At 39.6% G+C, this 70086-nt stretch overlaps 7 protein-coding genes across 10 annotated transcripts; 3 read left to right on the forward strand and 4 right to left on the reverse strand.

Annotated features, from left to right (window-relative positions):
* Positions 1-5101: 5101 nt before the first annotated feature.
* Positions 5102-5931, forward strand: LOC104426237 (oleosin 5-like). The gene has a single exon (XM_010039226.3). It carries the CDS (start codon positions 5137-5139, stop codon positions 5611-5613), a length of 477 nt encoding a protein of 158 aa, XP_010037528.2. The 5' UTR covers positions 5102-5136; the 3' UTR covers positions 5614-5931.
* Positions 5932-6114: 183 nt separating this feature from the next.
* LOC104426238 (vegetative cell wall protein gp1) lies at positions 6115-9562 on the reverse strand. Its single transcript, XM_010039227.3, has 3 exons — positions 9154-9562; positions 8004-8237; positions 6115-7551 (listed from the first exon to the last, which is right to left on the reverse strand). The coding sequence occupies exons 1-3, from the start codon at positions 9328-9330 to the stop codon at positions 6301-6303; spliced, it is 1662 nt and encodes a 553-aa protein (XP_010037529.2). The 5' UTR covers positions 9331-9562; the 3' UTR covers positions 6115-6300.
* Positions 9563-10558: 996 nt separating this feature from the next.
* Positions 10559-14173, reverse strand: LOC104426239 (galactinol--sucrose galactosyltransferase). Its single transcript, XM_010039228.3, has 5 exons — positions 13351-14173; positions 12725-13258; positions 11761-11938; positions 11305-11672; positions 10559-11202 (listed from the first exon to the last, which is right to left on the reverse strand). Exons 1-5 carry the CDS (start codon positions 14062-14064, stop codon positions 10639-10641), a joined length of 2358 nt encoding a protein of 785 aa, XP_010037530.2. The 5' UTR covers positions 14065-14173; the 3' UTR covers positions 10559-10638.
* Positions 14174-18089: 3916 nt separating this feature from the next.
* On the forward strand, positions 18090-26757 carry LOC104426241 (hypothetical protein). Of its 2 annotated transcripts, none has more exons than XM_010039230.3 (14): positions 18090-18208; positions 18857-18968; positions 19087-19246; positions 19946-20051; positions 20754-20859; positions 20984-21185; positions 22159-22213; positions 22294-22427; positions 22507-22599; positions 23058-23330; positions 23537-23739; positions 24648-24869; positions 25828-25968; positions 26499-26757. In XM_010039230.3, the coding sequence occupies exons 1-13, from the start codon at positions 18117-18119 to the stop codon at positions 25939-25941; spliced, it is 1872 nt and encodes a 623-aa protein (XP_010037532.2). In that variant the 5' UTR covers positions 18090-18116; the 3' UTR covers positions 25942-25968; positions 26499-26757. The 2 variants fall into 2 exon arrangements, with proteins under 2 accessions (XP_010037532.2, XP_010037533.2); XM_010039231.3 differs by having other exon boundaries at positions 20984-21143.
* A 3845-nt stretch (positions 26758-30602) lies between these two features.
* On the forward strand, positions 30603-33649 carry LOC104426240 (short-chain dehydrogenase TIC 32 B, chloroplastic). Its single transcript, XM_010039229.2, has 8 exons — positions 30603-30905; positions 31966-32197; positions 32293-32372; positions 32499-32652; positions 32735-32813; positions 32902-32989; positions 33140-33186; positions 33277-33649. Exons 1-8 carry the CDS (start codon positions 30677-30679, stop codon positions 33448-33450), a joined length of 1083 nt encoding a protein of 360 aa, XP_010037531.1. The 5' UTR covers positions 30603-30676; the 3' UTR covers positions 33451-33649.
* An 896-nt stretch (positions 33650-34545) lies between these two features.
* Positions 34546-39843, reverse strand: LOC104426242 (kinetochore protein SPC25 homolog). Of its 3 annotated transcripts, XM_039305625.1 has the most exons (9): positions 39569-39839; positions 39245-39424; positions 39017-39082; positions 38730-38876; positions 37874-37987; positions 37706-37795; positions 37486-37608; positions 37010-37238; positions 34546-34925 (listed from the first exon to the last, which is right to left on the reverse strand). In XM_039305625.1, exons 2-9 carry the CDS (start codon positions 39402-39404, stop codon positions 34880-34882), a joined length of 975 nt encoding a protein of 324 aa, XP_039161559.1. In that variant the 5' UTR covers positions 39405-39424; positions 39569-39839; the 3' UTR covers positions 34546-34879. The 3 variants fall into 3 exon arrangements, with proteins under 3 accessions (XP_039161559.1, XP_039161560.1, XP_010037534.1); XM_039305626.1 differs by having other exon boundaries at positions 37874-37978; positions 39245-39843; XM_010039232.3 differs by having other exon boundaries at positions 34546-34994; positions 39245-39835.
* A 1693-nt stretch (positions 39844-41536) lies between these two features.
* On the reverse strand, positions 41537-45059 carry LOC104426243 (hypothetical protein). The gene is made up of 7 exons (XM_010039236.3): positions 44479-45059; positions 44234-44320; positions 43928-44155; positions 43244-43408; positions 42992-43045; positions 42731-42877; positions 41537-42186 (listed from the first exon to the last, which is right to left on the reverse strand). Exons 1-7 carry the CDS (start codon positions 44758-44760, stop codon positions 41809-41811), a joined length of 1341 nt encoding a protein of 446 aa, XP_010037538.1. The 5' UTR covers positions 44761-45059; the 3' UTR covers positions 41537-41808.
* Between the last annotated feature and the right edge of the window lie 25027 nt (positions 45060-70086).

Genomic DNA, 70086 nt, shown 5'->3' on the forward strand with positions numbered 1-70086 from the left:
AAAAGCCAGCAGCAGCGATGCCTGCTCAAATCAAGCACGGCAAACAACTCGAAAAACAAGCCGCAACTCTCACTCGCCCTTCCTTTAGCCCATCCGCTCACAACACGATGCCATCATCTCGACTCGAAGATCAATGATCTGGGAGCTCGCCTTCGTCTCACCAAGTCACAACCACTGTCCACAAGGATCCGAGAGAAGTAGATATCCTCTGTTGATCGATTGTTGTTTGATGAGGATAGTTTCCTAGGAATTCATGGATGTGGTTTAAATCCTCATTTAATCAGAAGTTTCGATTACGTACCTAGCCACCAGTGTCAAGTTTGAAGTAGTTCAAGCTTTTGGTTGGGTCGTTGGAGCGTGGACAGTCGATATTTAGCACATGTGAGGACTGGAATGGCTGAAACTTTGAGTAAAAGTAGTGACTAGGTTGAGAGCAAATTCGGTTCTAGCCCAACCTTGGATTTTGCTATTTTGGTACCGATTTATGTAATACAAATTTGATGGGGCATCCTTCACAAAACCCATCCCTTATTGAATTTTCTACTACATACTCTAATTTCATAATTTTTGACTTCGTACGCAAAAATATATTTGGAAAACTACTAGACTCAAAATCTGTTTTTGGGTTCACTGAACCGCCCCTTCCTACTTTCCAATTTCCATAAATTTTTCGGTCAAGAATTCTACATGCATCCTTCATGAAAGTTGTAGAGTACATCATAGGCCACCACATAATAAATTTCCATGATTTTTCAGTCTCATCTAGCTTGCAGAATATGTATTTTTCTGCTCTATCTTGTTCAGGAAATTTTTACTATTTTGGACCCAGTTTACAAAAATTATTTAGAACTGTATGAGCTAAATTAGACTTTCGATCATACATGAAAAATTTCACTCTAGGTCTTTTCAACCCGTTTATCTAGACAACAACCATCATTTCTAAAGGCGTGCAAAACGCCTTATAAGGCTAGTTTACGCATAGGATAGGGGATTCTTCTTATAGGTCATCTGATATCAACCTGCGTGAATTTGTAGTAGTCTAAAAGATAAAAAGATGGATGGTTCATTAGATTCATGCTTGAGTCCCTAGATAGTAGTAACGTTAATGTGCTTTTTAAATTGAATTATGGAATTGTTGCATCATGATATAGATGAGTGACTAAGAATGTCGTTGGTCCATCGGATGACGATGCCTTGAGTTATATTAAGGATGCCTGGAGGGGTAACTAGGTTCCTCCAGATGCTTGAGAGTGTAACGTGATTCCCAAGATATCCTCGTGATGTCGAACGAGTGCAAGATGCTCGTGGGCTAATAGGGTTCCCCAGATGATGATGGCAGAATGAATTTATATCGAACATAACTTTAGTAATTCTGAACTAAGCTACTGATTATTTGTTGGGAACGGTTATTACCTTTGTTAATCTGTCATGTATTCAAAAAGGTTCTCTGGTAAGTTAATGTGAAAGTGATTTACTAAACCTTATATTGAGACTTTCTTTGTCAATACGATGATCGATTTATGTAATATAGACCGATGGACCTTTTACTAGCTGGGTTTAGACTCATTGATTATTGACTTTATCTTTTCAGATCAATATAAATTATGTTGATCCTCCTTGCTTCTACCTCGATTAGTTATGGGGTAACTGTGGACCTCACCTGACACTTTTCCAACTTTGTGGGTCCGAATTTTTGGGATATTACCTTCATCTTATGCATCGCCATTCTATCTAGAAACATAGGGGCTAGGAAGCACTGGCACTCTTCAAGAGCTTTCGTATTGTGTTGAACACTTCAACACGTGTCGAACATTCTTCGATACTCTCGAACACTCAGTCAACGCGTGTTGGAAAATCCGACACATGATCAATTTTTTTGACACTCTTTGACACTCAAGTCGAAATTCCAACATGCAAGTTTTCCACACACGATTTCGACATGCAAGGTCAATTTTAAAAATTTTCAATGAATGAAGGGTTAAAATATATATGTGAAAAAAAAAATCAATAATAAAAATAACAAATTAGGAAGAAGAAAAACCTAATATTTTCTTCTCTTCTCTTTTGATTTTCACTTTCCGTGATTACAATTACCCTCAAGTTTTTTCTTTTTTCTTTCAACAAGTCTGATATGCAAGTCTATAATGTGAATTACCTTTTTTTCTTTCCAAGTTTTAAAGATTTATTGAAATGGAGTTGAATGTCAAATCGAAATAATGAAAGATATTAATAAATGGTAGATTAATATTTTTAGTATAAATTTATTACAGGATTTTATTATTATTTATTTATTTGTGAATTTGAATCAAATTAATTTGGTCGAATAATCATAAAAATAATAATTTATTATTTATATCTAAAATATACATATAATATACAATGTGTCCCAACGTGTCGAAATTCTCTATTTTTTTAGAAACGACACGTCGGCGTTTCATGTTGTGTCGTGTCACGTGTCGCGTGTTAGTGTCGGTGCTACTTAGCATAGGGGTCTCGACAAGCCCTATACTCCTGGCCTTCCTTGCAATCTTCGTGCGAGTAGGCGGACAACTCGAGTTGCTAATCCCATATCTAGGTGATGATGGGAACAACGATGATAGTAGTACGGTCGACTAAAGTAGGGGTAGGGAGTTACAGTGACATTTTTGGATCCAGGCAACGGCTTTTGGGCATCTTAGCGTTGGAGGATAGGTGACTAGACATGTATAAGATGTCTCGGGGTCAAGATGTTGTAGTTTTGATGAGGGTTTTTGGAATCCCTAGTATACCGACCATGTCACCTAACTTAAATTAATAAATGAAATATGTCAGCTTGGTTTATAATTCCGCGTGCTTTCTTTGAGTATCTTATATCCTAGGTTATTATTGGTCTAAAAATGCTTCCGCATGCTTAAAAAAAAAACGAAATGAAAAAAAACTACATTAGTGGTTCTATATTAGCCGTGACATGCTGGGACGTCACATTGATCACAGTATAATGGGAAGATATCAAAGCTAGAACTTGTTAATATGTAGATAAAGCCCTATAGATCTAAATAGTTCGAGGAGCGTTACAAGGGGAGAAGTATTCGCAAAGATCATTCCAAACATCATTTGACGAGTTATGTCGGAGAATGCAATATGAGATTATTGGTATAGTAAAATGAATCAACCAAGACCTCACCATGCTATTGCAACGTATCCATTGGGGATAATTCGAAGAAGTTGAAACAGGACATGACAATGACCCATCAACAAAGCATGGTGTATTTTTTGCCTCAAGGCCATGAGCATGGCACGATGCCATATTGGATAATTGTCTCCATCTGAAGGAGAGACTAGAGGGGCATTCGGATTGTCATTTGAGTGAAGAAAATATGGAGAAGTTACATCGATCTCGGGAGAGATAGTGTAAGGGCGCGTTTGGTAACGATTATGTTCCCGGAGTAGATTCGATCGGGCGATTCTTTTTTTTATTCGTTCTCGGGAACCGATTCTAAGCATTTTAAGCCGTTTGGTAACTTGTCCAAAATTTCTAATTCTATAATAGAATTGCGTTTGGTACCGTGCTCATTAATTCTGTTCCAAATCAATTTTTTAAATTTTTAAATCAATTTTTTTACTTTTTTACTTTTCTTTTTCATTTTTTTTTTTTTTTTTTTTCCTTTTTCTCATCTTCTTCTTCTTTCTAGTGGCCGGTCGCCGGACGGCGACCGGCCGCACGAGATCGGCTGCACTGGGCCGGCAACCTCATCGGAGCGTCGCCGGCCCTCGTTGACCGAGCCTCGCCGGCGGTGGGCGAGGCTCGCCTAGCCCCGCCGGTGGCCGAGGCTAGCCTCGCCGGGGGCTAGGCGAGGCCGCCAGGCCACCGGCGGGCGGGCGAGCCTCGCCTAGCCATCGGTGGGCTGGGCAAGCCTTGGGGCTAGGCGTCGCAAGGCTTGCCGGCCCCCGCCCAGCCTCGCCGATGGCTGGGCTTGCCTCCGGCGAGCTCGTCGGACCTCGCCTTGGTTTGGCGAGCTCGCCGAATCGGCGGCGACGGAAGGTGGCGGTGGCGACGGACGGGGGACGGTGGCGGGTGGTGGTGGACGGCGGTCGCGAGATGGCCGAAGGGAAGAAGGAGGGTTCTTGATTTTGATTCTCAAATTCGTTCTCGGAACAAGAATCAACTTTTTTTTTGTTCTTGATTCTATTCCCAATCTGTTCCCGGGAACAAAAATTTTACCAAACGCGATTTTAGGCTCAAACTGATTCCGGGAACAAAGAATCAGAATTTGACCCTGTTTGGATGGTTACCAAACAGGGCCTAAGTGTCTTGATTGGCCATGAAATACATCGGGATTGATATTTGCTCTAATACCATGAGAAAGGACACAAAATGGAATATCCCAATGAGAACTGATTATTTTTCCTATATTCTAAATGTACATATTTATACACTTTTCACAACTATATTTAATAAATATACTTCTACAGCTATGGTAAGTACAACTAAAAGATTGAATAAAACAACTCATGGGATTAGAATGCCACGGTGGCATATGATAACACTAAGAGGATAGTTGTATTGTTAATGTGGAAAAGCAAGCGAACCTTTTCAATAGAATAATTGAGCGTTATGTTAAATAAATAAATTTGCTTTGAAGCAAGACCTACTTTAGTTATTGTTGACGTGTGATATTTTGTTGCCAAATTTAATTGGGGTGAAATCTTGATGTATCGTTTTTCAATAAAGTGAAGTCTGTATATCACGTAAAATAAATGAATTTTCTCGATGTGAAATTCCCCAAACTTTAATTGGTTGTACATTGTTTAGACGTACATTAGATGATTTTTCGTGATTATGAGTAAGATGAAATTGCCACAAAGAAAATACAACAGGCTTGAAGCCCCCATCAAGATAGGGTCCATCCTCTCATAAAGAAAAGAAACAATTTGTATTTAATAGGAAGATTATCCTCGCTAGGCTTTTACGACGACAACATGGACCGGTTTCTCATGCATCCCCTCGCGCTCTCGCGCCAGTCCACGTGTCCACCACTTCCACGTGTCCACTTCTCCACCCTCCTTAAATGTTCAACCCCTCTCGACGCCTCTTCTACGTACTAATCTTCTGGATCAAACTCTCTCAAAAGAGCTCCCTAGAACCACCGCAACCAGATGGCGGAGCACCACCAGCCACGGCAGCTCCAGATCCACCCCCATCGCCAGCAACCCGCGGCCACCTCGATCCAGAAGCTCCGGGACCTCTTCTCCGAGAAGGGCCCCTCGACTGCCCAGGTCCTTACGGTCGTCACGCTCGTCCCGGTCGGCTTTTTCCTCCTCCTCCTGGCGGGCCTCACTTTCGCAGGCACTCTCATTGGGCTCGCCGTCACAGCCCCGCTCTTCATCCTCTTCAGCCCGGTCCTCATCCCTGCAGCGCTGACCATTGGCCTCGCCGTCGCCGGGTTCTTGACGGCGGGGGCTTTTGGGATCACAGGGCTAGCTTTCTTCACGTGGACGCTGAGGATGATGAGGGAACTCCTGCCGGAGCCCGTGGGGCAAGCCCAGCGGAAAATGCAGGACGCGGCGGGTCATTTGGGCCAAAGGACCAAGGACTTGGGCCAGGCCATCCAGGACAAGGCCCACGGCCCGTGAAGCTGTGAGGACGTGTGACGGGAGCTTGCAGAGGTCGTCGCTTTTCACGGTCGTCTTTTGTGTGCGTGTGTGTATATGAATCGCGGGAATGTGTGGCGTAGCAATAAAAGATCGTGATTAGTCTTTAGAGAAGGGCAAAAAGAGAGAGAGATGACGCGTATCAAGACATGAGAAATGAGGCATAGAGATGATGCTGATGCTTTGTTTTGGGATTTGTCTACGCGAGCATGTAATCGAATAATATGACTTTACTACGACCGAGTGCTGCTACGTCAAGGTGACATGAACATATGCTTCCTCTCAACTCTTATGTTCTCTGTTGAGACCCGAATTCACAGAGCTGATCAGTGAACTAACTCGGAGAGTCCACAAATCAGAACGCACGGTTCGATTTCAACCTTCCATTCAGAAAAAGAAACAGCCGCAGACAATATATCGTTCCATACACTCGGCCAAACACATCTATTCACAGAACATGTTTATATGACACTCAGAGAGAGATGTAGCAAGCTTGATAGGTTTTCATACGATCAGAAACTGAGTTAACCACACCAACCATATAATATGTACATCATGTGCATCGCGTTTTTCACCAGCAAAAGCAAGAAGCTCCACAGCATTTAACAGTCATCCACACGCGAAGGTAAAGGAAGGTGAACAGAGCATGTCGCTGCTTTAGCCTGCAACTCATCCCCGAGACTCCCCAGTGCTCATCAGAGTGTCTAACAGCAGATTGAGGTCCGGATGCTGCCCTTGTGCTTCAAGCCTTTTTGCAGTAGCTCTCACCAAATCCCTCCTGAACCCCATTGCAACAGCCTTGTCGATGACATCATCCATTGGTCCCCTATTCCCTCTGCTCTCCCCGGAACTTGAGTCAGAACCGATGGGAGAGGCGGTTGGTAAAGCATGCGGCAAAATCCGAGCAACCGGCAATTGCGAGTAGTCATTTCCCATGCCAGGGGCTGGAAGAGATGAAGTTCCCGTGGATGAGTTGCCATGTCCTGAGTTATACTTTCCTCGAGGATCAACACTGTTGAAATTGGAGCTCCCTGCTGCTGACCAATGTCCACCCAGAAGTTCTGTATAAGGCCTACTTGTGGGCTGATCATATGTCTCAGCAAACGGAGACTGCAACTGATGGGAAGAAATGAAGGGCATCCCTGGAAGCGCATGACTACTTTGGGGATAGTTCTGAGATGGGATGTAAGTAAGTTCATTGAGGTCATGGGTAGGTTCATTATGTGGCTGGGCAGAAGGTACACCGTACGGTAAACCAAAATCTGGAGCTGTCGGCACTGGATTTGAGGGAAACTGTAGTGCTGGTGAAGATGGAAGAGGAGGTCCTTGAGGCTCTGGGTGTGAATGAGAAATTAGTGGCTCATGGTAATTTTCGTGAAAATTGGTTTGGGGAGCCCCTGCACTATATGGTAGGGGCAGTCTGAAATCTTGAGGTGTTGGCACTGGTTTTGAGGGATAGGGTACTGCTGGCAAAGATGGAAAATAAGGCACTGGAGGCGTCGACTGTGAATGAGAAACTAGCGGCGTGTGGTGTTGCTGATGGCTGCCCTGTGGAGGTAGATTGGGTGGTTGGCTATTCAGTTCTGGCAGTGAAATGAAGTGGCTGGTATTTTGAGCCAATTGGGATGGATGCTGCGGTGGTGTTCCCATTGGTATTGTAGAAGCATTGGAATGAGGTAGGTTAGTAGACAAATATGGAAGCGAAGATGCAAATTGCTGGGAACGGACAACAGGTACTGGAAGCGACTCTGCGGATTGTTGAGTCTTGGGAGCTGCTTTCTGCTGTCCCGAGTTTGTCCGAGTAGAATTTCCCTTCTTTTCCTCTCGTGCTTCGTTTTTTCGGATCTGAAGCTTTAAAATTTGCAGCTGAGCCTGAGCTATGTCTTCTTTATCTCTCAAATCCCGAGTGCAGCTTTGAACCTACCATGTGAAGATATCAAAAGCTCATCAAGAACGTACTCAGTCAAGAAACACCAGAATACTCACTATGTACTATAAGGGAAATGTGAAAAGAACTAGATTTCAGTACAAATATTAGCAATTTAGTATCGGAATATGTTTACAAGAAAAAGATCGGTACTACCTCTACTATTGACACTTCATAGATCTTAAGGCGAGAATTATTAGCATGCTACACACCAACCACCTACTGTCATCAATTTCAAGCAACATGAATTTACATCCAGGTGCAGGAACGATTGCCAAAAAGCTCCATTATCAAGTTAAAATGACTGAGAATAAATTTCATAGTCCATTGTCCATATTTTATGTGCTTTTAGAAGAAACCCAACTCCAAAATCAAATTTTAATTAGCATTCCCAGGCACCACAAGAATATCATTCACAAATCTGAGACAGCTGAAGTTGAAATACCTCTCTCAGCAGGTTTTCCAGCTCTCTGAGCTTTCCATCAGTTTTCCCATGATTATACTCGAGAGATTCCTTCATATCGTCCACAGCATTCTCTAGTCGCCGCGTCCTGGTCTCCAGTTGAGACAGTCTTGCACTAACGCCCTCCACAGCATGAAGTACCGTATCATTGTGCTCCGTCATCTTGCGCTCAATCAAAGAAATCAATGTTTCATTGAAGGAAACTCTCTCCTTCCTCTGTCCAGGTTTGCAAATACAAAAGTCAATCCATCAAGTTTGCAGTCCCGAGTGCTGTAAGGAAGGCATAACTAAATCCGTTTCTCTCTCTAGTGAGATAGATTTTATAACAGCAGAAATAGATGAAATAGAGGATCAACTTCCGCAGACATTTAACGAAATAGTCGAGTTCATATTCAGAAAACTCACCGTTGAGAATATTTTCCACCACATAAGTAAGCAAGTATCTTAATAACCGACAAGATTAGCACAAGTGAGAATGCCCAACAGAGCAAGCACATGACAAGAAAACAGCCAAAGAGTCTCTATCATGCCATCCGAGGTGAAGATATTGGACAGGAACGGAAATTCTGGCACAGTTTCTCCGAAGTAACTGGGAAGACTCAACTCAATGAACTCGATCTCATCATCTAAGCTTATGTTTAAGATCATCCCTTTATAAGTAGTAGAATTACAGAGGATTTTGCTGGAGGGTACATCGTGCGCAAGTGGCGAACTTTGAAGATTTTTATGGCCAGCAACTATCAAAAATTGAAAGAAACTTCTGTTATAAACCTAAGCGAATCGCATGCAACAGCCATTCCAGGCATTTTCACTTAGATCAGCTTGTGTTCGTTTGGCGAGCATCACGCGAGAGTTCGTATGCTGTAGCAACAGGGAACGTCTCGCTAGTTGTTCTATATTCCTCTCTACTCTCTTTCTCTCTCCCCCGATCCCTTCATCTTCCGATCAATTCTTCGCTGCGAATCTCCACTTCCTCTGATTTCTTCTCTCTACACCCTCCCTTTCTCTCTCATCTCTAACCAATCGCGGTTCGCGTCGCGATTTGAGGCCACTCGTGAAGTCACACCACACGACCGACAGAGAGGCGAGGCCGAGAGAGGGGCGGGAGGGACAAAAAAGGGAGAGAGCATACTCTGGAGGAAGCAGACTGCGACTGCTCCGGGTGGAAGTTGAAGCTGCAGGAGCCGCGCAGGCGGAAGTCGTAGGCGTCGGCGTCGGCGTCGCTGTCGTCGTCGGAGAACCCGCCGGGCCGGGAGGCGGAGAAGTCCATGATCGGGCGGCGGCCGTCCCCGTACTCCGACGTCCTCATCGATCGGGATCGTCGCGCCAGCAGATCTATATAGCGCGAGAAGTAGAAGGAGAGGCGGATGATGGGGAGGATGGAGACAACAACGGTGGCCCCGGCGTCGGCTACTTGCGCTTGATTTTGACCCGACGTTTAGGGCTCCGACGCGAGGGAAATTCGCTGCTGATTCGCGGATCGAGGGGAGCTGGTGCCGGTTGGTACGGAGAAGCCAATCGAGCGATGTCACGCGTCGCGATGATGATGGGATTGGCGATGATGTTATGATTATGATGATGATGGCCCGGGGTTTTACTGGTAGCTCTAGCTAGCGTTCTTTGCTTCCCGCCACTTCTACGTGCGCTTAGGCCAGATCTGTCCTTCTCTCTCCTCCCGCGTAGCTATTCAGCATTCGAGGGGCGGGTGGCTTTTGATCAGTTCTTCGAGACTTTCCTTATTTCGACCTTGATGGCTTTTCTTTGACAGATCGAGAAAGGATTAATTTGATGGATGAATATCCATCCGAGATTTTTTCCTTTTGATAATCAAGGGAAACTCGTAAGTCGATAATCGCAAAGAAACCCAGGGCCACGGAAAAATCCACCACTTCTATGAAGCGAGCCTCTATAAAGCGAGTAAGTTCACCTGCGACGTATTGGGGATTCGAACTTCTCCCATTTGTGAGAAGGAGAAAGCCCGAAACTAGCAGTGCCACTAAATGCAGTAGCTCCATCCAAGACATTTTTTTGTTGTTACTAAAAAAACGAAAAACAAAACTGATGAATTTTTATTTTATATGTATCGTTTCACTAAAATATCGTGCATCATTGGACCACACACCTTTATTTATGGCAAAATCAATTATTTTGGCCGGTGTGACTTATGACTATAAAACCCGTGAATCCCTTAAATGATTGGTGTAAAAGACTATTATCATAAGAATTTTAATCAATTCTTAGGATAATTAAGCATCGTTTACTAGCACTTTAGAAAGTCTTGGCATAAAATGTCATATCACTTGTAATTAAGCGAATTAGACTAATTGTCCACAATAAATGATTCATAATGTGGATATTTATGAACTTTCAACGTAAAATATTTGATGGGAATATGAATATGAATATTTCGATTTGGAATAGGTTTTCCAATAGACGTTCCTTCAATAAATTAAAAATGAACATACACCTGCCACAGATCAGCGCTTAGCCTAATTGGCTAATGATAGATTGCCATGAGGACTTCGGGCCCCAAAACATGAAGTGGAATGCTACGAGCTTTGTCATTTTCATTGAAAAAAAGAGAATTACAAGTTGAAGATTCAGAAACCCTTTTGAGTCAAAACACATATTCAACAACAGATGGCTCTGAAGATGAGGAGTCGAGCCATGGAACTTCGATCCTCACCATCTTCTCCTCGTACCTAAATTTCACTTCCGCCCCATCGATTCTACAGCTCCTCGGCTCTTCCGACGAGTACACCCTCATCTCTCCAGCTCCTCTCACTCCAATCCTCACCGTGTCCTTGTCGAAGCCCAGCGATTGAATTGCTCCACCAGAGTTGAGCATGTTCACCAGCCCAATGGGCGCGAACTGGACCGATTTCCCTGGCAATACGGTCACGGGCGAAGCCGTCAGAAGCTCGTAGTTGAATGGCTCCAGAAAAATCTCTAGGCTCTCTGAGGACTTCAAGAGCTTAAGCTTCTTTTCCCGGAACATGTACACCGCGAACACATCTGTTCCTTGCACGGGGATAGGATTCTTGGGATTGTTCCATTCGATGTCCTTAGGACTTGCGTTGCACGACACGATGCGCGAAAACTCGGACGCGCTCTTGTTTTTTCTGGACTTGGGACACCATCCTCCTCCTTGGCAGTTGAACACTCCTAGGACTCCCGTGTACTGATTTAGCATGCGCAAGAAAATGGTATTTCAGTGCTAATTTTCCAAGACATCTTTCGAGAACTCAGTAAATGGACTAGAGGCAACATTCGTTGTTCTTACCTTGTTGACGTTCCAAATCTTGAGCATGGTCTTCCCATCGTGTAAAGGGTCTTCAAATAAGCAATCTCTTGTGGGGAGCGCATAGTACCGGCATCTCAAGATGGACCCGTCTGGCAAAACCAGGCGCTTCAGCAAGTCGAAGTTGTGCTGGCCGACCGAGTCACTCACGTAGATTGGCCCTCCGGAAATGGCTCGAGAAGCGGCATGGAACTCTGCACACGGATGGGTTGATTGGAACATGTCCCAGTCTGGCTGTATGAAGTTGCCCATCCATAAGCTGTTGTAGGCACAATGGACCATGTGGCACCCTTGGAGCCAGAATGTCCCATTCGGGTCCCCCAAGGGGTCGGTGCACCAGAAATCATCGCCTGAATGAATTAAGAAACCAACTCAGCTAATAAACACACAAGAACAATCGAGTTTGCCTCGTGATCGCATCGAACTTGATAGACGTACCGACTCGTCCTAGAGATATGGTCTCTGTACCAAGGAACATGAAGTCGTTGCAGTGCTCCATGCTCGCAATGACCCCGTTTCCTTTGAAATGCTTCCTTACCGAAGCAGTGAGTGCTTTGTAGTAAGCTTTAGCTAGCTCAACCCGGCCTCCAAACTCTTCGGAGAGCATCTCCAGTAACTGAAACCGCATTGGCTAAATTAATTAATACATAGGTAAAATATCAAGAGACGAGCTAAAGAAAGATTGATCCATGGAGAATCTGATGGCCGATTGTGTGTAACTAGGTGACCGCTAAGTATAGAATGTCTGGAAGCTACGCAAACCATTAAAGATCAGACAATTATCTCTGCGGAGTGAGTTTGTGAAATCTGTGCGGTAAAGCATTGTCAGTCATCCCAAAATTCAGATGATGAATCCAAATTCACAACCCGACCTATGCGTGGTCAGATAATGAGATGCGACATGCTGCGATATGTCGAGTTGCAAATGCCAGTTACCTAACACCAGAAGGAGGTATGCTTAAAAAGAAACCAGAGCCACCGCCCTGTGGACTCATCGCTTCGACTAAACAACCCTGCAGTCGCAATTAAAATCTCAATGGTACACTCGGTTTTTTCCTCTCATGTTCAATCGAATGGCTCAAGAATTGCGAACCAAAGTTGTGCAACTAGCAATGCAGAACTCATGCGGGTATAACACAGTCGGGACTTAGTCACCATCTGAACTGTTGTTCTGCACCTATACAGTGCATTCGTGAGCTAAGCTAGTCCAAATTCTATCGATGATGAAGCACTCGTTTTGCAGATTAAATGACGTCTCTCTTATGTATGTCGAAATAACCGGAAGGTCCCAAGGCAAATCAGCTCGCCTTAGTTTTGTTTTGTTCACGGGACCACCTATATTTACCACGAAAGTGGTGACAAGAGAAAGAAACGAGCATGGAGAGAAAGCAGGATGACTCACGTGGATCACATCAACTTTGACGCCATCAATCCCCACCGACTCGAGGTGGGAGTGAAGCCCCTCGTACATGTCGTGCACCTTCTCCGGCGGGACCAGCCCCACCCCGTTGTTCACTATCTTGTCCACTGCCAGATCCTCCATCGTCGTCTCCAGCCCTTCCGACAGCCTTGGTCTCACCACCTTCGATTCGGGCATGCCCGGGACTCCGGGTCTCAGCCCGCCCCAGTACCCGCACAAGGCGTGCCACACGTACACGTGCTCCACGCTCCTAAACTCTTCCTTTAGGTCCCTGACGAAGGCTCCCATGCCCGTGGCGGAGTTGCCTCTCTTGCTCTGGTAGTCCCTGAATTTGTAGTTCTCTTCGAACTTGATGAGCCGGCACGGCATTTGCTCCCCGGCAGCCGTCCGGTTCATGCTTTCTTGATCGGTGATGGGGTCGTCGTCGTGACAGAAGGACTGCCACCCGTCATCGATCAGGACCATGCCCGGTGGGCAACCTCCCTCCGCCAATCCCTTCACGCCTTCCCGCACTCCCTACAAAACAGATAACGTGTAATGTCAGACCCGATCAGCCTAAACATCGGCTTTGTCAAATATAACACCTTAACAACGACATAAATCGTCACCTGCGGATGCACCGTCAGGTAAAAGGCGTCCCACGTGCACCAGCCGAACTTGTCCACGATGGCGGGAGGAGTCTTCTCTTCGAGGAGCTTGAACGTCCCCAAGCGGAACCGGATCTCCCTGATCGCGTCCCTCACGAGCGCGTAGGGGTCGTCGCCGACGTGCATGTAGAGGCAGCTCCGGAACACGGACCGCGCCACGCGGGTCGACCCGCTCTCCACGCAGACGTCCACGTAGTCGTCCGCCCCGGGCTGCAGAGAGGCCCTGAACGGACCCTCCAGGAGCGGCAGCAGCAAGACGTAAGGGCGCCTCGAGTCGTTCCGGTCGAGGATCATGAGCTGTGTCTCGTGCTCCACGTCCCGGCCGTTGGACCCCACCCAGTGGGTGGTCCACCAGACCTTGAAACGGAACAAGCTCATGAACCGGACGCCCCGGAGCCTGCCGAGGCTGACCACGTGGCGGCACTTCGGGGGGCCGCCGGACTTGAACCCCACGAAGCAGCCGACCGTGACGGGGTTGCCGTCGTTCTTGGCCTTGCCGGAGGAGATGGTGGGGGAAGGGGTGGCGATGATGTTGGGAGGGACGTGGGTGAGGACCGGGTGGCCGTTGGCGACGAAGGTGGCTCCTTCGAGCGCTATTGAGGACGAGACTCGGCCGCCATCGGCGAGGGAGGCCATGGCGTCCGCCGCGTTCTTGGTCAGGCTGGGAGGAGCCATTGGAAGTAGCTCTACGAGCCGAGTGTTTTTTGTGCGGTGCTGTTTGTAAGTTAGTGCGAGCGTGAAACAGTGAGCTACGTGCTTGTAGTGTGTGGCATGAGGGAAGGATCGAGAACGGAGTTTTTATAGAGCGAGGGAGGGCTAGGCGTGGTGAGATGTGGATGGGTGTGTATGCACTCCGACCTCCGAATGGAGTGGGAAGACTCCGAACTGTATTTTTTTTTTCCTTCGTTTTTTAATGAATTTGATCACTGTGCAGCAGTTCTGGTTTTGGGATTGATGGGGATGGGGGAGGGGATGAGAACAGTGCACGAGTTGGGGGAACGGAGGCTCCTATTTTGCGTGTATAAGGAAGTAGAAGCTGTATTCCAGTCCTCGTGGGGCTGCAGCACGGTGCTGTCCATAATGGCAGATGGAACTGAAACATGCCAAGCGGCAAACCTTGGACCAACACGCACCGGATGGAAATTTGTCCCTTGGATTCTTCTTGTGAAGTTGGACGTGGATCCGATCAATTCTTGATATGTCATCAATTTGTTTCGATTTGATGGAACGACCTATTAAATAATTAATATGATGTAGTAACTCGGTATTTTTTATGTACTAAAAAGTCGAGTCATCGATTTTAGAGAATTTGTTTATAAATTAAGGTCCTTTAGTGCCGTACCATACACCAATATCAAGAATAATTGGATATGCAAGAAAGTAAATCTTGATAGTGCTCATTATGTTCCTAAGTAATGGTCTTGTCTAGGAACATAAACCACATAATCGCACACTTGCAACCAAGGGGGGTCCACAAAACTGCTAATTTCCTGGAAGGAATGCTAAATAAAGAGATGCCAATTTCCTTTTGAACTTTATTCGGGTGATCCTGTGATGTACAAGTTTCTCGACCTTTCCTCTCTTCACTAGATGTTTCCGCATTCATTGCCTCGCCCCCAATTTCTTGACCCTTTAATAGTTCGTTCGGATGGCCCGAAATTCAAGCACCTTCCATTACACTCCATTGAATAAAGCATTGCTTTGGTGTAACAACGAAGACCCCATGGAAATTGGTATGGGTAAGTTTCCAATTAGGAATTTGAAATCTATCATGAGACAGTTTTTCGAATCCGTTTGGAATCAAACCAACCGGGTCCAAGATTGATCCAAGACCTTTGATCCAAGAACTAGTCTTGACTTTCAAGTTATATAACTAATTATTGTATGAAAACATATCAAATGAATAATTTGTGATATAAGAGTTACAGCATGGATAAAATTTCTTTACTTCTAGATATGAAATCCATCTCCAACATAGTTATCTTATCTTAAAAAAAAAAAAAAAACCAATTCCGTCAGGTATTAATATTTTTGAATAAAACAAACATTTATGGTAGGCAATAGAATCCGAATCGATTAACTTCAAATTTTTTACTCAAAGACTTATCTATGTCTTGTGCAAACTAGCCTAAATCAAATCTGGTGAGACCGTTTCAACCAGAATTAATTAGACTTATCTATGTCTTGTGCAAACTAGCCTAAATCAAGTCTGGTGAGATTGTTTCAACTAGCATTAATTATTAGTTGAACCGGTCTAGTAGCTTACTCTCGTTATAATTCATCGTAATAAAAATAGACGGTAAACTATATGTACAATTCGATTAATAGGTGAACTGGATTGTTCATTAATTAAAGAAGTAGCTGACTTGTTAATAGGCTTCTAATGTCTGACATTGTGATTTGATTTGGTTTCTGTGAGTCCGTGAGATCAGTGTGGACCCCGTCGTCCCATGCTGGAAGCCCCTAGAAGCCTCTGTGGCCTGAGAGACAGAATCGTCTCATTAGTCATTACCCACTGCCCATACTAAATAGCAGTCGGCACCACGTTTTTAATTTATTTTATTTTTTCTAATTTTGAGATTAAAGTCCTTATCTCATTTCACAGCTTCCGCGAAAAACGTAGAAACATATCGAACATGGTAATCGCAGCCGCTAACGTCGGCGGACACCATCAGCTCCCCACCCTCTCGTTTTGCAAATGAAAAAATGATACAAACACATGGCCGAAAGATCTCAAACTTTTAATTTATTTAAAATAATCTCTAAATTTAATCTAACATGCAATGTCTTTTCTAAATTTTTAATATGTTTAATATAGTACATAGACGGTTAGTATATAGATATTCATTGTTGTCATTGAAGTTGAATTGATACAAAAATAACATGAAATAATTTCATATAGTTCAGAGATTACATTGAACAAATACAAAAAGTCTAAATACGATACTGAACAAATTAAATATTTAAGCTTTGAATTAAAATGCATAAATCATATCGAATAAATTAAAAAATTTGAGATTAAATTGTATATTGAGACAAAATTTGAGCTTTTTGTGTCATTATCCCTTTTGTAAATTTATAAATCCATGGCACGATTTAAGTCTGCATCACTACAATTGTTAATATAAGCTGACTCGTCCTTTAGATTAGGAGGTCTTTACATATTTGTTTATAATTTTCAACGCAAATCCCGAAAAAAAAAAAAAGACGGGAAAAGAAAAAGACGGGTGCATGGACCCTTAAGCCTAGAAGATCGACAGGACGCCACGTAAGCCTAAGGGAGTGCCACGACGGCTTCTCAAAAGATGCCACGTAGCGCCGCTTGTTGACTATTACAGCCCCGAATTTCCACGCTACCCGTTGACTAAATGGAGAGGTCCAAATTCCCATGCTACCCCTAGACAGGTGTTGGATACTGGACGGTGCCTAGAGCATGAAGGACTGTTAGCAGACCGAAGTGATCTGGGAAAAACCTCTTGAATTCTCACCAATGCCCGCTTCTCCTTATCATTCCACTCATAGAAATAGATCAGTGCATTTTGGAATTGGCTACCATAACGACGCTACTGCAAGCAAGTTATAACCGCGCAAGCTGCACCGCATGAATATTTGGTAAAGGATGAGTAATCAAGTGATAAGAAAATATTAGGTACTTAAAAATCATGCTAACTCTCATTGAACTCACTTATCAATTGTCATTTGTACACAATTGACCTCCGTTTGATCAATTTGTCACTCGGCTTGGCTCGGCTTCTCTCCTCTCTTGCCACTCTCTCTTCTCTCACTTTAATTTCTTGTTCCTCCTCTCCTTGATCTGTCTCTAGCAAGTCAACGACATTCTCAATGCCTCCAGCGACTTTGGCAACCGAGTCTCCATCCTCTCTGCCACCAACTCCTCAATGATCGAGAGAAAAAGAACTTGAATCCAAAATCTTTTCAAACCAATACCATGTCCATGAAGTTGGTAGTCGATGTCGACTCGATTTGCTAAAAGAAAGATAATGGCATTTATGTCATGCCTCACAACAATCAACCATCCCTCATTGTTTTAAAGCAAAGTTAGAGCTAATTGCAATTGTCAAAGCAACAATAAATACATAAGTTGTGATCAAGGAAGGGATCATAAACATACCAAATCATCCAATGTAAAGATGCTTTTCCAATTACAAATTTGACTTCACAAGATTTCGCTTTCGGGTTTCTCTAAACTTGTAGTCATGGTAGAATTTCAATTTATTTAATCATTAGCGACTCCTGAACACACTAATTCTCTATAAATAAAATGGAAATAGATAATTGAAGGCTTATTATTCCACTACATAACATGATGTATATATCCATGTCGACTAATATTCATATTCAAAGATACTCGAGAATTTGCTCTTGAAATTGAATAAGTAAACAAAATGGAATTAGATTCAGTTGAATGGTGTCAGTGAAATCAAGCGCTTTATTGAATTAACCGATCAACTTACCAGTGAACATTTATTTTTCGGTGATTCGGCAATTTTAGCAAAACAAATTTCAATATATTTCACTTTTTATTATTACGATAATTAATCCTACTACATGCAAACAAAAACAAAAGTCCTCTATATCCGTGGCCCAACTGAATTTTCATCCTTCTTGGGCTCACTCTCTCTTTGATATGGGCTTTCTTTTCAGCCCAAATCGATGTTTTCTTTCATGGCGGAGCGAAACTGGAGAGCAGCAGACGAAGGACTCCCATGGCGGAGGAGAAGAAGGAGAATTCTCAAGAACTGAACGAGGATTGCTCTTTCGTCTGGGACGAAGCATCGCGGTTGTACTTTCACCCCAGGTATCTCCCGCTCTTTGGCAATTCAACGCTTCCTTCGCGTATCGATTCCCGGCCGCGCGAGGAGGACTCGGCGAGCAGCGCGCGATCGCTCGACCGGATGCCGAGATTCTCGGCGTTTTCCGGTTCGATGTGGAGAACTCGCCGTCGATTCCGTTGTTTCCGGCTCTTGGACGTTCTTTGCCGCTTCCTTTGGCGAGATTGATTGATCTAATGAACTTCCGAGACGAACTGATTTGACTGTTGAACTGGAGCTCTCGTTTGGAGAGGGAGAGAGAGTAATTGGTGTAAAGAGTCAACATTGCGTCGACGTGGTTGTTTTTCTTGACCGCGCGACCAAGGAAACGTTCATAGGGTTTCATAGCGTCGCGCTTGGCGTAGAATTGTGCTTATATGAAAGTGTAAGCATAAGGTTCTTGTTCAGTAGAGTGATTACTTCCATTAGACCTATTAGATAATCCACGTCCCACGCAAAGTAATGTGATGTTGAGAAATTCCCATTTGCGTTGCCGCGAATGTAAGTTCTTTCGGTTTTGAGAGAGGTACTGGTATGATTATCATGTATCCGAGATTTCCTTTTGTCTATATCCGAAGTTAATCGTTCAAACTTTTCGTTTCTCCGTCACAGTTTTGTTCTTGTACCTTTCGCAGAACCGGATTTTATCATGACCCTAACGCGGGCTGGTACTATAGCAGTAAAGACGGGCTTTATTACAAATTTGAGGATGGAAATTACGTACCTTTAAAGCATGAAGCAGTAGATGTAATCTTCCTGACCTTATTTTCCAGGGGGCTCCTTTGGTTCCTTTCTTTCGTTGCCTCTTTGGCATTTCACCCTACAAGGTGCAATATTGATAAGCTTCACTATCCTGTTCATCCAGGTTGATGGACGTGATGGAGGAGGTACCCATGAAATTTTCCTGCAAGATGAATCACACTCACACAAAGGTTGCGATGGAGAGGGTAATTGCTCCTTGATCGAGGGAGTTAAAGTTGAGGGTTGCCAGCAAGAGCAAACTATAGTCAACAAGGCCACTCCAGGTGAACCATTTCTTTGTGCCAGTCTTGTTCACATTTTCACTGATTATATAGACTGATTATCATCAATACATATTAGGGCTGTAATATTGGCCTATTTGAAGCCCCGTGGTTTTACTTTGACATTCTTGAGTGCTTTGAGCTGCTTAGTGTTGCCAATTTTTTGTAGCACTTTTTGAGTTTAGGTATGTATTAGGTCTTTATTGAAGCTGAGTGATTTTGTTTTGGGACCTGTTGTGAGCTGTTTTCTGCTTAATGTCGGTATAATTTAGCATTTGACTTTACTGAAGCTCTTCACTATGGTCTCAATGGAAACCATATGTGTCTTAGCTTGTGCACGGCTCCTCTGTGTGTTTAAGAAGTTGCTGGGATTATGGAGTCATGTAGTATTTATCCACATCTGTGTGATATTGATTCATGACTCAGTGATAACCAATGCCAATGAATCAGCTCATAAGGTGATACTGTTGCTAATAATACTTTCACTAACTATCATAATTTTTTTTTAAAATTATTCTTGGTCGGGAGAACTATATTTTAAATTTGAGAGGACCCTAGTGGTTAGAGCATATATACCTTTTCATACCAAAAGACTGTTGGCACCTGGAACTTTGTGAGGGTCCGATTTCCCATATTGTTCAGCTAATCAAACATGTCGTATCGTTCGGAAGCCTGATAACTCTCTTGGTCATTGTTGTCTAGCCTCTGCAAAGAGAGAAGTGGATCCCAAGGTGGGGAGGTCTGCAGATTTGCAGGAGGAGTGCTCCTTTATTTGGGATGAGACATCACAGCTGTACTTTGATGCCAGGTTGCTCACTTAACACTTGATATAAAATTTTAAAAATTCATGTGCTTTCAATTATAAGCACGTGGCTTCTTGATGTGAAGATAATTTGTTTTATTGATGCCAAAAGTCAAGATAATGATCTGCACTTTTTTCCTTGACTCCCTTTTGTATTGCATTGGTCAGAAAGCAAAATTAATAGAAAATCAATATGGGAAAAATGCCACGGTGTTGCTTGTGTTAGATTGTCATCGTAATTACAGGGGCCACTTAGCTGACAAATCTTCATGATGGAATATTAATTACCATTTTATGTTGAATTACTATTGTCATTGTTGAATATTTATGCACAGTTGCACACATGTCATCAAAATAATACAATTTAAACTTGTTTTAATATAATTACTTTTTGGCACCTTGATCCCCATCAAATGATGTAGAACCAGGTCAACATGATACTGGAGTGATGTAGAGCCTTGATTCTCTAGGAGATATTACCGGAATCTTCTCATTTTAAAAGTTAATCTCAAGTAATCCTGGTTGATCTACAGGATGTTATAACGTAGGAGAGTTTTTCCTCATGTTGTTAGGAAGGATGAGAAGTTTCTTGTTTTCAAGAGCTGGGATCATGCTATTAAGCTGATTGTTTTTGGCAACTTAGTCTAGTTGGAGAGGTCTTTGCTGTTGACCTTTGTTTTCTAATTATTGTTCTCTGTTCTTCTGCAGAAGTGGGTTTTATCATGACCCCAATGCTGGCTGGTACTACAGCGGTAGAGATGGTATATATTACAACTTTGAAAATGGAAATTATGTGCCTCTGAAGTCCGACCTGGTAGACATTGTATTCTTGACCTGATTATTAAGAAAACTACTTTAATTTTTCCTTTACCTTCTATCTTATGTGATCTTCTATATGAGGTGCAATTTTGATATGCTCCTCCATCATGTTACTTTAGGTTGATAAAGGTGATGTTGGTGGTTCTTCCGTAAGTTCCCTTCAAAATAAATCTCATTCACATTCACATCATGGGAGAAACAACAATCACTCCTCTATCTTGAGACATGAATCTGAAGCTTGCCAACAAGAGGAAACAATAGCTGATGAGGCCAGTTCAGGTGAACCATTTCTGAAGGCCAGTTGGTTTATAACTGTTATTGGTAAATCTCACTAGTGGTGACTAAATTTTAGTGGATTTTGCAACTAAGTCGTTCAACTTTGATTTAAATTATCTAAAGCACTGAATATTCATGTCTTTCACAATTAATGCGCTTTGACTCGTATTTGGCCAATTTACGGTGGAATGTTGACATGACAACCATGTGGCAGTGGCGAGGCTTCTGGAAATACAGACACACGTCAGCCACATCAGCATTTTGCCCCAGATTGGCAGATAATTGCAAGCAAAAGAAAGTGTAATGCTTTGGGTAATCAAAACTCAATGGTCCAATTGCAGAATCCACTAAAATTGAGTGAAAACGGTGGAATTTACACCTTTATCACTTTTGAATGTGATTTTGTCAAGAACTCAAATTGTATCTAGTATTTGGCTTAATAGAGCACCATAGTTTTTCTTTGATATCTTCACAATCTCTTAGTTAGTGCTGGTGGATTTTGGGACTTCGAGCGTATCAATCCATGTGATCTTTTAATATGAGGTCTATGAGTATGTAAGGCATGAATATACTCTCAACATTGAGAATCTGAGATCATCAACAACCACTAACTGGTGCTTTTTCAGAATTTTGTTTCTCCAACCACCCATCGGTCTGACCTACTATTGTGTGTGTGTGTGTGTGTGTGTTATATGTTCTAAATTATCTAGATCAGTAAGTTCATGGCGGCCTGTTTTGCAGGGTCTGATTGGCCACTGCCTTTGTTATAATTTTCCCAAGCACACCATTCTGGTGGCTGAAATATCATGATTTTTTGCCGTTGCTGTGGTGCTTTCACACAAAACTTGCTTTGACATTTTGTCTGGCCAAAGTGCAAAAGAATTTTTCTATCCATTGATTTTGCTCCTGGTCTATCCCTTTGATGGACTTATCTTGGAAGCAACTGGATTGTACAAGTTAAAGCTTGGTTTTCCAGATCTGTTCACTAAAATTAATATTGTGTTTTATTATTGCACAGACAATGACAGTGCTGTCCATCATGCTTCTGAAGATCCGCAGCCACCATCAGAATGGTACCATATTTCTGCAGCATGCCTCTTGTTGTAGAGTCTTTCTTCCTGATATGCTGAAGTGGGTATTTTGCTGCTGTTAGGTTGGAGGACACACTGATTGAACTTTATTTGGCTGGCTATTCCAACCAGGCAACTGATGCTGGTGGTGAATCTGGTTATGCAATGACACCACCTGAAGCTTGTGATGGGAATGATTTTACATTGTCATCACCTGGTTTGTTCTAGTGCTTTGCTTCACAATTGGAATAATGGAATACTCCTAAAGAATGACTTACCCTTTTCTTTTGAATCAGATACTAACGGTGCTTATGAGCTAGAAGAAGGAGAGTGGATACCGGAAGATTTCCCTATTCCATCTGTTTCAAATGAAGACGCTTTAAATCAAGGTTGCCTTATTACCCAGAATGGCCCATATTTCTATTTCATTTAGTTTGATACCACTTGGAATATGCACTTTCGTATACAATATTCGCTCTTTTCCCCTCTCTCTCTCTCTCTCTGTGTTGGAGATAAAATATTTCTTGGAGGTAATTAGAGGAAAAGAATAATTCTATGGTCATAATTAAAGAAAGCAGCATGCAATTTTTGAATTAATCTTGACCATTCTGGAGGCGATTGACCTCTTCTTAACTCCTCAACTCCAGTGCTCCCAACTAAAAGCATCTGTACTGTAATCTGTCATTATGGCGAAAGAGCTGGGTCATTGCCTTCTAAGAACTGTGTTCCCCTGTGTGTGACGATATGATGTGTCACCTGCTCTAACCCAGTTTATCGTCAGAATTTAAAAAAAGGTAATTATCTTTTTCTCATGATACTGATTGACTGCACTATATTGTCAACCCAGATCTCTTGCAAGATGAGGAAAAATGGCTAGCTCAATATGGTCAAGTCATTCAATCGAAAGAAGAGCCTGTGCTGGAGTTCCCAGTTGTGGATTTGTGGGACTGGGCAGTGGTAAGAGGATCGGGAAAGGATGGCAAAAGTCAGGTGGTTAGGCTAGTCGGCCGGCTCGTCAAACGATCTGCTAAACTCCACCCATCTATGCCCACCGGTGGTGGTTTTCTAAAAACTGCTCCAATATGTCAAGTGCGCTTTGATCTGGTACGAGTTAGAACAGGTTTGGTTTTGCCTTATGATTGTGACAGTTTATACAGTTGTAGTGCTTTTCAAGCGGGGCTAGCTCCTTTCTCTTTATAGTTCAACATGGAGGCATAAATATATATTCTAATATGGTTATATTCATGCAACCTCCATATGGTTTTTGAGGATGTTTACATTCATGTGAGTTTTAGTCGATGATCTCTTGGAATTTCTTTCTTTCAGGAAAAATATATAAGCTGCGGAGTCCCAGTGCCAGCTACTTAGCTTCAGTGACTTCTTATGATTCTTCAAATCCAACGAAAGATTGGGGATTTCCCGAGTTAGTAGCTGGAGGAGAATCTGTCAGCCTTTCGAAATCCACTAAGAATAGTGAATTAAAAAGAGTAGCAGATATGGAACCCGATGAACTTTTGGCATCGCAGAAGGTAACATCATCATGAGCAATATAGAAGGTTGCCATGGATCTGAGTAATGAAAGATTTGTTCTTGCTCAGTTGCTTTAGACCGAGGGTGTCCCTTGATAGTCAATATACTGTAAATAGAACTTAAGTTTATGTGCAAATGGATAGGCTGGAGGGCCCTTCCAAGTGTCAGATGAAGGACGCTCAATACTTTCATGGCTTAGCCTTGCCAATGTGCAATATTTCTCGCTTCACACCTCTTGCCCCAAAGTATGCATCACATCATATATTACTGACTAGCAACGACACAGTTATCATGTCTGGGTAGCCTATAGATCCTGTACACAATGGGCATCCATCAGCTGCCAGATCTTCATGTCTTCATGGATTATTAGAATTATTTTATTGGAACCGTGACAAAGCAGATATGGTTGTAGCTTTTGCAGTGTTGGCCTTCATTCAAGTTGCTTGACAAAATACTTTAAATAATTTCTCTCGTTTTCTAGAAAATAAGAACTGGTCCATATTTGTCAGAGGTTTTTCTTTTTTCTTTTTTTGGTGGGTGGAGTGAGCAGCAGTGATTAAAGATATGTTCTTTCTCTTGCATGAGAAAATCCACATGATATTATATGTAACTTGCATGTAACTTAGGTGTAACTCTGGAGAAGGCAGAAGACCTATATGAACCTACGGAAACAACATAGCCCAGAATTTAATCTGCAACATCTAGGTGCAACTTGCAATACAGTGCAACAGACTGGTCTATAACCTTGTCTGAAGCAACTTTAACTACCAAAAAGTTCTTGCTCGATAGATGAAAAATGTAGACTACTTGTCCGCATTCTTCCCTTTTATTGGACTATAATGGTGATTGTATGGACCTCATGATAGAGATGGTCAGTGTTATGAAATACTTCTTGCTTTGTTGCCAGTATATAGGACCTGGATACAAGGATAGAGCTGCTGCAAGAAGAATGTTGTATAATGGCTATGGTGTGGGGCCTGGACAAAAGAATTTGCCGTCTCGTGGTGATGATGTAGGATCTTCTGGAACTTCTGTCTCTACAGAAGAAGCCGCAGCTGAAGCCCTGAACATGTCTTTTGGAGCTGGTAGTTTTGCCAGAAAAGTCCTCGAAAGTATGGGCTGGAAGGAGGTAATACTACAATGCAGATTAGCACATTCTCTTCAATGGCAAACATCTTCATTAATTTAAATATTTTATAGAACACAACTATGTCACAGTTGACTGGGATTCAAAAGAAAATCCTCTTGGATAGGTCAAGGTCTCTGGCTTTCATTGGGCCTGATGGCTGGCCACTGGGTGCCAGTGTTTTAGCCCTGAGTGTCGCAATCTGGTTGTTGATATCAACCTATAAGATTCCTTCCATCATTAAGAAATGTTTGTTGCATCTGCTTCTATCTTTTCGCCTTTTCTTTTTATTTTTTCACAAGTTCCTGATGTGAAGGAAGCCTTGGTGCAGCTGTAAGGTTGCTTTGATATAAGTCCATTTCACTTTGACAAAATAGCCTCTCTGCATAGGATCTACTCTGTGTGCTTCAATATTTTGAAACCAAATGGAGGAGGAAGACATGTTCATGTAACTGCTGCATGGTTCAACCAAGTTAATTCACAGCCAGTGCCAGGACAATATGATTGACAATGGATGGTTTCCGGCATTCATGGGCCTGTGCTGGTGCTCATTGTACACGCAAGGGGAGCTGAAGGTCTTCAAACATCTCTATCCTTGGCTCCTTGGGTGAGCCTGAACCCATGTAAACATGGCAGCAGGCTCTCAAATTTAGTATACACAGGGCCAAAACATTTGAACTAGTGATTAGGGTTTCCTCATTCAACCCACCTTCAGCCCTGACTGGGCGCAAGCCTGCTTCCGGTTGGACAATTTCAACTGGTGAATAGTCTAGTTTAATTAGGCTTGACATATGCATGTACTGTCTGAACCCAATAATTCTGGTCACTTTCACTTCTTTCCTCAATCTTCGTCTAAAACTGATTAATCAATAAAAATTAACTCTCAAGTCACAAGATCTTCTTAATTCAATTGCATATACTTCCCTGTTTATCTGATAACAAGTCCTATGTGTAACTGCAGGGTGAGGGTCTAGGGAGGACTGTGAAGGGTTCGGTTGAACCAGTTCAGGCAGTTGGGAATGTTGGCAGTGCTGGCTTGGGCTGGCCTCAAAGTAGTAGAACAAAGCGTCAGTGAGACAACTAGCAAATACCCTTTGAACAGGTAACTTCGAGCTTTATATCTTTTAGATCTTGCACTTAATGTTGGGTGGGTTCAGATGCAGCACCACGAGGGAATAGTGGAAAAGTCCATTTGACGGTCAGACAAGTGGAGAATCTTGGGTGAACCAGGATGAACCATACCTATCTAGCTACTCTACTTCAAAGGGTGATAGAAACTTCTCCAGAAGTTTTTGAATGTTAAAGCCCCTCTTTTATTAAACAACAGTCATGCTTTTCCTTAAAACATGAGTGTTACTGCTAGGTAGCATTGTCGGGGAACTTCATCACGCCAACTTAGTTTTGTTTCTCTACTTTCTCTAACCTTTGCAAATAAACATCCTTTTGTGGATCAATCACCGCCTTGATGATATCATTCTGTTATGGGAAACCCCATTTTCCATTTAAACTTGCTTCGAGCTGAGTTTGGTAGTTAGATTTTTTGTACATCATTATGAAAGATTAAAATGCACACAAAGTTGATCGTGTAGCCTGCTTGTAACTTTTAACCTTATCTGTGGAATTATATTGCAGATAACGTTGATGCACATCTACTTACAAATGCGGAGATGGTCTTATGAAGGCAGGTTGCGTAGTTGAGATTAGTGGGCATAAAATGTACATATTGACGAAGTTTGCCATTTTTATCTAACATGTTAGTTGATGCTGATTGAATCGAAATGGCTCTTGTGCAGAATCAACAACAGTTTTGCCCCTCACATCTTTTGTGAATACCACTTCTATCTGTATTTGAAGGGAATGACTTCTCACAATGATTTTACGTTTCCTGTGATGGATGGTGGACATATCTAGACTAGGGGAATGCATAACATCTAGTACATACAGTATGGCCACTGGCCATGAGAATAGTTTGGTAGGTCTACACATTTCCATCTAACCTTATCGTTTAATTACAAGGGAATACGCACTGATAATTCCTAAATTTCATGTGATGATTTCCTTGATTCTCAGAGTTACAGGACTTGATTAAATCTGGTATCTTGGGGTTTTCTTCGGAAGATGTATGGCGTTGGGTGGATCCGACCAAATCCTTATAGGCCTTGAACCATTGTCGCGTCTTAGGTAGTGTTAGGCCTTGATCCATCCGACAGCCATTCAGCCGGAGTGTAGTGACTCTATAGGGTTTTTAACAGTTGAGCAATATATGCGATCTTTGTATTTGACTAAGAATAAAATTGTTCTTTTATCTAGTCGTTTTTTTCTTTTACTTACCTTGTGGAATACTAGTTAAGTCACAAAGGGAAAAGTGTGATCGATGAATCGGAGGGGACTAAGTGTATCAGAATTGCTACGCTTTATATACATGGGGCATGGATCAAGATTTTTTGAGAGTGCAAGCTGGGAACATATACATCAATTTTTCGTATTGGTTCACTAGTTAACTACTAAACAAGAGTTCGAAGCTCTTTCATCCGAACAAAGTGGTTCTGTCCACTCTCTACAGTGAATCCACTCGGGAAACATTTGGCGAACACATGATTCTGTCTTGCTATAATTCTCGAACTAAAAATTTCCAATTTCCACTTTTTCGTCGCACCCAGGATTTTTTTATTCATAGTATTCTTTTTTTTATGTCAAATTATTCATAGTATTCACGTAATGACAATTTACAGGAATTCATTGAGGTTCAAAAGTAATGTCGGTGTGGAGGTGGTATGTCCATTCTTAAATTCAAATTGCATGCTTCGAAAGATGTCCCAGAGGCTATAAACCTAGTAATTATTTAAGTTTAATGTTTGGCTTAAGATACTCCCGAAATCAGACTTCCTTTTGGATTGATATGCTCTTGGAGGTGAAGACAAGCAACCTTTTGTGAAGAATCTTGCCATACAAGGGCCAATCAAAGGAAAAATAAGACAAATCTTTTCATGCTGTCTGCTGCTTAGCATAGATTAATATTATCCTATTAAATTGTTAATGACTCAGAGTTAATTAGTCTGCTGCTAGAGCCAATATTTGGTGAAAGACATAGAAGATTCTTGATTATGTCCCCTTTTTCTCCGTGATTGGCTCGTGCTACGTGAGCCCCACCTTTTTTTTTTGGCGCCCCCTCCCATACTATGATTTTGTACATGGCACGTGTGACTTGTATATTTCAGAATGATACAGATTTCCTTGTAGTGGACTTTATTTATCTTCCATGATGGAAAATGCTTGGTTGACATGATTGATCTCTCGGAGAAATTGTAGGGCTTGTCGGCAGGCCTCATATTCGGCTTTATTGAACTGAATTAATTCAGGTTGAACATTTTAGTTTTGAGGGGGACATGATTTAACATTGGGACCATAAGGTCCTTGAGGGTTTTTGATGAATAAAAGCTTTTGCTTTATGTACTTCATTTGTCTTTAATGTGTATGTTGATAAAGAGGATGATAATCCCATTTTCTTTCTTCGCTTAGTTAGGTGCTCATGATCTTGCTTTAGGTAGTAATTCCCTTCTCAAAGACATCTTTCATTTAGGAGGAGAATCAATTAAGAGATAAGATGTAACTTTAGTTGTCGGGACAAAAACTAAAAATGGTTCTCTTTTAATTTTGTTTCTTTTGGACCAAACTGAAGAACGATTTGACTTCACCATTTCCTTTTGGCCATTGGTTTTGGTTAGAAAATTTATCCACGAGATTTTTCCCCTCGCTAATCATGTAACTGCATTCTGTGAATTTCAGTTGGCAATGCATGTCTTTATTTGCAGTAGACCAAGAACAGAACGGGAGGAAAAAGGGTTTATTGATGGCAAAGCTTGTCTGGATGAACAATCTCTTTATGTGTCAAACATTAAGAAACAAAACAAAACAAGACAGAAGAATGAAGTATATTGGTTTTTTTGCCTCAGAACTTTTCTGGAGACAAGACTGTTCAAGGTCTCAAAACTATTATGATTCTTTCTCTTGAAACCATAGTCATAATCATATACCCTACTTCCTTACAGGCAAGTAAAAGCACCCTTCGCTTTTGAATCTTGGTGAGCTGCCCTTTCGTGCTAAACAAGTGAAAATGGAAGCACCAGTGCCCTTGTAATCAGTCTGCACCTCCACCCATTGAAGGGTCTTGCAACAGGAGATGAAAGCAAACAAAATCAAAAGGCCAAAGATCACGTGAAGCTTTGGAGGATTGGTGCTTCAAGAAGCTGTGGCAAACGAAATAAAAAGGTGTATTCAAGTTGGGAAGCAAAACGGGTCCACTCACAGTACTCCAATTGGTGACGGGTCAACCTCAGTGCTCTCTTTTAGTCTGTCAAACCTCCAACAATGGCCATCATTTCTCCAAAGGTATAAGAATTTGGACAAAAACCCTTGGCCAATTTGAGACAAAAGGAGACGTGGAGGGACAAGCTTTGGCACGCACCAAAAGCAATTTTGTCTCTAAGAATTGATGGCACACACTTTCCTTTTTCCTTTTCTCATGCACATATGGCCCGAACTCTCAACATATGTATGTATGTGTGTGTTTGTTCGATATAATCATGGGTTCTCTAGATATGCACGTGTAATGGAGTGGGAAATTATAACCATTCTTTTGGATGCTTCAATTGTTTCAGCTAGTTACAAACTTAAGGGCCAAAACATTCTTGAGATCTTATCTGTGTCTCTTTCACAAGTAAATTACATCTTGATCTCATTGGACGAAATAAGAATGTTTGATGCTCGCATTATGTCTATAGAAATAGTGAGAAATGGTATGGAGTTTTCACACTGCATTTGTTGGATGACCGTGAGCCAATTTAATGGCTTTAATAGAAAAAAAGATACATTCAGAACTTTTACTTGAAACTTTGCTTTGCTAGGTGTGATGTGACAAGTTAATTGTCCAAACTTTTAACTCGTCCTTTGAATTTCATATGTGGGGTAACCTAATTTTATTTGTTTCAAAAGGCACATCATGAATTTATGGGCCAATCAGTGTGTTGTACCTACAAAACAGAGAGGAATAATCCAACCCTTAATCATCTTGTTTGTGTGAATTATGAAGTCTTAAAACTTCATCAGCAAGATATATCTTGGTAAAGTTGAGAGAAGGCTTAAAAGTCCAGTTACTCGATGCGTTCACAATGATCATATTTTTACCATTCAAACCCAAAATTTTAGCATAATTCTCATATCATGATCTCAGTGTTATCATTGCGTATGATTTTCCTCGAGCGTGTGAATGTGGCTCCATTTTTTTCCACGAGATCGGAGCAATAAAGTCAAGTCATTTGGGAGACAAACCGCGCTCAAGTCACATCCAACTAAATATTACATCTACAGTAAAAGGGAATGTGTTCAGAAATGGAGTAATGACAGTCTCTTCACGTAATAGTTACGCATTTCAATACATGGAAACAAGACATGAAGAAAGAGGACAAGAAATCACTAAATAGTTCACCGGGAGAAAGGCAAGGGCCGCAAATAAGGGCAGACAGTAATTATTGTGACGAGTATAACGAGAAGACTATGGATAAAAATGGAAGCACTTTCACATTAGCAACACCTTCATATACGTGTGTCTAAAAGCAAATAAGTGTGTCTATGGACCACAACGTATCATTTGTCTCTCAGCAGGGTCAAAAGACAATACGACAATGGTGCAGCGGAAGAAAAAGGGTCACTAACAAAAAGTGAGTTAGGCACTCTGACTTACTTAGGGTTGTGTGTTCATTGGTTTGAGGCTTACGCCACAATACACATAGGGGAGCCCGGTCAAACAAACGATGGACTATATTCAGAACATTATAAATCCACTGTATGTGCCTGGCTTCTCTCTGCAAAAACTGGTGTCTCGGTTTGTGGAGCTTTTAAGCTACATCTTCATGAAGGAGACTTTGAGGTACTTGGCAGGAATCGCAGGCCCGAGCGGGTATGGCTCTAATGCCACCGCTGAGCAAGTCACTGTGGATTGCTCTTGCTTGCTTCCTTCTCACCTCACTGCCATCATCACAGGTTGGTTCGTCTCTGATCACACTCTTGCTCATCTTCATACAAAAAAACAGGAGTTATCTTCTGGTTTCTTTCTTATTCTTTGTTGGGGTGGGGAGGCTGTTCATGACACTCTTTTGCTTTCCATGGGTTGGAGTCTGCTTCTGCTTTGAAAGATAATTCTCTTCTTGCTTGACATCTCTCTCTCTCTCTCTCTCTCTCATTCAGGGAAGAATATTGTATAGTTTCTTATGGTATTTTTCACTTTTATGGGTTGGAGTCTACTGCTTCGAGAGATAATTCTCTTCTTGCTTGACATGTTTTTCTTCTTCGTCCAAGAGTTTTAGAGCTCTCTCTCTCTCTCTCTCTCTCTCTCTCTCCATATTCAGGGAAGAATATTGTCTTGTTTCTTATGGTATATTCATTGTTATGGGTTGGAGTCTGCTTCTGTTTTGAGAGATAATTCTCTTCATGCTTGACATGTTTTCTTCTTCTTCCGAGGGTTTTTCAGCTCTCTCTCTCTCTCTCTCTCTCTCTCTCTCCACATGTTCAGGGAAGAATATTGTATTGTTTCTTCACTGTCATGACCTTTTTCTCTGCGAATTTCGAACATTCCTAGCTACATTCGAGAGCAAATCTATTTGGCCTCTAGATGGATATAATTTATTCGGCCAAATCAGTGGAACAAACAGCTCTATCAACCATAATTACATTAGACGATATTACGCTGTGTTCAGACAATAATCCAGCGATGGAGAAGCTGAGATGGATTACCAAAAATATAAAAAGACATGCATAGTAATGGATTGATGGTGGTTCTCTTTTTTGGGTGGAAATGTAGAAGGATATGGTTTTTTTCTCTGAGGATCCTTTTCCTTCATTTTCTTCACCAGATCACTTGCTTTTTGTACCATATCTGCTAAGCCTCCTAGCATGTGCCTTCCTCTTTTTTCTCCATTTGAAAACTCCTTCATATTACAGATGTTATTAGACTGACATCTATGTTTTCCTACAACCCAAATCGCTTGCTTTTATATAGACAAGATCAGAAACTGATTTTGCCTTTGTAATTTGGATCGTGAAGGGGCTACATCAGGAATTGGAGCAGAAACGGCGAGAGTGTTAGCCAAGAGAGGGGTCAGAATAGTACTACCAGCAAGGAACTTGAGAAAAGCAGCTGAAGTGAAAGACAAGATTTTGCAGGAATCTCCAAACGCCAAAATCATATTGTTGGAGGTCGATCTCAGCTCCTTCACTTCCATTAGAAGATTCTGTGCCGAATTCTTGTCTCTTGGGCTGCCACTGAATATACTAATGTATGCTTCCTACTTTTGCTTATAATTAATATTTCCGCACTGGCATTTTACGTTTCAATAAATGGTAAATGGAAGATGCGAAATGTTTTTTCCAGAAACAACGCAGGAGTATTCTCCCAAAAGTTGGAGTTTTCGGAGGAGAAGATCGAGATGACATTCGCAACAAATTACTTAGGTAATGAATCAATCTCCTATCAAACCAGCACAGTATCTAAGTTGAGTTGATTACATGCTAAGAACCTTTTTCTAGTTGATTTACATATCTTAATCGAGTTCTAATTGGGGGAAATCATTTTGGCAGGACATTATCTACTGACGGAAATGCTACTAGAGAATATGATAGAAACGGCGTCACAATCAGGCGTAGAAGGAAGGATCATCAACGTTTCCTCAGTCATTCACAGCTGGGTGAAGAAAGATTCTTTCCGCTTCAGGCAGATTGTCAACCCCAAAATGTAAACAAAACCCGATTCATTCAACTTCTCAGTAACATAGGAAAAAGCTAACTCGTCGATCAACTTTACTTTGTTCGTGCAGTTACAACGGCACGCGTGCGTATGCTCAGTCGAAGTTAGCCAATGTTATGCACGTCAAGGAAATGGCAAGACAGCTCAAGGTACAAAACCTCACTCGAGAGTCGAGTCATTTCGTGTTAATCTCCTTCGATTGTGAAAACACGTCTCACACCAGAACTCACATGACAGGCAAGGAATGCCAGGGTTACCATCAATGCCGTCCATCCAGGCGTAGTGAAGACTGGAATCGTCCGAGAACATAAAAGTTTTATTACAGGCAAGGCGCTTGTAAATTCAACTGACTAAAAAGAAATTTCTATTCACGAGCCCAAAAAATTTCTAGTTGCCACATAATTTATCTAATAATTTGACAATTACGACTCAAGAATACGAAATAAACCTAACCGAGAAAAATTTCTCGATGCAGATTCCCTGTACTTCATTGCATCCAAGCTACTGAAGACTATATCACAGGTTTGTGTTCGCAATTCACATATCGTGCGTGCGCACCCACAGAGAGTAATTCGGGTTTGATTGTAACGAGAGCTGACTTTGTGATTGCAGGGCGCATCAACAACTTGTTATGTTGCTCTGAGCCCCAAGACAGAAGGGATCAGTGGTAAATACTTTGCAGATTGCAATGAAAGCAACTGCTCGAGCCTAGCAAATGATGAACATGAAGCAAAGAAGCTATGGAACCAGACAAGTACATTGATCCAGAGACGACTCCGACGATAGATAGATATTCTAAGTACCTATTGTAAAGTTACAGTGGTTAGGAGCCATGTATATAAGGTTATGTATTCAAGACTGCAGAGGGCATACACAACATTAGGCTTATTGGCGGGGAAAGCATAGGCGAACGAAAATAAAAAGCTACTATATTACAGCTGATAAAGATAAAACTCCATTTCCGTTCATTTCAGACTTCCCTAAACGCAATTCTTCACCTGAGACTTACTCTGGATATAGCATAATTCTCTCAATCTCCACCATCCAATCGTACAATGAGAGCATTTTCACAGAATTTTCTCATATATCAAGTCCAAAGGAGATGTAAGAACTGGTTATTTAATCGAATTGTGTATATTCAATATCTACATCAACATGAGTGGAATTACAGAGAATTCCATAGATGAAAGATTCATATTCATGAGACGCAACTCGTTAAACATGTAGGGTTTTGGCAGCACTCACATGTAGTCAATGGTTAAAAAAAAAAAAAAAAAAAAAAAAAACTAGAGAGCTCAAATAAAACTAAGTCAGGCTTGCCTAAGCTGACTTTTGTAGCATAGGCAAGCTCGGCATGTCATTTTCATTAAGAAATATAGGAAAGCTAAAGAGACAGGATCGTCCGGTAAACTATGATAAATGACTTGACCATACATGCCACTACTTGACCATCCATGCCACTACTTGACCAACACCCCGTGCTTTGAACTTTTGTTCCAAAACAAGCTTTGCTTTTTTTGTCCCTGTCGCTAGCTTTTCATGTCACAGAAAAACATCAAAATCTCATTACGAGCCCTATGAGCTTACTAACCAACTTCCAGGAAGCCTTTCATATTGTCAGTAATAGCGCATACGCATGAATTTGTAACCACAAAGAACCTAGTTTTAGCCACTTAATAAGCTGCATGAACGCACTCACTTTCTGAAAATTTCTCACCAAGATCAACAGCGTACCTAATTTGATGCATTACTGTCAGATATTGTTTGCAATAGCCAAATCGTTATCCAATGAAAAGTGAAAATATTGAAATGAATATGTCAATGCAAAGAACATGAACAAAGGGGTTTGGTATACAAAGTGAGATAGCAAGGAAGCTAAGGTGAATGAAGACAAGAACTACAGAGAACAATTCTTGTTAATTGGCAATGAACAGCTTACAATCATGTCCTGACATTAGTCAAAAAGAGCACATTCCCAACAAGGTAAACAAGCCTACCCTCCTAGATTCCAGGAAACTGCAGTAAGTAACAAAGAGAATACAAGGTAATTGTAACACTCTGGCCCACAACTTTCCGTGATTATGCATCGCCTTGACATGTTCTTTTGGGTTAGACCAACCACATGAGTGCCTCAAACCAAAAAATGGGGACCTCATACAGCCCGATACGCCTCATAAGATGCTCCATTATGAGATAAAAACTGTAAAATCTTCTCTTACACGTCAACTGTCAGGCAACCTCTCACTGATAATAACTTGACCCTGTCACAAGATGTGACAAAGAAGGGATCAACAATTACTGGGAAAATGTCTCAATCCTTATTTCTTAACCTGAAACAGACAGACAATCATGGAGTGTCATAAAACCTGAACAAAATCTCATGAGAAAGTCCAAATTTTAAGGTGGGGAGGAGGAAATGGAGTCAACAGGCACTAACAGAGAATTGAGATATTTCATTCACATAATGTTAGCCTTCAGCAGGGTTACTATTTTGGTTTAACAAGGACCATTGCAACCATGACAAAAGGGTAATGACATAGGAAGTCCATAAACTTTTTCCAGTTATTCAATGTGGCCCTGGGACTTTTTCTATTCCATTTAGTTCCTGAACTTTTCAAAATTGATTCAATGTCATCCTTCCATTATCCTAGTCATGTGCTTTTGGCTGCATAGCATGCTGCCTCAACAGTGAGTTAACAAGAATAGTAACATGGGTGCCACCTCATTTCTTTCTTCAACCTCTTATATTTTCATATTTTTATTCTCTTCTTCTTCTGTTGCTGCTGCTGCTGATGTCCTTATTAATCTGCCCCTCCAAGATCGCGGCCATTACAGAAAGTGGTACCAGAGAGCCATCTAACCATCACTAAGGACCTGCAGCACAGCTCGTTCTCTATAGATAGTAAAATACCACCATTGACGGAACCCTCGGTTGACAGACCTGTGATCCCCCCCAACTCTCTGTTCAAATGCACCAAAAGTTGTGTGACCACAAATCAAGGATGCATGACCAAGATTCTAGGTCACCTGACCACAAATCGAAGTCACAAGGCCAAGATTCAATGTCACACGACCCTGATTGATGTCACAGGTCTCTAAGAAAAGACAGATAATTGGGCTTATTCTCCAAGCCAGAGCTCGAACTGATTAGTTCCTCAATACTCATTCAAGACATTCAAAATCTGGAGAGCCTTCCTGTGCTTAAAGAATGAATAATGTTACCGAGTGTCTCATTCCGTTGTGAGAACAAGGTCAAAATTTTAGGACATCCAGGAGATCTGCGCCATCTAATTTCTTCAACCAATCATGCATCTTCACCATCTCTATAGGTGGATCATCAGAGATTCGTGAGGGTGGTCAGCAATGGTCGAGTTTGGTGGTCGTGTTTGAGTCCATGGGTGGCAGTAAGGGTGGTGGCTGCAACGTGGTGGGGGAATGTTTGTGACATGGAATTTTTTTACAAAACACGACATTGAACCAAGTTTGAAAAGTTCAACAAGGAAAAGTTCAGGGATATCCAGTATTACTACCCCTTAAACATAAAATACCAACCGAAATAGAGAAACTTGAAAAGCTTATATGTAACAAAGCCAACTGAGGTACCAACTCCTTCATCAGAAAGTACGGATATGAACAATCAATCCTATTAAATGCAAAACATCCTGCACAAGCAGCCATCTCATTGAAAAATGGCCCCCAACCACTATTCCCAGTTTTTATCCACCACCAAATTGATAATCACATATCATCTCACTTTCCCTTGCACTTTTTAAAGTGACAAGTGATTCCCCTCCTATTTGTTGACTGGTAAATGAAAGCTCCAAAAGTACTGAACCAGGCACCCCTAAGGAAACAACCAAATGACCAAACCAATAGCCATCACCAGTCTTATGTATTACCACTGACTTCCACATGGTGGCTAGCAGTTGGGCATTTCTCCCGCTTAATCATTTACAATAATAAAATAAAAATCTTGATAACACATCTCATTAATTTGCAGGTGGACTCCCGTATATGAGAGTGTTTCACGCAATTCGAAAAGATACACCTCAAATAATCCCTACTTACTCAGTATGAACGTTTAAGCTCACCTTGATGTTAAAAATTTCAAACCGATAACAAGTAGAAGTTATCGATTTGGCTTTTGAGATTTTTGTTTCTTGGGGTCAGAATTTTGGTTTTTAGTTTAGTTATAAGTTTGTTTGAAATTTTTATATGAGATTTGTCCAGATATATAAGTTATTAAAATGTAGTTTAGATTGAACCAAACTGAACCACGAATGCCCCAAAAGTATTTCCTAGCAACTCAAATAGACATAACATCGAAAATTCTATCCAAGAATACCTTCGAGATGACCGGCGAACAGATGATGCGGATCCTGAAGATGTTGCTATTCTAGTGCTTGTACCACGGTTTACTTTCTTAATGTCTCTCTCAACTTCCCCATATTCAATTTCATAATATTTCTTCCTTGCTGGAGACTCACTAATTTCAGTTGAAACTGAGGTAACTGGAGCAGACAGAGAATTTATTGAGTACTCTTGATGAACTGTGGTTTTTGATGGTGAGGTTCCTGTACATCATAAGATAATAGTATATTTGCGTTAGTGCAAAATCCACTTTGAAAGGAACAAACAGAAGAGTAGTCAAATGTCACGGAAAGAAAACCACGACATTTATATGAACGCATAGATGAAGTCAGGATACATGCCGGTGTTGGCTGCTCAGATCTATAGGCAAAAGGTCTGACATGTGTTGGCAGTCGTAAAAGTCAACCTCAGATGCATAAAATGTAAAGGAAACAAGAGAGAAATATGTACCCTGTGTTGCAAATTCTTGAAACTTCCTTCTCATAATCCTCACAAACTTGTATAGATCATTGCTTTTGTTCAACTCATGGATCAATTCTTTTGTGCCATCCAATGGGGGATCACATTCCAATACTAAGACAATCCAGCAAAAGAACAAAAGTGGGTCAGCAACTTCGCCTATATTTTAAATGTCCAAGCAAAACGTCCAATACCAACAACCAAGCCTTACAAGTATACGTGTCATTTGCATGACGAATGGTGAAAAAGTACACGTTGTGTGGATTTTTTATATCGATATTATTGAACATGAACTTCACCCCTACAATAACAACAGAAGTCAGGAGACCAATCACGCAAGATAAATAAATAATGGTGCCACCCACATGCTTGCATTTACCATTTCCACCTTCAATTTGGAAACCAAGAACCTTATTGTACCAAGAAATTGCCTCTTGTATATCCACCTTTTGTCCAATTCTCTGTTCATTCTTTTCTTCACATGCTGTCAAAGCTTTCAATGAACAGAGTAACATGCAATTAGATGGAGAAAGGATCAATGTTTTAAAGGAAATGAGAGACGCTTAACAGTAGCAATAAATCATTATTATACCAAAATAACCAGAAAGAAACAAAGAAAATCAGTTAGACAACACAATAACCGGAATGTTGCAACACATCATGAACATTTTTTTGTCCGGCTGTGTTGCATTTGCTCTTCAGGTTCAAAGTTACATATCTACAATACAAAATACATGTGAGTTATTTAAGACCTGTCAAAATACAATAACATGTTTAATCTAACTGGGGATTCACATCAGGTCCTTTAAGGCCAAAAGGACGAGAAGAACAAGACCCAAGCATTATGAATTTGAATATTCGAGCCAAAGTCAACATTTATACAAATGCAATACGTCAATGCAGGCAAAGGAAAATGGGGGAATTCTATGTGATATCAGTTGCACCTAATGCTTACGAGACGTAAATGCACATTCTTGCATTTCCAGGAGAAGTTGTCCTGATGAAATCATAACAATAACAATGTCCCTGTATCAACCTTCCATTGCATCTTTCCAGGTTAAGCAGGCCTGGTGACACAACTGTTTCCAAGTAGTATCCTCAACACAGTACACACACAATTCTGACACAAGGTCCAAAGTCAGAAAACTAAGTAGTGACCAAACATTTAAAGAACTGCACTTCAGAATTCTGCCAACTGCAGTCAAAGTAGATAAAAGCAAAGATAGAGAGCACACCAATCAGTTCTTGGGATACAATCGCAGCGCACTTATCCCTCCTGGCCTTCTGGTCCTGCAAGGATCTTCTGAGATTCTCTTGCCTCGACTTTACAGCACAGATAGAGTCCATAATCGCCATTCGCTTGGCCTCAGTACGAGTCTTAACTACACAAGATCAGATACTAACATTCAGCGAGCAGCAAAAACCGTACTCCCACGGGGTACCCAATCGATCAACAGGGCAATGGAGAGAAGACTTTGAGTTCGACCGAGAGCGAGAAAGACCACGGCAGTCAAGAGCAAACCTGCGAGCGCTTTGACAAGCTCGTCCTCCGCTTCCTGCAAGCTGCTCTTCAACTTCGACAGCCTTCCTGCGACAAAGGGGAAAAACCAGTCCAGCTTCATCTCAAATTCTCCAATCAATCCAAAAATCACATCGAATTGCGACGAAGCAGCCCCGAAACCCTAGCCTAGAATGGGGCGCGAACGGCCGCGCGGGCGCTGTCCTAAGGAACCGAGGACGCAGAACAGACCTTGATTTTGGACGGTCTCCCGCGCTTTGGCCTTCGCGGACTGCAGCGACTCCAGGAACGACGACGCGAGCGCGTCGATCTCGCGCTGCTCGCCGGCGATCTCCGCCGCGCACGCCAGCCGCAGGGACTCCATCTTCGCCCGCACCGACTCCCCCTGCATCGTCGTCCCCGCAGAGCGCGCTAGAGAGAGAGAGAGAGAGATGAGAGATTTGAATGCGGTAACGACTCTTCAGCCCGCCATTTCTGCTTTCGAGTTCAAACGCGAGAAGCCAGATGCCAAAGGAATGATTAAAAGAGGGCAACGGGAAAAAAAAAGGCACAAACAGTGACTCGCGAGCGTGTGACTCAGTGAGTTGCCGAGTTCGGTTAAAACTTCGGCGGCACTGCAGTCGCTGAGCTCGATTGAGAATCTGCAATTTACATCCCCCCCTGGATTTTGTTCTGCAATTCACGTGTTCTTGCTACTAACTGGAACTTAAGCTGAATTTTGGATGGAATGTTGTCAAGATGGGCATGGGAGGAAAGCTGGGATGTCCATAAAACAATTGAGATTATCGTAGGGCCGGGGCTTAGCAAGAACCCCGGCCCTAGGCGTGCCCAAGCTCGGCCATGCCAGATCAAAATGATGAAATTAGTAGGATCTAAGTAAATAACTTCTTTTTAGAATTGCCCTTATATATTATATTTGATCTCCTTCCTATAGAAAATTTTAGCATTTAATTTCGGTCTAACCAAATTTGGGCTAAAAAAAAAATTGGGCCCAATGCTATGCACGGGATTCTCAGGCTTCTCCATTGATAAAGTCCACTGGATGATAAGGCGGACTCCGGTCATAATGCATCCGATGCAAATAAACGTTGATTTGGGCCTGACCACGAGATTTTGGGAATTTTTAGGCCTAGTCTGGCATTTTCACATGATTGGCTTAATTAGGCACAACTAAAGTAGCATCTATAGTGACATACAACACAACATGTTATGTCATGTCAATGCACCGTTCTTTAAAAAATAGAGAATTCCAACACGTTGTACATTAAATGTGTATTTTTATTATGATTATGTTAATCAAATTAATTTGATTTAAATTCATGAATAAATAAATAATTAAGAAGAAGCCTATAATGAATTTAAGCTAAAAACATTAATACACTATTTGTTAATATTATTCATTTTTTCAATTTGACAAATTCAACTCAATTCTAATAATTCAGGAAAAAAAATAAGCAATTTATATTTTGAACTCACGGGTCAAAACATGTTGGAAGAAAAGAAAGAAAAAAAACTTGGGCATAAAGTGTATGTCATATGAGAAGTGAGAATTAAAAAAAGAAGAGAACACTAAATTTTTCATTTTCCCCTTTATTATTTTTATTATTTATTATTTTATATATATTTATATTTTGACTCATCATTTATTAAAAAAAATTAAAATTGACCGCACGTTGAAATTACGAGTCGAAATTCCAAACTCGCATGTTGAAATTGCGGACTCGTGTGTAGGAAGAATTGATCATTTTCTAACACTTATTAATTGCGGAGAGTATCAAAGAATATCAAAGAGTGTTGAAATATCCAACACGATATGAAAACTCTCGAAGAGTGTCGGTGCTCCCTAAAACACAACAAGTAAAGTAACCAATCCTAAATAGTTCCCAAAAGCAATTTGCACCGCTCCCACCGTAATTAATTAATTAGCAAGACAACAAGAAGAATCGAGAAGGAAAGAGAAAGAGAATGGGGGACTTTTGCTTTGCTTTTTCCATGTCAAAAAAAGAGGGTCATCCTCTCTCCCATCATTTTCACCGGCAGTCCCCCAATAACATTCACAGAAGCCCCACCACCACATAACCGAACGCAAGTTACTGCACTTCAAATGGAAGGAAAGGGGAGCACCAACTCTACTTTTTCCAGTCGATTGAGAGAATTCGAGCCTGCTTTTCCCTTGGCCAAGAAGAATGGGCAAGAGCTTCCCTTCATGTACGCTTCTTTTTGAGATCCTTCTCTCTTCCCAAGTGAAGGATAAGGACAGGACTTTGTTTTGGCAAGACAAAAGCTGGGTTGGCGAGGACCCTCCTTGCTTTTGCTTATTGCCTTTTGTTCCGGGGTCGACTGCAAATTCTCAATTTTTTTTTGTGTTGCAAGTATGTCCACGGAGGTATGTCCACTGAGATGCATTTTTGTCATGTCTACTGAGGCCTGTTCTGCAAGTGGGATGAATTTTAATTTTGCAGAGAAGGTACCCTGACCATGTCTGGTGAAAAGAGAGAGAGAGAGAGAGAGAGAGAGATTTCAAAAAGCTCCAAGATAAATCAGCTAGTATTATTATCACTCAATAGCTCCAAGATATACATAATTTTGCCAAAACTAGGATGATACAATCAGCAAGCTGTCAGGGAAAACAAAAGAAATATCTGAATTTTGTAGCAATACCAACTCAAACCATGTAATGCCTAGTGAAGAAAAAAAATATAAATTGATCTCAAAACGAAATGGCTAACAGCTTAAGCAAGAAAGAAAAGGGAAAAAAAGAAAAACTCTCTACAATCTGAGTCATTATGATCTGATCATGGACATCTCACATTTCTTCCAGGACCTCCAAAGTAAAAGTAGATGCCCCAGACTCTGTTCCACCCTTGCCTCACGTCGTAGCAGTTCGGGTGATCGGCCAAAATGCGTAGGTTTGACGGAGGGATCAGGCTGTTGTCCCAATCCACAACTTGTAAGTTCCGAAAATATGATGACCTTGTGAACCCTTCGCCGGCGAAATGGCCGCTGCCCATCTGCGTGGAGGTGTGGTAGCCTCTTGATCTGGTGTTGACGACTTCGCCTCCGAATTGCACCATGTTCGCATGGCTTCTCAAGTGACTGAACAAGTATGCTGGCCAGTATCCTACAAGTAGGCCTGAACCAAATTGTAGCCACCAGTGTCCGTGCTTTGGATCCTGCAAATAGTGCATTGGCATCATTGGTCTTGAGAGTGACTCGTTTGGATGATTAATAGTTAATTGACATTAGTGGAGTCTAATCATATGATTTGCTACTTTATTGTAATAGCATAAATTAGCTCTTCTTGACGGATCACATTCATTATCTTTGCTCATATGCAGAGGGGGAAAGAATCAAGAGGCCACATGAAGTGTTCTGCAGTGGTGACTGGAAAAAACAAACAGAATCTTACAAATGATTAATATGCTAATGAAAGGTGGAATAGCTATGCCAGAAAGCTGATTGACTAGTGTGGTCAACTTCATTTATTTAAAAGTGGGACTCTTTATGGATCTCATCAGCACATTTGGCAACAGTGCAACTCGTGTTAGATAATTGCTACTGACTGTGCAGGGATTGGCCATATTGATCAAGTCTCTAATTTTTAAGTGTAGGTAAGCAGACTATCTACTTCACATGTCATTTCAAGATTATAGAGAATCTCAAGTTAAAAAGCAACAAAGCTCCGTCTATACATCAAAATAATGGCATTCAGTTTACCTTCCAAACCATTACACCAATGTCAAATTGTCTGCCATTGTAAGAAGACCTCGGAGAGATAGCAGCTCCAATAGCGATCCTTCTGTTTGTCTGAACAAAGCCTGAGCACAATAGGTTGTAGCAGCCAGTTGCTTGGTATGCATCTGTCTGCAAATTGTTCGCCTCTCAGTTCCTTTTCAAATTTCTTATATACATAATTTACGGAAAGATATAGTTCGTCTGATTTCTCATGTCAGATCGACCCAGCCAGATGATACTTACAGTCCAGTAAGTGAAGAACCTTGGGTAGTTATCTCCATATAATTCCGGGCTAACCTGATTACAGAGAATGTTAAGATCATTCATCAGTAACAAACAATAATTCCGGGCTAACCTGTTCTTTTAAATCTGTGTCAAACATTAACATTTTCATTTTTCTAGGCCCTCAAATAAAATTATAGTTTTTCTCTAGTGTTTGTGGTCTGGTTTACAGAATGCAGAGAAAAATAGCAGTGAATGATCAAATACACTTGCCTGCCATCCAGCTTCGATTGTGTTAAGGTCATTGCCAAAGGAACCTGAAATAACCCATATTTGTGATAAGCTAAACTCGTACTCGTCAGTGACCCGGGGCGCCCACACGTTAATGTTCGCTTTAGCTCCGTAGAATTGGTCCCCATTCACGTACACAACTGCATGCTGTAGTAATAAGGAAAGCGATGTTTTTTCAGATTCCTGCTTTACAAAATGCTACTTATCCAAAGAACGACTATTGAAGTTATTGATTGTTTTGGATCAAAGGTTGTTAGGCCGTAACTCACATCAATTAATGCATGGGCCTCTTTTCAATTATGGGATTTTAATTTTTCAAACCACTCAATATAGACAGTTCAATAATCTGATGATTGGTGCCAAACAACAGCTTCCATTCGTGTAAAACTAGGATTAGTAGTAAGCAACAAACGCCTAAATAGGTATATTCAGCTGTATGAAGGATAAAAAGTCAAAAAAGAAGGCAAACACTGTGTTTTCTCCTTTGCTGATTATGAAGAAATGTTTCCAGCAGTAGCAATGCCAGAAACTTCTTTTTGTTAAGCAATGTTTCTGACAGTAGGAAAAACAGAGAAGTTTGCAATCTTTCTTGTTTATCATATCTGAGTTCATCATTGACAGTTTGACACAGACAACAAAACGCTGCGTAAGCAGAGACTCGCTCACCTCATGACCACTGCCCGTTGAGTCCCTTCTAACATGCCTCCTCAACTTCCTTCCAAACCTTCCGATGGAACTTGCCCTGAGCACGTCTCTCTCTGTGGTTCTTCTGATTGGGATTGTTCCTTCTGGGCATGACCCACCTGCCTCGGCCCATAGCTGAAAAGCATCTGCGACTTCATCTGTGGCTTCATCTGTGGTTGAGTCATTGCCCTTTGGCCTCTCTGGTGGATCCTGTAGAATCCCAATTATTCAGATTCAAATCGTCCACCTTTAATTTCTTTGGTGATTTGATAAAAGGTGAAGTAGTACCAGTGCTTTCTGCCCTTTGAGCTGAGGGTGGTCAAAAGCAGGTTGAAGATGAGTAAGCACACAGTCTATCAAATCGCCATCTGGGCTCTGCCAAAAAGAAAAGCAAAAGGATCATTCATCTTCCTTTAAAGAAAACAGAAGAAATGAAGCGGCATTGCTGAGCCAAATTCTCTATCAAGAAAGACCAGAGGATTAGTAGGAAAAAAAAAAAAGCAAAAGCAAAAAAAAAAAAAAAAAAAAAATACCTGAATGGTCTTCACTGCAGGTTTATTGATTTTCTTGAGATAAGCCTGGACTTTCTTCAGCTTGTGCAGCTCGTTATATGGATGGAAAGTTTGGTTGACTGGTGGTTTGTTAATGGATTCTGCTGCTGTAGCAGGCAGTGAAAGAACAGGGCTTAGTAAACAAAGAGCAAAGAGGGAAGAAACCAACATGGGCATGATCCGAGGAGGAGGAGGAGGAGGAGGAGAAAGTGCCAATTTTGAGGAATGTTTTGACTGAGAAAAGGAGTGCTGTTGGGTTCGCATGACTTCGGGGTGTTGTCCTGTTGTGCGATGGTAAGCACGAGACAGGAAGAATTCAAAATAGAAAGGAATGATTAGCGTTCATGTCCATGCGAAACTGAGGAACATTGGAAGAGTGCAGAGAAGAATAATCGTCTGCCTCATCGTTTTCACAATATTAAAACCCCTCTCCTCCTCTCTCCCCCGTCTCTCTCTCTCTCTCTCTCTCTCTCTGGAGAATCTGGTGTTTTGGTTTTATGCTTCTGACACCGGAGGAACTTGAGGCACGAGCCGTATTAAAAATGGAAGAATGGGGGAAGCTGAACTTTATTTCGTAGTTTTACCCAGAACTGGCTGTTTAAAGACCGACTCATCTCTGTTCTGTTATGTGACCACAAAGTTGAGGAAAATTACAGGATGGCAGAAACAGAGGAGCAAGCTGTTGTTTTGGTACATTTTGCGAAAGGGAAAGATTTGGAAAGGACTAGGAGTGCCGACAATTCCATCTCGCATTGATACGCACCGATAGTCCCAGCACAGTTAAAAATTGTCAAAATATAAATATAAATCTGACTCGAAATTATATTCCTTTGACTCTAAAAGTATGCCAATTGAGATCAAACCATAACGGATTAAAAAAATTTACCATCTTATGCTCGTATCAAAAGCATAATCATTAGTTTTCGTCACCTATGAGATCATTTGTTATGCCTTATTCAGTAGAATATTACAGCTTTTAGAGGTGTTTTGGCAAACTATCTTGACAATTAGCAAAAATTTCCATGGAGACTCGCCGATGTTTTCGTGCGTTGATTGTAAGGTCACTGAATAAAAGGACATTTTTGTCCCATAATCACCTTCATTTGCCTTTGTATCACCGCTCTGCGGTCAATAAGACTCGAGCCGTGCTCCTGTTCTGGGACACAATTTCTCCTTCTCTTCCGGTTCATAAACCGTGTTATAGTTCAAAAATTTCTGGTCATAACCTTGGAAATTCAAAGTCAAAGTTCTGTGAAGTTTTACTGGCGGGAATGACGAGGTGGGCCCGGCGGGCCCCTCCCTAATTGAACAGCCCCCGGTCCCCAACGCCCCGACCTGACAACACTCTGATGTCATGGTCCACCTAAGCAATGGGGGGCCCGTACAGGGGCCATTTACTATGTCATAAAAACTCTCTGCAGATAGCAAGCCTGGCTAATTAATGAGATTAGCTGGAGCTGCAACAATATGGTGGGTTCCCTAATTTCTCATCTTAGCAGTCTAGCATGCCCTATTAATATCTTCCTCATGACTTTCTGGGCATCTTGGAGATCTTTCATGGAAAATTGCATGAAAGATGAAATAAATGGACCTCATACATAGGGTATTCTAATTTATGGGATTTCTTAAATTTCCCCTAAAATTTTAAACTCTTTTCAAGTTAGAATTCTTCGGATAGCTCAAAATTAGAAATTAAAAAAGCTGAGCCGATAGTCTTGGGTGGAATAATAAACTGATGAATAGATCCAGTCAATTCGATTTGTGCCCAATTCTAAAGCTAGAAGCCGGTCCCTCCCACATGGGTTCTCTAACACGAGACGTGAATCAACCCATCAGCAAATTCTAAATTAGCTTTTTTTAAACTAATTTTTAATCTAAATTAGCTGCAATTACCGCTCATTCAAGGACATTACTGTTTATGTTAGTGTCGAATTTCACTTCTATGCCCCACTTTGTAAGGTTAGGACCAGTAATTTGAAATTTTGAGTTTGACAAACTCATAATTTTTTCGGTGGAACGAGGACCCAATTGGTTCTTAGACCAATCGGTGCGAAAAGTTCAACAAATAACATAAATAAATAAATAGACAAAGTCCTTGTAAAGAAACATGCGCATGCCTATGGTGGGAAACGAGAGGCCCCTTGCCTGAATGCTGACTTACCTTTCCTTCTTTGGTCCCGAGTGATGATGCTTGCCACTTCCCGAAGACTTGTCATCTTTTAATTCCCAATTTCTCCATTGCAAGAAAAGAAATTATTCAAAGAACATTAATACTCTTTAATTCGCTACCGGTATCAAGACCACAAGGGAAAATTTCAATATAAAGATCTGGAGGGGAGCTATTTTTTTAAAAGATTAAAATTTGATTTTTATTCCAAATAGGGGTCACCAAAATAGCTAAATTAATATCAAATAAGGGCTCAAATTCATAGGCTTGTTCCGATAGTTAGAACAAAGGTGATTTTGTCCAAATTCTTTTGATTTTATCTAAATTGAAGTTGACACGTGTGCTAACCAATTGAAAAATTGCCAAAATAAGTTGAAGTTGACTACTTTGGATCATTACTTGAAATAAAGGTTTGTTTCAATTAATATTTTTTTTTCCAAAAAAAGTCCACTTCAGGCCAATTCTATTCAAATTTTTCAGATATCAATTTACATATTTGCAATGAAAAATGATGCGTTAAAAAATCGAATATTTTCCATACTTTCAATGCTTTAGCTACCATGAACTTTGACCGAATTGAAGGAATTGGAAAGGAAAAATCAAATATTTGGGTCGCCATGTTTTCTTTTTATTGTTGTTATTTTGAGAGAGAGAAAAAAAAAAAAACCGGTTACCGCGTGCACCGTCGTTCGTTGGTGCTGGACATGGAATTGAAAGGACATACGATGTCCTGGTGGAATAATAGAGATGATGAGATATGGGGCCCACTTTGGGGGACCCACAAGAACAGCTACAGGCCGTCATGATGCCGCTAGATTACATGATGATGATCTCCCCCCGGTGGAACCACCCGCACCCCCACCACCTTTTTATAAAGTCGGAATTGATTATATTCCCTCCCCCACTCACCCCAGAATACGAATATTTCCCAATTTCCATTTTCTTCTTCTCCTTCTTATCTTCTCAAGGTATATTCTTTTCTCTTTTTTCTTTTTCTCCTTTTTTTCTTCAATCGAACTTCTCGAGATATATTCAGTTCCATCGTTTTCGATGCTCGCCCAACTTCCGATGCCAGGTATTGGGGAAAATTCGAATTGTGAGGTCATATTATATGAAGAATAAAATTTATATAACGAAAAATTTTTAAATTAAATATATTTATAATAAATTTATTTAAATTAATTTTTTTATCATGAAAAAATCATAAATTGATATATTTGTGATAATTTATCTCAAATTAATTTTTTTTTTTTTAACAAACTAAAAACTAAAAACTTCGACATGTATATTTATGATATATTTGTTTTCTATTAGTTTTATTAAATTAGATTAATACCACAAAAAATCATAAACTTATACATTTATGACAAACGGAGTATAAATCCCTAAATTTGTACATCTAATAGTTACTTTTATTCAACTTAGTAATTTGACAGTAAAATCTAATGAAAATTAATTAAAAATAAATTTGCCATAGTCAATTTAAGGTTTTTGATGGTCAAAAAATTATTTTTTAATAAATTTATCATAAGTATATTGATTTTGAGTTTTTTTTTATGGTCAAAAGATTAATTTGAAGTATTGATACTAAAGAATATAGGAAGATAGCATTGCATGATTTATATATGCTTTACATAATGAAGGGCATATAAAATATTTATAGCTTTTCAATATGACTATACAAGATTATATGATATTATAATAGCAAATATAATTAATTAGGGATATGCACAATTAAATGAGATATGAAGAATGAAGGGAAATGCGAGAATTTCATAAACATATATCTCTAATGATAATATTTTCCTTTGGCAGTCATAATCTCGCCGTTTCACTAGTGATTGCTTTGTTGGTAAAAAGGAAAACAAAATTGGAAAATAAAGAGTCTTACCGAAGCAATTTCCTTCAGCTTCACAAGATTTTCAGATGGCGCAGCATAAAGCAATATTTAAATTGGAATGGTACTTTTTAGCTCTTTTCAGTTTATTTACTTAAACTTAGCATTAAATTACAAAACTTATTCACAATACGATATAAAACCAAAAAAAGAAAAAAAAAAGGAAATTAGAAATAATTTTGTTGCCCAGAATTATTTATTTTAGATCCAAGTCCAACCAGCAATGTGGTCTCAAAGATTTATTTTTAACAAATGTGTAAAACGGGCATAAACACAAATTTAAAATCAATGATTAGCTAAGTGATTAATCGTCCAATTTGTATGTTGGTTTGGGTATGACAAAGCACGTGTGAAATTCACTCTATCCTCCACTAAGACTAATTTGTAAGGCCATGCTCATCATCTTCTGATGAAGACTAACTCAATACACATGGATTGAGTTTTTCCATACATCTGTGGAGATTAATTAGTGCAAGTGAAAGTCAAAAACGTCTCTCCTCTTGTTCGAATAAGTCGTATGAATTTTGCACACGACCATGAGATGAAAATAAGAACTTGTATAAATCATTTTAAAATGCAACATTTCCTGATAATTTTTTTAGCAAAAGATATCATTGAGCATTTTCCAACTATTAAAAGAGAATAAAATTATACAAATGATTCATAAACATTGGTCAAATGTGCAATATGGTTCATAATTTTTTAATTTATTTAATGTGTTATTTAGACTCTAACTTAATATGCAATGCCGTTCCTCATCTTTCAATTTATATAATGTAATTCATAAATTTTTAATACATATTCAAATGTAAAATGTCATCCTTAAATTAGAATTAATAAAAAAATGATATTGAGAATCTTCTTATAATCAACGATTAACTTCAATATATATATAACAAATTTAGGGACTACGTAGTACATCTGGCTAAAATTCATAAATCACATTAAAAAAAATAAAAAATTTAAGAATTAGATAGATTAAAGTTGAAGGATTATTTTTTATCCATGGAAGAAAGAGAAGGTGTGTGGGTGAAGATAAATAAAGACAAAAGGAGAGAACAAAAATTTATAAATGAGCCAAGAGGACAATCCTGCGAAAATGGGTTGTGCCACGGCTCAAGCAGTCACCTACACCTACCAAAGAGGTCCAGTGTTATAACTACAGGAGTTGCTGTCGGCAAGGCTGTGCTGTGCTTGGACCTCCGTCTGTCATTTACAGACGAGGAGTACGAGTATCTCTTTGCAAACCCACTACTCTTGTCCCTAGGGTTCATTTGGGGACTGCAACGATGTTGCTCTTTCCAATGTGTTTTTCCTTTTTGAACCCTGCAGTGGGAATAATCATGGGCTGCCACGCCTGATCTTTCTTAAAGTACGACAAACACATGCCTGGAAATCATCACTGCTCCTTGTTTAAGGGGTTTCTTTCATTCTTTAAATATTACTGATCAAGTATCCGAGAAAAAGGAAAATTAAGTTGATCATTTATTCAAGAGAAAATTTCAAATAAAAATTTGAAATACTCTTATTTTCTCAAATAATAACTTAAAATGAATATTATTTTAAATAAGAATAAAAATTTAATCATTTTCTTTAATAAAAATTTAAAGTGATATTATTTTAAATAATAATTTAATCATATTAGTTTTAAATAAAAATTTGAAGTAATTATAGTTGTTTCATATAAAAACCTAACTTTGTGGACCTTGTCACATAGATCTAGTTGTGTTGGGTGAGGGCCATTAGGCCTATGAGAGGGCCAACGACCCTTACCCAAATTTGGAAGAGGATGGAGGGTTGCCTTTAGTTGATGAGGGTCGTCAGCTGGCCTAAGTGCCGATGACCCCACTGACCATTGTTGACACTCCATCGATAATGGGGTGACTGCATTTTTGCCTTTTGCTTTATATTTTTTAAATTTATTTATAATTTTTAATCTAATATAATATAAATTTAAATTTAGATAGTGTTTAGATTAAAATATTCTTGATCATTCAACGGAGTTAAACTATTATTTTATAACTACTTTAAGCTATTATTTGAGACTAATATGGTTACTTTACACTTTTATTTAAAAAATAAGGATAATTTAGACCCTTATTTAGAATTTTCCATTTATTCAATGTATTGCCTTTCTCGTTTCATGCATGACTAATAAATAGTAAATTAAAACATTCTTCATTAAATATAGTTAACAAATACTCAGAGATACTCGTTATACACACCAGCTTCATTGAGATTGGAGAAGGAAGAATTCAAAATTAGGAGAGGACAGCAATTGATTATGTGAAATGTGGCTAAAAAAAAAATTATGCAGTGATCACGTTTGGGACATTTACTAGGATTTCTCAATTGCAACCCAAATCATGCTTTTTGTCATCTTCTTGACTCTAGAAAAGTTCAAAGTAACATCATTATTTTCTACATCTTATCCATATTTCATGCTTTGAATTTTCATCAGATGGTAAAAGGGTAAAATTATTAGGTGACTACTTAATGTTATTCGACTTACGATGGAGCGAACATTGGGTACTCTTGTGGCGTGAACCTTTTAGTTCTCCGCGAACAGTCATAACTATCAATTTCGGAAGAAAGACAACATCGAGATGTACACAAAATTCAATAGTTTAATTCGCATGAGGAGTATCAACAAATTTTCCTTCAGCGTACAATTTTTTTTATTATTATTCGGACGTGTCGTGAGACCATGGGTGCATACAGTCCTCTTGCAAGTAAAGAATTAGTGCAAGCAAGCTTGTTCCTACTTTGAGTACTGGGCAAAATTTCGTTCATCTCTTTCTCCTCTACCATCTTTCTTGAAGGAATTCTGAAAGTGTCGGCTGCTTTGCTGCATCGCCAATGGAGATCATGCATTGGCCCATGGGCTTTTACCACTCGAACCAGCTTTGGAGCCATTGGTTTTACCATGAATTTGGGTTTATATTACAGCACATATTTATGACGCGATAAAAAGATGGCGAATGGCGCTCCTTCTCGAAATTAAGTTTCATATCATGAAAATCCTAACTTAAGGCAAGCGAATTGATCGAATTGGGCGGCACTCATCTCCGTGAATCACGATTACTCTTTACTTCTTGCTCTTATTTGGAGGCACGGATCTACGGTCCGGCAGCTTGCGACGGACGAGAGAGACGTGACCATGTGCGAATTTAATGAACCTGGGACGCTCTGTGCGATCGGGGTCTACCTCGGTGGCACCTAGCACGCGGTGATTGGAGGTGAACTAGGTGCTGTTATTCGGGTGAACCGGTTACTCGGGCAACGAAGGTAATAATTTCGTTGCCTCCCTCCTTTTATTCATAGCAGTATTATTTTAGCTGCCAGGTTTATGTAGAAATTATTCTTTTTTTTTTTTTTTTGGGTCTTTGGATAGGTAACTTATGTTTTTCTCTTATTTGAAGTGCATCTATAATCACAATTATCCAAGACCCGATGTCCAAGACATGTGAGTCGTTTCGGCATTATGAACGCCCAAAGACGAAGAATGAGTGGTGCATTATATTTCGTAATTAAGGAAAAATTATCGTAAAATTACATTATCGTTGTAATAAAGTGTAAATGAACCATTAAAAAGATAGTGATGCTATGTATTTGTGCATCTTAGAAATTTCCAATTAGAGAAAAAGAAAATTAAAAGTGTTATAACTTTTATATGATGTTTACTTTGGTGTCAGAATTTTTTTCCCAAATTACTCAAGTGTAAAATCGGAGAAAAAATAATCATTTAAGTGCTTTTACTGATAAATTCTGGCTAAAAGTCATATGTGGCTTTTTTTAATAAAAAGTTTATCCATATGTGGTTTTTGCTTTTATTGAAAAAAGAAAGTCTAGTGTGGACCATGAGGTAGTTGGTCTTGGCATAAACGACGCGACCGAGTCAGTCTCTTAAAATCTGTCGTTGTCTTTCGCTTGATTTTGACCTCAATCTCGTCCAATCACTTGACCAACATCATCCTCTCTCGCTCACTTGTTCAATCAGCGCCGAAAATAATTAGAGCTTGGTACTTGGAGGGAAAAAATTTGGGTTTGGTGGTAGAAGGAATTTAGCGACAGGGAAAAGGTGAGTAATTTGTCCACATTGAAATGAATCTCATTGCTTGTTAAAACAAATTTGAGCCGCTTTTCCAACTCTTGCTCTCCATTAGAATATTCAAATCTTAATTTTGGGGTTTCCAAATTAAGATTTGAAGAATTTGGGGAAATATTTGGATTTGTCCGAATTAGGATTTATATTTTGGGCAAAACATATAGACAATATTGTTTAGGGCTATTGATGATAGTTGGGTACGCTGGCTAGCCATGTCGATTGGGGAAATTAGTAAAACATTATCACGTCGGATTTCCGATATCTTACATTGAAATTGACACTTAATTGATCTTTTTTTTTTTAAGACACTCAAGTGATTCGATGAATAGTTTTTGGCATCAAAGGAAGCGTTATGACATTTTTAGCGCAAAAACCGTTACACTATAACAATTATATCTCTGATTTTAGAATGACATGGATCATAATCAAAAATGAAAAAAAAAATGAGTAGATTTTTCATTGCATAACAGATCATGAGTAGTAAATTAAATTTCGTGTTAAACGGATATGAATATGCAATATAATACATGCGTGATACCACAATTACTCGCTGAACTACATTTGGTTGATTACCAAGTTCAATGGGTCAAGGAATTCTAAGCGCTAATTGAGCATTATTGCATATTACGAGATATTATTAATCACATGAGATGTTCAAAGAGTAACATGTAACACATTTCGCCACATAATTATGTGCATACAAAATATAAAAAGAGAACACGATAAGGGAAGTGATAAAGGGAAGTGAGAATGCGATATAATTTATTGTAGGAAATATAAATAGACCTACTTACGCTGGCATAAAGCTTTTGTTAGTATGTTAAATTATCATTTTGTCCACTATTTTATGATGAAGAAGCTTTAGTCACTTTTTAGTCAACATTGATGTGATTGTGAAATTTCTTCTAGGTCAAATTTTTTTTTTTTTTTTTTTAGAACGTGGATTATAAATAATACGAATGAAATTTCCGTAGTGAAGAAACCTTCGAAATTTCAAACCATTAACGCAAGCTCGTGCCCTGTTTCTCCCTTCATTCTTTCATTCCTTCTCCTTCTTTCTCCTTCTTCTTCATCTTCGTCTTCTTCTCTCCTCTGTCAGGATCCAAGAAGAAGATGGAGTGGGAAGTTTACTATGAAGATTACTTGATGTTCAAGAAGATGAGCACGAATGAAGACGCCGCGTAGCAAGTCGCTGCTATCATCGGCCAAGACGGGAAGGTTTGGGCCCAGACCTCCAATTTCCCCCAGGTTCGTCCTCTGCTCATCATCTTCCATCTTCTTCAATTTCAATTCTTGCTGCCTGTGTTATCCAGTCGTGAATTCTCTTGTTGCAGTGGAAGAGTAATTAGTCATTCCCAACGATAAACTCGATTCTCAGTTCTGGTTTTCGTTTTATCTCTAACATCGCGTAACTTACAGCGCCCATTCCCGTGAGCCATTTGATCGAACGGAGGAAATGTAACATTTGATCACTTGAGAAATCATGCTTGCTCTTCTTTCGTTTGAGATGCTCTATGCTTTTATGCATTTGTGGTTGACCCACTAATTACGAGATCTCCGCATACTTTTATCCCAGAGTAAGTATAAAGCTATTTATCTTCTCATAATGCGCGAATTCAAGATAAAAACCGTAGATACCGTAATCAGCTCCTCTTGCTCATTATAAAGGTTGAGATTTTAGCTATGGGCCGGGAAGATGGCTCCAATTACACGACGTTGGACAAATGCACACTGAACGTATGTTGCTTCTTGCACGTCAGCCCCACAGAAATTCAAATAAATATGTCTCTCTGAGAATTTATCCAGAATCCAACAAAGCCCAGGCGAGAAAATATTGGGTATATTAATGGTAGCCACGTAATCCATACATTAATCCATTCAGCTTACGACAAGTCACACTGTGGGGCCTACTCTGTCGGCAAATCTCTCTCCCCTCCATATGGATGGACTCTGCTTTGCATTACATTCTTCAAGAAAAGCCATTCCTTTCCAAGGGTTTTGACCGAAGCACCATGCAGAGCAATAATGGCACTGCGTGAAACCAGGGAAGCAAAAAAGTCGAACGCTTGCCATTTCTTTGGGTAACCAAAATCAGGCCCTTTTTGTTTGTCGAACCAAAAACGGACTTGGACGGCCAGAAAAACCAAGAAGGTCGAGACACGTTTCGCTTTCATCTGGAAAAGCTTCCACGAACCAAACGGCCCTGAGTCAGGTCCAATATTTTCCCGAGAAAAGACGGAGAGTGCGTGTGTTTGAGCGACCCAGAGCGAAGGGAAGAGAAGAGATCGTCCGGAGCAGAAGGAATGCCGAAGCAACAACAACGATCGCGGAGCAGCAAACGAGCGAAAGCAGAGATTCAAAATTTAAAAGCCTTCGCTCTGGAGAGAGGAATGACTTTTCTCCTTCTTCTGGAAGGAAAGAAGCAAGAAGAGGAGAGAGAATATAACAGACGCTACTACACGAGAGAGGGAATACAATGCAAAGCAGAGACCGTATGGAGGGGAGAGAGAGACCTGCTGACAGAGCGGGCCCCACAGTAATGAGCTACTACATTGATTACGTGCCTACCACTAGTGTATCTAATATTTTTCTGAGGGCGGCCACTCCTCCATCTTTATATTTTCTTTAGCCCATGTTGTGGACAGCACGGAGGAGAGACAAGATATTCTTTGCACGGTAGTAACGTCGGAAAGGAAGACGAGCATGTCTTTGCAGAGCAGCGCCGAGAGGAGAGGAAGATGAACCTCTCTGCACAGCCAGTTGCCATCTTAGTGAAGGAGAAAGGACAGCCAGTCGCCTCATCTTTGAAGCTAGGTACAGGTGGCTCAGCTTGATTTGATTTACAGAGTAGCTTGCAATAAAAGAAGTGATCATGAAATGAATTTTTTTCTTTCTGCTTTCTAGGACAAGGAAAGAGGCGAGTCTTCGGGAGGAGCATGGCCCAAGGTTCATAAGCTGAAGGAATTTCCGCGTAAAGAAGATTACGAGAAATTACAGAAGATTCTTTCCAATAAGCAGTATGATAAACCAAAAGAGGCTACGGTCGCGAGCAGAATGTGCCGAAAACTTCTGAGCCACCTGCTCAGCGGAGTGGGCCGATGGTATCAGAAGTTTTTGAAGAACTTGCATGAGGATGTCTTGAAGAATCCTTCTCAGCGGGGCCTATAGCGAGCCATTGCTCGTGCCTAGCTTCGAAGATGAGGCGGTGTGGGGGGGCTACTCAGGCGGTGGTCAAGGAAATGGCCTCAAAAGGCTGGCGACTCGCCCTCTCTAGAAATTGCGCGGATTGATGCCAATAAACCTCAGATATTCAGTGATGCGCTGATTTAAGACCTCCATCGGTCTCCTTACTCTCCTTTTATAGAGGGAAAAAGGTGACACAGAGGTTCATCTTCCTCTCCTCTCCGATCTGTGGAGACGTGCTCATCTTGCTCTCCGACGCTGCTGCTGCCGCTGTGCAGAGAACGTCTTCTCTCTCCTCCCGATGCTGTCCACAACATGGGCTAAGAAAATAGAGAGAGGGGAGAGGGCCTTGCATGGGCTTTGTTTCTTTATTTTGACAAAATATTAAAAAAGCATGGGAGACATGAATTTCTCTGTTGGATAAAAAATCAGAGAGTCATATTTATTTGAATTCAATTCGTAGATGAAAGAGTTCGTTTTTTTATTTATTATTCATATATAATTGAGTGATTACGAATTAGTATTAGAAATTATTCTCTCTCTCTCTCTTTTATGGATTTAAAAGTTGTTTTTTTTTTCCTGCCCTGGATAGCATGGGTAACATCTGTAAACTTAACTTAATCTCTCCCGTGAAGCCTTTCATCGATTACCCTTTTTCATTCATGTAAAATAAATGTGGGGGATCTTCTTGGACCGTTGCTAGATGAAAAAACGAACAAAGGCATGGTTATATTAAAAACCATGCCCATATTAAAAATGAACGAAAATGTCAATTAGTCTTTAATTACGACGCAATTGGCATAATGTATAAAAGTAAAAAATTTACGATTTTGTGAAATCAATTCACCTCATTTTACACAATCAACTTTAGATTGAACCCGTTCATTCAAAGGAGAGATCCTTATCAATCTCGAGGAGAGCCCGAATCCGTACCTATAATCGACTGCATTAGATCGAATCTGTTTATTTATTGAGGATTTCAACGATCTTCTTGTCCAATTTTTTACTTATATGATGCGCACGAGCTCTAGCTTAGGGTCATTGTTCGCCAGCTAGAGCTCCTTCGCAATTCCTCTCCCCCCAACCCCCCAAAAAATAAAAACACGGATGATCGCTCAATGTAGGAGTTTTGGACTAGAACTCGATAACTAATAACGATAATTATATAGGCGTCGTGGCCTTTGAATAATTCTCCACGATCAGAAATTCAAATCAAATTAGATATATAATAGTCCTTTTTTAATCGTTTAATTTCCTTGGTTTTGAAAAAAAATGATCATCCACATTATTTGAGAACGTAAGTTATAATAACCCAATCCAATTAAATATTCTATTTAAATAATCCACACGTAAGGTCACACATCTGGAATTCTCATATCATCTAGGGGATTAGATCGAACATTTTAACAAATTATATATCCGAGGACAATAATTTACGCGATGTAGAAGGGTAATTATTATTTAATGGATGAAAATAGGAGACTTTTGAATCTTGATTCATGTTTTACTTTGCAGTGAAAAGTTAAGAATCACATGGAGTGGAAAGTACAAAAATGTCATAAAATTATATTACCATCGCAATTGAGTGTGAATGTATCATTGTAAAAAAGATTAAAAAAAGAAGATAATGTTATGTGCCGGTGTGCATCTTAGAGATTTTCAATTAGGGAAAATGACACTCACTTTGGTAAGATAATTTTCGTACGAACACTCCCTTTGATGTTAGAGATTTTCGCTGGATAACTTGAGTTTAAAAATGGCTACAACACAACCATTACCTCTCTGATTTTATAAGCGGAATGAAATGGGCAGGTTTTTCATCACGTATCAAGTGATGAATAGCGAATTTAAATTTTGTATATGAAATATGCAATTTAAATGTGTGCCTAGTATCATTTTTTAGGTTACCGAATTCAATTTGGGTCAAGAAACTTCAAACGCTATTAAATGTTTCCATATATATTGAAAGATCATCATCACACAAATACGTTGGAAAAGCAACGTCTAATGAACGAACAAGCTTTACTCTTATTTTTTAGCCGATATTGATATATTTGTGAAATCTTGTCTTAGGTGGAAGGAAATTATTATTTTCGTTTTTCTTTTTGGTCTTTCAAACGGGGATTACGAATAATACAAAGAGAAATGGAGAGATAAATTCGAGTGGGAATTTCCATAAAATAAAGAAACCCGTACGAAAAGACAAACATAATTTTCAAAACTATTAACGCAAGCCTCTAGTGCCGTATTTCTCCCTCCATTCTTTCATTCGTTTTCTTTCTTCATCTTCATCTTTCTCCTTTGCTAGGATCCAAGAAGAAGATGGAGTGGGAAGATTACCATGAAGATTACTTGATCTTCGAGCACAGGAATGAAGACGCCACGTAGCAAGCCGCTGCCATCATTGGCCCAAGACAGGAATGTTTGGGCCTAGACCTCCAATTTCCCCCAGGTTCGTCCTCTCCTCATCATCTTCCTCCATCTTCTTTAATTTCTCTTGCTGCCTTTGTTATCCAGTCGAGAATTCTCTTGTTGCGGTGGAAGAGTAATTAGTCACTCCCCACTATAATCTTGATTCCCAGTTCTGGTTTTTTGTTCTTATCATGAACATGGTGTAACTTACAGCGCCCATTCCCGTGAGCCATTTGATCAAACATAGGAAATGCAACGTTTGATCACTTGTGAAATCATGATTGCTCCTTTCATTTGATAAAACTTCTTTGTTCTTGGTTGGGTGCATGTCAGCGATTTGATTAATAAGGGGTAAATGCAATTAGATGGTATTCAGAATTATGATTCCAGGCCTGGATTTCTCTGTTGTGCAGCTTACTCCCGAAGAGAGAATCACCATCACACGCGAATTTGGTGAATCCGATATGCTCACTACTATTGGACTCTGCCTTGGTGGCACCAAATACGCGGTGATCGGAGTCGAACCAGGTGATGTTATTCGGGTACATAAGGTAATAAGTTTGTTGCCTCCCGGCAGCCGGCTTTATTTGGCCGCTGGGTTTATTCCTCTTATTTCAAATGCAGTCATTCCTAGATACGATATCCATTGCCCCTCTCATCAAACGGCTGACAACAGATGCTCAATACAATAGCCGCTACCCAGCTTCAAAAGGAACATTCCACTTGAACATATCCGAGAGGAGAAATGTCATTTATGAGATCTGGTTTTGGTGTACATGATGCGAAGCAAACACGGATAGCTGATACCATTAGACCATCTACCAATTCTATTAATGGCTGGCGGTCAATTCAAGATGCCACGGCAGCGCATCATTAGGATGGAAAACTCCGCAGGGTGCTTCTTTTCTCCGACCGAGCACCTGACCAACCTATCACTTGGTTATCTCCTTATAGTCTTAGATAACATGAGATGCTTTGGCTAAACAGGATCTGCAGTCATAAAACATTCCTTGCGGATGAGCCTCAGGCTTTTTCTTAATTGGCTATACTGGTGTCTGAGTAATTGTCTTGCTGCAATTATCACCTTGCTGAAGCTTGCTCTTATTCTCTCCCTGCACATCTCTTTTAAGTTTCCTTTTTGGTGCTCTAACCAATGCTGTATGCGGTTCTCCTATAACCTCACCCCTATTTCCTATTACTTCTTGAGAATCTTGTCAATATGCTTGACACACTCTTTGTTGAATAACCAACTTCTGCAATGGAATTTTTAAGCCATCCTCGTTTCAGCTTGATTATGCGATGGCTTTATAACTAGTCTAGCAAAAGAACAGGGAAATTGTCTTTATGACACTGCGATTGCTTCTTTGGGTGCATTGTTTTACAGTATAATAAAATAAACGTCGGCCGCAACTTTTCTTTGCTAGCTCTGAAAAGCTAGTCTTCTCAACTAACTCGTCTCGAAGAGCTTCCAAGAGGTGTCCACCGCCCCCGATTTTGAGGACGGCAGCGATGATGTCAATTCCCATGGCGGCTAAGCGCTTGCAGTTGGCGGAAAGGCAGCTGATTATGCCCCGGCCGAAATCAGGTGATTTGAGGTTAGGTCGTGGTGCAAAGAGCTCTGCACGGAAATTGCTTTTTGCCTTCTCTCAAAACTTGTCCTCCTCATTCAAGGTGGTGACTCATTAGAAATTTCTCATAGTATCAATTTGAATATGTAATTGCGTGAAGTATGGATTTGGAAAAGCCCACATTTAAAACTAGGGTCGTAAGCACATTTTTTGGGCAATATCCATAAACCTACTTTCCTACCTATAGAGGGGAAGGTCGCGACAAGGGTATTTTGGTTTTTTTTCTTTTTTCTTTGTTCCACACGTTTTGGAATGGGGCAATGGTATTGCAAGTTTTCGATGGAGTTGCAAGAGGATTTGGTAGAAGTGGTAGAAGAGTTGCTTAGCATGGAGGAAGTCTTTGAAGAAGTTGCAGGAGTAGCAGCTTAGCATGAGAAAGTTTTTGAAGAAGTTGCAAGTGTGGTAGTAGTCGTAGTGTAATAGTTGCTTAGCATGAGTTATTTTCCGTCCTACTCTCCATTGACTCGGCTTTTACATCTACAGAAAGCTTGTGATCCGATTATTCCAAAAATGCAGCTCAATTAATAAAAAAAGTCCATCCTTACATCTTCTCTCTAGTCTCTCTCCATAAAGAAAAGGACATATTAGGATGTCTTGTCTCATTTTAAAGAAAGGGAAAGTATCAGTGATGCTGCCTTAATTCAAGCCACCTCAAGCGCCCCACTATCCCTTGCCTTCTCCAAAAATCACTCGGATCCATTCTCATCGCTTATCTTTGATCTCTGTTCATATTTGGACTCCAAACAGAAAATGGGTGAGAGAATTTCTTAATCTTGTATCTCCTCTTTTAGAGCGAAGAATAGCAGCAATTGTGCAATGACACTCATCATCCTCACGTCTCCAACGAATTTGGAGATGCTCATTCTCTCCACCGTTGTTGTGAGAGAAAATGGGGCGGTGGAGTGTCGCTTGGCTTCTAGAAGGCCTAGCCAATCTCCATCAGATCTTTCCTATGATCGTGGCCGTGATTATTGGTGAGGGCTTGCTAGAGTAGTCAATTTTCCTTTTCAATTTTTAATCTAATTTGTTTTTTTGTGAATATTTTTTTTTCTGTGGCGATGATGTGCTTGATGGGCGTCACATCATCGCCATGTGTTGGAAAAAGGTAATAAAATATGACGCGTCGGCATTTTCCGTTAATTTAATTAGATAAGTTAATGAAAATATTTAATTACACTTTTTAAAATATTTAAGACTCAATTACACATTTATGATAAATTTTAGATCTTCCAGTTCAGTTATCAAATAATAATGAGAATAATGAGAATATGGCGTAGCTTTCCTAGATTTTTATAAAACTCGACCTCATATTTTGATTCTTCAACCTTCTAAAGTAAGTTTGCTAATGGGAAAAGAAAGTTCCCAAAAAAAAAAAAAAAATACCACTTCCAGTTTTTTTAATAAGAAAATGAGAATATGAGTTATTTTTTGTTTGACCTTCCATTGACTTGATTTTTGCACCTAGTGACCCGATCATTTCGAAAATGCAGTTCCATTAAAAATCCATCCTTACGGTTTCTCTTTAGTCTCTATACATGTTCAATTCCAAAAAAAAAAACTATTAGAATGTCTCATCTCCTAAGCTGAGCCACTTACAATGAAAGTGCTCCTCATTTAATCTAATTCCTAGTGAGTATATAAAATATTGGGACCTAAAAATCCCACATTCTTCCCCTATTCTCTTTCATTTTAAGTAATATGCTGAATTTTCTTGTTTTATGTGGTGATGGAGCTCTCATTATCAAAACACACGAATTCTCTCTTGACGTTGAAAATGTTGGGACAAGACTAATCTAAGGTTCCTAATCCCAAAGTTTCTCATGGAATAACTGGTGCAGCCAACAACGCAAAAGGCGCATAATGTTGAATTTAGATAACACATCGATTTTGTAACACATTTCAACTTTTAAATACATCTGCAAGAAAGTTAGGATGGACCCGGAAAAATAGAAAATCGAGAAAACCAAACAAATTGCATGATTGTAGACTGCTTTATATCCTGCAACTCCTTCAAAAACTTCCAAACCATCATCCCTTCCAGAAGGTGCAAAAAAAGAGAAAAACCAAAAATGAAAATACGACTTCATGTCTTGAAGAATCTCGCTTAGTGGCGCCTAAGCCAAGCCACCTCCTCAAGCTTGGCCTCGAAGAGGTGCTGGTGTAGATGGGCCACCCAGGTGTGGTTAGGGGAATGGCATCAAAGGGCTGGCGAGCCTCTCTCTCCAGAAACTGCTCCGGATTGATGCTGAGAAACCTAAAATATTCGGCGATGTACTCATTCAGTACCTCTATCCTTACAGCTGTTCCCTGATATCTCTCCATTTTGGATTGCAAAGTGGGAATGCTTCTTGTCTCGGTCCGGGTCTCACTCTCCCTCTCCTTTCTCCTCCTCTTTTTATAGAGGGAAAAGGTGGCAGCTTTGCAGTTCATCTTCCTCTCCTCTCTAATGTTGCTCATCTCACTTCACTTCAATGTTGCTCCTCTCGTTTCCATTTCATACTTTTTGCCGTGCAGAGAATATCTTCTCTCTCCTCCCATCGTTGTTTACAACATAGGCTAAGAAAATAGGTAGAGAAAGGGAGGGAGGAGGGGCCGGGCCTTGTATGGGCTTTGTAACCTAATTTAAGTTGCTCATTTGCATTCATGCAAAATGAAATATGAGGGGTTTTTCTTGCACCTTCCCTAAATGAAAAAAAAATCAAAAGAATGGTTACGTTAGCAACCACTCCCATATAAAATATGAAAAGAGAAAAACGAATGAAAATATCAGTAGTCGTTAATTATGTCGCAGTTGGCATTATGTATGAAAGTAAAAAATTTAGGATCTCGTGAAGCCAATTCACTTCATTTTAAATAATCAACGCAATTGACGTAATTGTAAATCCGAAATTACATAACCTATATTATAATTCGACTGTATTATATTGAACCCATTCATATAATCCAAAATCCATATCAATCTTGAGAAAAGCCCAAACCAAATGATTATGAGCGCTATCACTTGCGCATTTGATGTACTGTATAGTTTCAACGGCATAATTAAGTTACTGAAATATCGTAAAATTGACAAATTCTAGCGGATTGTTCTTTTATTAAAACCCCGGAAAGATGAGCAGGGGTTGTGTGACACAGCACATGGGGTTCTCGTTCGTTTCCAACCCACCTCGGTGGAGGAAAACTAATAAGAAAATAAAACAAAGTTCAGCATGTCACACCCTAAAATCATTAGAATGGAGATGACACAGTCATCTGTCTGAAGGACGCAATCTCAAACCACCAAAATCCGACTCCCCAAAAGTTCTCTTGTCACTATCACTATTGTTATCGCTCTCGTGCTACTCATCGCTACGCTAACTGAAGAACCTGAAAAGATTGGAAAAAATAAAGGAATGAGCCACCATAGCTCAATGAGTAATGCGTATCTCTTCTAAGTAGATCGGGCATCCACCGTGTACTTTGCAAAACCAAACCACAACTCATTTAACTCAAATTCAAAATATAATATATATATATACACAAAAAAATAGATTATATTTCTTTCATATAATCATATATATATTGAAAAACACATGTTAAATCAATAATATCATAACAAATATCAATGGTCTAATCAATTGATCAAACTCATCAATTCACACGGTAATAGCTCATTCCATTGGTTAATCTCATGTCGCACATCAATGGTTTATTCCATTGATCCATCTCCTATGGAATCACACATCGATGGTCTATCTATCTACCAATTCTTTGCTCAATATTAAACCATGATCACGACATAATACCTAGTGATAAGACGATCAATATTCCTCATTAGGTAAGGTCTCTACCTATTATTAGTTGGTAGCTCGGCCCACAAGGATATCCTATTTTAGTATGCACATACCCACAAGCCTTTCACTAGGCTCACAATGATATTTAGTATCAACACCAATTCAAGACCTTCACAATTCACAGAGTCAAACCAGAATATAGGTTTCTCAAATTAAAACATATGATTTTTCTACAACCCGTCTCATTCACTAAAAATGTTTTTCGTAAAACATTTTGTCAAATTATTTTAGAGCTTGTTTCTTAAAACAGAACAAAATTTCACATACCTTTTCACAATATATTTCATAAACCAAGTTCACAAATCAAAACACACACACACATATAGACACACACATATAACCTTTCGTAACAGCTTTCTAAAAATATTTGGCAACCATTCACAAATACCAAATCTTCGTAAATGTTCGATCCAAGTTTTATGCAAAAAAAATGATTCATTATAACTCATAATATATCAAATCTTTATCATTTTGATGACATAGTTTACAAATCCAAAGAAGAGATATCACCACTCACTTGAGAAAATTGAAAATCAACCTGCGGTAGTTACTTGAGTCAATGCACTTGTATTCTTATCAATTAATCGAAAAATGATATCAAAATCTAAGTGAATCACTACTCCAACAAACGACTCAACTAATCCATGCTCAACCAACAACGTATCGACTCCTAAGCGCTACGAAGAAGCTCTTTTGTGGTGTAAGTTTGTCTTTCGCCTTCATGCATATTATGCATCGCATGTAACTCGCATGCAACTTGCACTCAAAACTTCGGATTTCATTTCAAACAAATTATATATCAAAATTGAGTTTCATCAAATCCACAGCTCCACAATGCCTTAGACTACCATTTTCACAAAAAATCATAGCTAAAAAAAAAAATTCTCAATCGAATATCGTAGTTCAACTTCCATATAACTCTAATACTGGGACAAGACTGATTTAATGCAAGTTCCTAGTCCCAAAAGTTCTCAAGGAATAAGTGGTGCGGCTAATTGAGCCAAGATTTGGCAGTGTCAAATCTTAGCGAAGCCTGACTATCCATTGTCAAGAAACACTTAAATCAGCATCCTCTCATGTGAAGTAAATGTATAAACAAACAAAATGCATAACTTTTGTTGCAGTTGTAGTCAGGAGATAAGAGTCAATGTAAAGTCAAGTTCACTGCTTGAAACATAACAAATTATCGATCCAATTCAATTCCCCCTTGTACAAGTCTTACCTTGCAACTCTATGAACTAAAAGATGAATCTTAATCCAAACTTACAGACAAACAAACATACATCTATATCCTCAAATATGGAGTCCTCCTATGGATACAAAGAATACATCAAACATCAGTGCTAAACCAAATAACAATTTCTTTTCTTTATTTTCAATCCATACAGCATGACAAAAGACTCACCAAAGGGATGAAAAAGCTATTGGAATGGAAATAGAAGATATAGTAGCCGAACGCTTTCACATGTCCATTGATGACATGATGGCTTGATATTCAGAAGACACAATCCTTCTAGTTGTTATTGGGACCATTATTCCATGTCTGCAAGATGGCATTCTCCGGGGGAAGAACTGGTTTGTCCACCTTGGTATTCGGATCTAGAAAGACATCTTCCTAGTAGACAATAGTCCTATGAAGAGATTTGTTTAAGGTAAGGTGGAGTGGACAAATGTCTCAAGTTGCTAATTCAGTGCCATCATTTGACAGGAATGCTTGAATTGTTGGATTGCCTTTCTAAGAGCCAAGAGTAATCTCATTAGCCCTAAGCCGAGCGACAATGTCTTACCTCCTCAAGCGTGGCTAGTGGTGGTGCAGATGAGCCATCCAGGCGGTGGTAAGAGGAACAACGTCAAAGGGCTCCCGAGCCGCCCTCTCCAAAAATTGACCTGGATCAATACCAAGAAACCGAAGGTACTCAGCAATGTGCTGATCCAGCACCTCCATTCTCACCACAGCTCTTTGGTCCTTCTCCATTTTGGAATGCAAAAAAGAAAGAATGCTTCTTATCAGAGATTTCACTCCCGCTCTCATTTCTCCTCCTTTCATAGAAGGAAAAGTTAGCAGCTCTGCAGGGTTCATCCTCCTCTCCTCTCCGGTGCCGCTCTGTGACATGATCATCATCTTGCTTGCTCTCTCGATGCTGCTCGCTGCTATGCAGAGGAGGCCTTCTTTCTCCTCCCGTTGTTGTCTACAGGCTAAGGGTGCGTTTGGGACTAATATTTCCAAAGGCCTTTGGGCATTCAAAGCCCCTTGAGGCAAATATGTGGTGTTTGGCTAATTTTTTTCAAGCCCTATGCAAAGGCTAGCCTTTTGAATGCTGAAGACCTAAGGCAGCGAGGAGTTGCCTTGGGCTTTCTAGCATTCTCGGCATGTTGTAGGAGGATTAAAGAAAAAAATTATTTTCCTTTGTTGCCCTTAGAGTTTTTCTGAAATTCCAAATTTGATCCTTTTAAAATAGAAACCCTAATCCTTGATGCCAAGGAGCCACTTGCGTTCGTCTCTTCTCTCTTCTCGTCCATTCCTTATGTTTATGTTCCTTTTCCCCACTCTTGTCTGGCTTGGTGTGCTCTTTCTTGGGTTCATGTGAATTGGATTTTTATTTATTTCCAGTGCCCCTTACTTTGAAAATTTTAGAGGGTTGTCTTCAAGAAAAAATGTATATATAGTAAAGCCATTTGTAAAAATTAAGTGGTCTTATGTCTATCTTAATGTTATGTCAAAATGTACATACGTATGTTTTCATCTATGTTTACAGAATTGGGTCATAATTTTTTTTTTTGGTAAAGGTATAAAAATGGGTTATAGTTAACCTCATTTGTTTTCATTTTTCAAATATGTTTGTGTTCATTTTATTGGAAGATAGTAAGTTCATCGAAGGAAAAAGGCATATTGGAGCCCTGATGATGTAGAAACTTTTTGTTGATTGCATTGAACAAATTGAAAAAGGCAATCATCCTACGAGCAACAAAATGGATGGATGGACCATTATAATTAACAAGTTTGAGGAGCTGAGGGGAAAAAGTACGATAAAAATCAAATGAAGAGTAAGTGGTACAATTTAAAGTAAGAATAGAAAATATGGAAGCAATTGGTTTAAAAAGAAACAAAATTAGGGTGGGATCTAAGTAAGAAAACTATTGACGCGAGTGATAAATGGTGATGGAGAAAAATCTAGGTGTTTATCTATTCTTTTGTTATTTCTTTTTATTTTCTTTGATAAGTTCATACTTTATAATATAACTTTTAAAAATATTTTATTACAACATGCCAATCCTAAGCTTAAAATCTTTCGAACCAAAGGCATACATCCAGATGTTGAAGTTTTATTGGATCAAATGTTCTGCGGTACAGTTGCTACTGGAAATATTATTTGAAATGCTGCACAAGATTTATACAATAATGAGAATGTTCAAGCCATACAAGCTGATATTAGTGGTTATGTAGGATCTATTAATGATTCTTTAGAATATGATGTAAGTGAAAACGAATATTCAACCGAGTCAAAGTAAGAGTTATAAAAGAGTGGTAGAAAGTTCAACGAAGCAAGCTAGAGGAAAGAAAGGAAAAAAAATTGACCATACCTGATAAGTTAGCATCGCAAATCGATAGACTTTGTTCATTTGTTGAAAGCAGGAGTAATGTAATGTCGATTGCAAGGGAATTTGATCCTTATAAAGAAATTATGTAAACATTGAAAGCCATACTTGAGATCAAGCAAGACATAAAGTTATTCTTCTTTGCACTCTCACATTTTTCTGAAAAGAAAGATAATAGGCAAATTTTGATGAACTTGGATGGAAATGAAGAAAATATCGAGTGATTGAAGTATAAGTTCGAAGAGCATAATAGTCATCGCTAGGATGTTAGTTACTTGTTTGAGCTCTTTCATATTAATCTATATTGTAACGTGAGACTTATTTTGGATTGATAATTTGTACTACTTGTGAACTCTTTTCCTAATTATGTTTTAATGTGAGATATGTGTTTTTATTTTGTGTTCTTTTGATTGGGTGGAGTTTGCATATATATTATAAATGATAAATGTTCTATTGATGGTAGATTATTCGCCACTTTTCTTACTGTTTTGTTACTTTAAATAAATATGGACGATTCTCCTGAAATAGAAATCCATGAAAAAGAGGATAAGGAATATTGGCAACTAGTGGGAATTACTCAAGCGGCAATTGCTTATTAGGTAACATACAGAAAAAAAAAAAAAAAAAAACTTGTAGGACATCATCATATACAGGAAACACATGGTTATGAGAGTTGAGTGGACAAAGATGCTAATCCAATAATGTGTTATCAAATATTTAGAATGTATAAGATTGTATTTAATAATTTAATACATGATTTAGTAACACGCTATGGTCTTCAAGGAACTAGGAATATTGATATTACAGAAATGCTTAGAATATTTTTTCATATTTTAAGACATGGTATAGGTAATAGATTAACACGAGAGCACTTTCAACACTTTGGGGAAACCATTAATAGGTATTTTAGCTTAGTATTAGATAAAGTATGTGCAATGGGAAAATATTTGATTCAACTAGCTGAATGGCAATTTAGGGATATTCCAGAGAAGATCAAGAATAATAGAAGATTTTATCCTTATTTTAAGGTATGTTTTGATTATATAGTAGGAAGAAAAAATTAAATGCAAATTTTGATATATAATAATATTTGATTTTTCGTTTTAGGATTGCATTGTGGCTTTTGATGGCACACATATCCTAGTGGTGATACCTACAAAAGATTAGATTCGTTTTATTACTTGAAAAGGTATACCGACTTAAAATGTCTTAGCATTATATAATTTTAACATGTAATTCATTTATGTTTGGGCTGGTTGGGAGGAACAAGCCCATGACACTCGTATTTTCTATGAAGCCCTAAGAAGACATGATGTGCAATTTCTCATCATCCTCCAAGTTTGTTAATTAATGATTTTTGTATATTAATATTTATTAATATGGCCTATGTTGATTAAATTTACATTATATTTGTGTAGGCAAATATTATTTAGTAGATGCCGGATATTCAAATCCGATGGGTTATTTGGGACCATACAAAGAAGTTAGTTATCACTTGTTAGAATTTCAACAAGATCCTGCCCCTACAAGTTATCGAGAGGTATTTAATCATGCTAATTCCTCGTTACAATCAGAAATTGAGCGGGCCTTTGGTGTATTGAAGAAGAAGTGGGAGATTTTAAAATACATGCCGAGTTTTCCATTTGAAAGTAAGTAAAAATTGTTATAGTAGTAATGACTTTACATAATTATATACGACGAAACGCCGTCAATGATAGACATTTTGTAAGGGTAGATTTGGATTCCAATTATGGATATTCAGTTGACCTTGACAATACAAATGAGGGGCCTAGTATTTCAAATAATAATTTATTTTCTGACATGGCGCATTTACGTGACTGAATATCAATGAGTTTAGTAAATACTTAAAAATGCTTGTAATTTTCAATGAAAACCTATTTCTTTCTTCGATGTATATGTAACCGTGTCTATTATAATGAAATTACTCTTTTTTAATTGAAAAAAGTCCACTTTGATGTGATTTTTACTTATAAATTTGTTAATATATGTATTTTACATTACATCTCGGTGTGAAAATATAAAAATTCATCGTTTTTATTTTCATTTTTTAAAAATAAAAATTAGAAAACCTTAAATTGGTCACCAAAGCACTTCCCAAATATGTGTTTACCAAACAACATTTCCCTAAAGTTGCTTTCTAATGCATATTTTAATTATAGTTTACCAAATAGTCTTTGATTTCATAAAAGTCCTTTAAACGAAAGGCCTTTGCATTTCCTTAAAGGCTTTTCTCAAAAGCATTTTCAAATGCACCCTAAGAAATAAGGGGGGAGAGAGAGGGGGGGGGGAGGAGGGCCGGGCCTTGCATGGGCTTTCTTATTTGACTTAAGTTGTCCAATTTCATTCGTCTAAAATGAAGGCTTCCTCTCGCATCGTCCTGAGATGAAAAAAAATAAAAAATAAAAGAATGATTATGTTAACAATTACGGCCATAAAAAAATTAAAAGAGAAAATGAATAAAAATATCAATCGTCATTAATTATGTCGTGATTGGAATGATGTATAAAAGTAAAAAAATTTAGGATTTCTTAAACATGGGTTCCTCTTGCGCAATCTCCAAATTAAAAATAAAAAATAAAAATTAAGGGAATGGTTATGTTAGCAATCACGCCCATATAAAAAATAAATGAAAACAGAAAATCAACCGTCGTTAATTACGTCGTGGTCGGCACGATCTACAAAAATAAAAAATTTAAGAATTCATGAAGTCAATTCACTTATTTTACACAATCAACACAATCGACAAA

The sequence above is a fragment of the Eucalyptus grandis genome, chromosome 11 (assembly GCF_016545825.1).
Source record: "Eucalyptus grandis isolate ANBG69807.140 chromosome 11, ASM1654582v1, whole genome shotgun sequence".
In the NCBI taxonomy this organism is placed as follows: Eukaryota; Viridiplantae; Streptophyta; class Magnoliopsida; order Myrtales; family Myrtaceae; genus Eucalyptus; species Eucalyptus grandis.

Coding starts and splice junctions, on each gene's coding strand:
- LOC104426237 (XM_010039226.3), top strand. CDS start 5,137: ATGGCGGAGCACCACCAGCCACGGCAGCTCCAGATCCACCCCCATCGC.
- LOC104426238 (XM_010039227.3), bottom strand. CDS start 9,330: ATGAGGACGTCGGAGTACGGGGACGGCCGCCGCCCGATCATGGACTTC. Junction 8,238..9,153: donor CGCAGTCTGCTTCCTCCAGA/GTATGCTCTCTC, acceptor AAACCTGGACAG/AGGAAGGAGAGAGTTTCCTT. Junction 7,552..8,003: donor TGGAAAACCTGCTGAGAGAG/GTATTTCAACTT, acceptor TTCACATGGTAG/GTTCAAAGCTGCACTCGGGA.
- LOC104426239 (XM_010039228.3), bottom strand. CDS start 14,064: ATGGCTCCTCCCAGCCTGACCAAGAACGCGGCGGACGCCATGGCCTCC. Junction 13,259..13,350: donor ACCTGACGGTGCATCCGCAG/GTGACGATTTAT, acceptor TCTGTTTTGTAG/GGAGTGCGGGAAGGCGTGAA. Junction 11,939..12,724: donor TCAAAGTTGATGTGATCCAC/GTGAGTCATCCT, acceptor ATGCGGTTTCAG/TTACTGGAGATGCTCTCCGA.
- LOC104426241 (XM_010039230.3), top strand. CDS start 18,117: ATGGCGGAGGAGAAGAAGGAGAATTCTCAAGAACTGAACGAGGATTGC. Junction 22,214..22,293: donor CCGCAGCCACCATCAGAATG/GTACCATATTTC, acceptor TGCTGCTGTTAG/GTTGGAGGACACACTGATTG. Junction 23,740..24,647: donor AACTTTTGGCATCGCAGAAG/GTAACATCATCA, acceptor CTTTGTTGCCAG/TATATAGGACCTGGATACAA.
- LOC104426240 (XM_010039229.2), top strand. CDS start 30,677: ATGGACTATATTCAGAACATTATAAATCCACTGTATGTGCCTGGCTTC. Junction 32,198..32,292: donor CTGCCACTGAATATACTAAT/GTATGCTTCCTA, acceptor TGTTTTTTCCAG/AAACAACGCAGGAGTATTCT. Junction 32,373..32,498: donor ATTCGCAACAAATTACTTAG/GTAATGAATCAA, acceptor TCATTTTGGCAG/GACATTATCTACTGACGGAA.
- LOC104426242 (XM_039305625.1), bottom strand. CDS start 39,404: ATGCAGGGGGAGTCGGTGCGGGCGAAGATGGAGTCCCTGCGGCTGGCG. Junction 37,988..38,729: donor TGTATCCCAAGAACTGATTG/GTGTGCTCTCTA, acceptor GTTCATTGAAAG/CTTTGACAGCATGTGAAGAA. Junction 34,926..37,009: donor GTTCGCCGGTCATCTCGAAG/GTATTCTTGGAT, acceptor ATCTTGTGACAG/GGTCAAGTTATTATCAGTGA.
- LOC104426243 (XM_010039236.3), bottom strand. CDS start 44,760: ATGCGAACCCAACAGCACTCCTTTTCTCAGTCAAAACATTCCTCAAAA. Junction 43,409..43,927: donor CAACGGGCAGTGGTCATGAG/GTGAGCGAGTCT, acceptor TTATTACTACAG/CATGCAGTTGTGTACGTGAA. Junction 43,046..43,243: donor CAATCGAAGCTGGATGGCAG/GCAAGTGTATTT, acceptor CTCTGTAATCAG/GTTAGCCCGGAATTATATGG.